We start from the raw sequence: 72,089 nt of genomic DNA, 5'->3' as shown, positions 1-72,089 counted from the left end.
CAAATCCTATGTATGATTCTGAGAGATTTCCAAAAATGTAAGAAAATAAAAAAAACTTGCTCATTTGCTCTCAAAATTATTTATTTATAAAAAATCATAAAAAAATCATAGAAAATGCAAATGTGCTCCAACAATTCTGAATTTTGGATTGAGAGCTCTTGATACTATCTTCAACCTAACAACAAAAGTCGGTACAAAAATTCCAATCTGTTTGTGAAATTGGATCAAATCTCTTCAAGATCTTAATTTTGTGTCCAAAACCCTAGCTGCGCAAGGTTATTCTCCAATTTGTTTTACAAAACAACAATATAAAGTTCGAAAAACCTGCAAAAAACATAGATCTAACAAAAATAAATGTCCCATGGGGCATGCCAAAATGTTTATGGTGAAAATGGAAACAACAATATTTAAAGACTAAATGAATTCAATCACAAAAAATTATCCTAACAACAACAAAGATCCACCATAACATATGAATATTACCTAAGACAATGCAAATCAAATGAAATCACAAAGATTATACCATAACATTTCCAATAGAGTTTAGATCTCCATTCCTCCTATCTCCATTGATCTTGCTTGATATATTTGCTCTCAGATTTTATGTGTGCACAAGAGCTCAACAAAGAACGAAAATATGGTTGCAAGTAGGCTTGATCACATATGAAAGTTTGAAAGCATCATTGGGGAGTCCATTGATTAGATTGATTAAAATGCGTAGTTGAATTGAATAGAATGATTAGGATTGATAATGATGGAAGCATCTCCTTATATAGAGGACACTATAAGAAATGGAGGGATAAGATTGAGAGGTGTAAAAGATAAATGGTTGGCTAGGATTAGAGGGTAGGTAGAGAAAATAAGAAAGTAATCAGAGTGTAGGTAGTGTAGGAATTAAGAGATGAATGACATGTGTCATAGGTAGAAAAGGTTAATGAATTAATTAAAAACAATAAAGATTCATTTAATTAATAGAAGAAGTGGGATCAATTAAATAAATAAGATATTTATTTAATTTAGGAAAAAGGATAATTTAAATAAATAAAAGTATTTATTTAAATGAGAAATAGGGCTAGAAGAGGATAAATGAATTCATTAAATAAATAAATATTTATTTAATTAATAGAATAATTAGGCTAAAATATTTAAATAAATAAAGATATTTATTTAATTAGACATGACAATTTTAGGTGTATACAGCCTCAATTATAGCTCATCATGGATATATGTAATCTTTAAATTTTTATCATGAAATGTTTGATAGAATGTTATGCTATCTATTCTCTATTTATATTTCCCTTTATATATCTCTTATCTACATCACCCCCCTACTCTATCTCTATTCCAATCTATATCTCTCTATTTACCTTTCACTATATACCTCCTCTCTTTCTCCCCCCTTTATCTATTTGCCATCATATTTCTCTATCTCTTTCTTTCTCTTCACTTCCCTTTTATAGACATTATCTATATACATACCTCTCTCTGTCTCTCTCTCTCCCTAAATATTTATCTATCTCTATTCAAGTTTATATCTCTCTATGTACCTTTACCTATCTTTCTATCTCTTTTTTTTCTCTTCACTTTCTTCTTTCATGCATTCTCTATATGCACACTTCTTTATATTTATCCTTATCTTCATGAATCTCTCACACATCTCCCTCTCCCTCCCCTTCATATTCTATCTACTTTCCTCTAAATCTCTATCTTTCTAATTCTTTCCATTTTTCTCAATCCCTTTATCTATATGCCCCTTTCTTCGTACCCCAATATTTCTCTCTTTATTAATATCTATTTCACCTTCCTAACTATATAAACCCTCCCCTCTTTGACTCTCCAGTTATTTATTCCTTTCTCTAGCTCTTTTTATATTTCTCTCAGTCTAGATCCTTTTTTGTCTCATTCACATATGAGTAAAATGATGTATGTGACAAATGTCCAATAAGGATAAACTATATCATGTTACACATTTCTCATAAAATATCAAATGATCTACATAATTATCTCAATCACTTTGAGTAAGTGCATAGAAATGATTAAGAAAAAGAGGGTCACAAGTTAACGCATTTTTATGAAAATAATAAAAAAAACTAATCTTGAACAAGAAATTTAGCATTATTACACTAAAATTTAAATCAGTGATTAAAGGAATATTAGTAGTTTTCAAAATTTAACTTTTTTGAGGAATAATACAAGGAGTGTATATAAATATATTAATATATAAGGAAATTACATAGTGAAAGATATATATGTATCAATTTTGGAGAATAATTTCTATTAGAGGATGTTTTTATACTACACACGAAGAAAGCATAACTCAGCCACCCAACAAAGCAAAAATTTAAGTGTGTGACATAATATAGCACCTAAATACACTAAGAAGTAACCCAAGGACAGTATCATTTGCACAAACAAAAACTACCATCTTTTTGGTGGAACATATCTTTAAGCCAAACATATGTACACAATAATAAATTATAATATTTAATTCCCATGTTATGGAGGTGAAACTTGGCACATATTGCCACAAATGAACAAGATGAATGTGATTTCAAAAGTTTGTCATCAAAACCTTCGGATACCACATGCCCCAAGCAGCATGCTTAATCTAATTTGTAGGTGTTAGGAAAATTTAAATTTTTGTGTACCAAGAGAGATTAAGGAAATGAAATTACAAAATCAAGTCATTAAAAAGGTACCTACAGAATAAAAAATAAAAATAGAATTAAAAGGTTTTGGATTTACTTTGAACAATTTGGGCTGCGTCTTGGAGATTGATCAATGATGCATGGCTAAATGAGATTTGTCTTAGTTTGGTTGCATCTTTTCTTAGCTAAATAGTTAGCTAATTGGTTTCCCTCTCTATTGTTGGATATTGGATGACATGTTTACATTGATGTCAACATATGTGGAGTTTCTTGATGAGGAGATTGTTGTAAATCTTTTTGTGTTGTAGTTTGATTGGATGTGCTGGTTTAGACTATGTATTGCGGATGAGATGATGCGGTTTAAAGGGTTTTTGGTATGTTGTTTGTAGATGGTTCATTCCCGTTTGGCGAGTTCTACATGATGATTTGATCGAGTTATAAGATCTAGTATTAGGATGTTATGTTGTTATTTGTGTTATTTGGTATTTTGGTTTGTGCTTTGTATTGCTCCAAAATTACTATATATTTGGTTACAGATGAATGGAATGTGTTTTGGATGTTGATGTGTGTCCTCAATTAATTTTGTTCATGATTTGGATATCCACAAGAAAATCTTTCAGGTTGACAATCAGTTATATTAATGTTCTTGTGCTCTAGTAGAGAGATGATGATGATGATTCCGACAATCCCAATTATTGTGGTTGTTGTGATGCAATTCACATTTCTTGTGAATGTCTATAGATCATGTTCTATGTGTATTGGTGGTCCGCATTGATTATTGTGCGTGTTATTGAAGATTTTCCTTGTCTAGTGATGTTCTTTGTGTTATGTGACATTCTTGGAAGTTGTAGCATGTTGCGGATGATCAAGGCATAATTGTTGGAGATGTTTCATATTTGTGGTATTGATTTGGGTCAAGACTATGTCTTAGCCAACATTATTTTGGTCTGCATGCATTTTTGTAGCATGTGAGGATATTATTCTGTAATTTGTATTGAGGGTTTTGTCGACCTCTATTTCATGGGTTAAGGGTTTGTATAAATATGTAATAATCATGTAAGGTGTATGTTTGTGAGTGTATGCATTTTATATGCAAGTGAATGATCAAGTTCAATGTGTGAACAAGTAATTTGATCTTTCAGAAGTGTGAAGAAGAGAAGTGGTGTAGAGAAAACTATGTGGTTAACTGGAATTATACTCAAACATATGAAGATGCTACTTTCACAATCCATATGATCTAGATTGTAGCCTGAATATTTTTGTAAGTCAGTGAGACTTCCTATAAGAAAATGAGCCTTCCCCTAAGGTTGTAGCCTTTCTAGGTTTCTTATTTTGAGTACTAAGCTCTAAGAAGTGTCCCTAAATGCATGCAAATTCCCATTATAATATTCACATTTACTCCTAATAGGGTATTATCAAGGAAGTGTCCCTAAATGCATGCAAATTCTCACCATGATTTTTCCCTTAACTAGATTTTCCATGTCAAAATTCTTGGTCTTATGTGTTCTATTGATGTGGCATTTTTAAATGATTTAACTGTTCATTATCAGATCTGGGTATGTGCACAAAGATGGTGGTCCAAAAGCACGTATGCGGTTATAAAATTTAAATTCATCACGTACGTGCTTAGGTTTGTTGTTCCCGATCCTAGAGAAGGTAGCGTGTACGTGCTTCTTTCAAGGAAAGTAGTGTGTACAAGCTACCTCTAGGAAAATGAGCACATACGTGCTACTTATAGGAAACTGAGTGCGTACACGCTAATAATCCCAAGAGAACCGCGTACATGGTACCTGTCAAAAAAAGTTTGTAAAAATAAACTGGGTCTTATTTTCCCATGAATAGTGCATTTTTACTTTGTTTTTTCTTCATTTTCTCTCCTAAACCACGAATGGGGTGCTTGATTTCTCTTCCAGACTATGGATCAAGCTTATTTTTTGTTTATTTTTGTCTTTCTTTCCCGTTTCTTCAATTTGTTTTACATTTTGAATTTAATTTAATTAATTTTGATTAGTTTTTTCATTTTTTGTTTCAAAAACCAGATTGTTCTAATCCACAACAAGAACAACTAAATGAACCTCCTGAAAACCCACAAGAACAACCAAATGCACCTCCTGAAAACCCACAAGATACACCCCCAATTCCTCCTTTTGACCGCACACCCAAAACATAGGAGCAATTAATTAATCAGTTAGGACAAAATACGTCTAAAATCAATAGACTGATTGTTAAATTGAAAACATCCAAACTTGAGCATCATCAATCCCTCACCACTACCCTATAAACATTAGCTAGTAGTGCCATAGTTGTTTTCACACAAATTACCAAATGGGGAAGCTTTAGGGATAGGTGTCGTCAATTCTATGCTGATGGGCTATCATACAAGGGAGTAAAGAACAAAAATATTAGTAGACAACAAATATGTGCCCTTTTCATTGATCCTAAAACTGGTCAGTCATTACCTCTTAATGCAAAGAGGTTTCCCACACATTGGTGTACCAATGTGCAAATGAAGAATCTTTTATGGTAGAGGTGGTGGATGGTCGTTGATAATCCACCTTGTAATAATTATGAGGTTCCATTATATTTTTTGAGAAAAGCATATTGTGAGTTTTTTCTCAATGTGCACCCAAACTATTTTGACATGAGAGAGTTTCATGGTAGAGGTGGTGGATCTGCCCAAGATAGACCTAGAGCCCATAGGCGATTACCCGTGGAGAGTCATTGCCCCCTAGCACCCAAACCCAAGGTGCACCAGGATATCTTAATAGAGCTGAAAGATAAAATGGAGCTACATACTCTTTAGGCAGCCACAACATTGACTGGTGCCATCATCCAGAATGGGACATTGTTAGCACACCCTATTGTTTTGGATGATGAGCCATTAGTTACCACAGGTGGCGACAGAGAGCCCATCCAACATATGTGAGTCAGTTTCTCAAGGATATACTCAAGGATAGATGATGCAGTCGGTGCAGATGGATCCTCATCTCATCTATGCACGATTTACAGGAGTATATGTCAGGCTCGCATGGCTGAGGATTTCGCTTTGATAGATGAGTTGATGGATGTCGTGTTTTCCTATGAGCGACAAACACATGTGTGTTGGTTTGAATTGATAGCATTTTATTTATCAGTCACTTTAAATTTGTAATTACATAAATGAATTTTCATTTATACATTGATTTAAATTGAGACAAATAATATGCATTTCAGGATGCAGTAGCAGTATCCCATACTCCTCCCCCAGTTATTATAGCTGCAACTTCGATACCTGAGGTATAAATTTTGTAACATGTTAAAATAGAATAGTACACTTTGAGTTCAAAAAAATACAAGATATACTAACTATATTTAATGCTTGGTCCAATTTTTGGTTTGTAGGTGTTGACAGGGGACCAAATGTCCCAGATTGATGACATCATGTTCTCAGTGATTGATTTTGGCCTACAAGGTTGTACGGTATCATATTTTGTACAACCCTTTTTATGTATTGTTTTGATGGAATATGCAAGTCATTTCATTTTAGATTTTTAAAAATATGTTTAATTTATTATTTGTACTAATATCTCATGTTATTTTTTTTTTTTAGGGTACCCCCTCCGCGTCTAGGGCTTGTCCTAAGAAAAAGAAATCCTCGAAGATAGCAAAAAATGGGAAGAAGGTAATTGAACACACTTTTAGTTGTACAATTGTTTGAAAATGTTGAAATCGAGTATTAGTTGGGGTTTGTAGATTGATTAGTGTTTTTTCTCTATTTTACATGTACAACGGCCTTTGAGCTATGTGGATTTGTTGAATGAACCTAATTCACCCGTGGATCAAGAGAGGGTGGAGGTATGTATCTCTACTTTATTTTCTTGATTTCATGATTATATGCACGTGTACATGTGAACTTGTGATATAAATGATAATATTATAATTTTTCATACAGGAAATATCCATACCTATTTCATCAATGGTGAACCCTCCTCCGTGCACTGGAGAAGCATCTCAGGATCTGGTACACTTTTGTTTGATATGTAAAATTAATTGATTTTAACCTACAATACTTATCATTATATTAATTGTATTTAATCTTTGAACATTTTTTTTATAGGTAATAGCAACAGTTTCTCCATCGATGGTGAGCCATCCTTAGTCCATTGGAGAAGCATCTTAGGCATAGGTACGTCATTGTTCTCTATATTATAGCTTTTAAGTGTTTTTGATATATTTATGTTAGTACATTGTATTAATTGTACATTTAATCTACAATAGACGCCTTCGTGGTTCGGCCACAACGTGGATCCATTTAAGTATGTCTTCAAGAAAATTGCTAAGAGTGACAAGGAGACGAGAGTGAAGACATTAGCTCCTAGATCAGCCGATGAGATAATCTACATTTAAATTGCAAAGGAGTTATAGTTAAATGCATAGTTCTGTTGTTAATTGTGAACTATTTTCTGCAAAATAATTCTAACTTGGCTTTTGAATTGTGGTTTTGCAGCCATCTACAGAGACACGTATTGCATTTAAGAGGCTTGATTTTGATGTTCCACCACAAGTTTAGGATCATATAGTATTAGTTTTGGTCATAGAATGACCAATACATGTAGATATATTCTACATTTTATTGTATATTGATTTGGACATGGCATATGCCACATTTTTTTAATACTTGTATTGACTTGGCAGACATGCCTTTTTTTATATTTGTAAATATCGATATTCAATCCAATAAATGTGTACTAAGTTCATTATTTTGTATTCGTTGTATTTTGTGGTTGTCCTTTTATAAATTCAATTGATCATTTTCCTATGTAATCAAGAATATGAATATAAACAACAAAAATATATGATATTAAACATTGCAATCGTGGAATATGATTTGATAAAATTTCTAAAATGGTGAATTAACCCTACAAAACTCCTTGTATTCAATTCATTATTGTGTATTCGTTATATTTGGTGGCTGCCCTTTTATAAATTTAAATGAATATTTGCATATGTATTCAACAATATGAATATAAACAACAAAAATTGACAATATGAATATAAACAACAATATATGTTTGGTGCAAGAGCACCCTCATGCTTACAATGGTCAAATTTTGTTTATCATGTGCACAAACCGATGTTGCAATTGCGTCTGGGTGGGCAGGTTTATGATAGGCATGCCCCTGTCATGCATCCCAAAGTGCCAGAACATCGAGAGTCATACCATATTGGTGTGATCTCTTAAGTTCCCTAAGTACAAAAAATTATCAAAATTTAATGGATTGTTTCTTCAAATGTAGGACACATATGGTTGATCCATCTAAACCCATGGGGTCATGTGAGGCTCCTCTACAATGGCCTATCTCATTTTTTGACGAGTCAGAGCCATTTTCAATTGGTAGCATTTTTTTGCCTGCTGCAAAAACCGTCAGTTGCATGCAATGCAAAGTTGCAAGATTGGCTACAATTGATTTGGTTCATTGTGTGCACAAACTGACATCACGAGCACATCTGGGTAGGTAGGCTTATGCTAGGCATGCCCCTATCATGCATCCCAAAGCATCGGAACGTCGAGAGTCATACCATACCAGTGCGATCTCTCAAGTGCCCTAAGTCCAAAAAATTATCAAAATTTGGCAAAATGTTTCTTCAAATCCAGGATACATATGGTCAATTTGTTTGAACTTGTGGGTTTGTGTGAGGCTCCTCTACAATGAACTATATCATTTTTTGACGAATCGGAGCCATTTTCAATTGGTAGCATTTTTTCGCCTACTGTAAAAACCGTGAGTTGCATGCAATGCAAAGTTGCAAGATTGGCTAGAATTGACGTCCGGGTGGGAATTTTATGCTAGGCATTCCCCTTTCATGCATCCCAAAGTGCCAGAACTTTGAGAGTCATACCATACCAGGGTGATCTCTCAAGTGCCTTGAGTCCAAAAATTTATTAAAATTTGATTGACTATTTCTTCAAATCCAGGACACATATGGTCAATATGTTTGAACCTGTGGGATCACATGAGGCTCCTCTACAATGGCCTATTTCCATTTTTTATGGCTCAGAGCCATTTTCAATTGGTAGCATTTTTTCGCTTGCTGCAAAAACCATGAGTTGCATGCAATGTAAAGTTTCAAGATTGGCTAGAATTGGTTCGGTTCATCGTGTGCACAAACCAACATCATGAGCGCATCTAGGTGGGAAGGTTTATGCTAGGCATGCCCCTGTCATGCATCCCAAAGCGTCAGAATGTCAAGAGTCATAACGTATTGGGGCAATCTCTCAAGTGCCATGAGTACAAAAAGTTGTCAAAATTTGACAGACTGTTATTTCAAATCTAGGACACACATGGTCAATCTTTTTGAACCCGTGGGGTCATGTGAGGATCCTCTACAAGGGCCTATCTCAGTTTTTGATGACTCAGAGCCATTTGCAATTGGTAGCATTTTTTGCCTGCTGCAAAAACTATCAGTTGCATGCAATGCAAAGTTGCAAGATTGGCTACAATTGATTTAGTTCATCATGTGCACAAATGGACATCATGAGCATGACCAGGTGGGTAGGTTTATGCTTGGAATTCCTTTTTCATGCATCCCAAAGCATCAGAACGTTGAGAGTCATACCCTACCGACGCAATGTAGAAGTTGCTCGACAACTTTTGTGACAATTTTTTTGACAACAATGATAATTTTTGCTCAAATTGTATCTAGTCTTAATCTATGACCCCTATGACTTGATAATGACTCAAATAATTCTCCATGATTTTACAAGAATCAATAGTTCTCATGATTGACCAGGGACACATCACATATACTCAAAACATAGTCACAAAACATTGACACACAAAATAGTCACAAAACATTGTCACATATTATTCAAAAATTTGCCTCTAAATATGGTCAAATCAGCTCATGGCTATTTGATTATACAAAAAAAATTATTGCAAATCATCTCATGGGATTTTATACAAAATTTGGCATTACAATATGTGTGATTCAGCTCATCATCATTTTAATATACAAATCATCTCATGGGCTTTTATACAAATTTTGGCATTACAATATGTGCAATTCAGCTCATCGCCATTTTAATATACAAAATTTGGCATGTACATATGTACAAATTAGCTCATTGCCATTTAAATATACAAAATTATGCCCCTAAACATGTAAAATCAGCTCATGGGCATTTATATATACAAAAAATGAATATAGAACAATTCATCAATGATTTATACAAAAGTCTCAAAAATCATTCTACTCTAAACCATGGAATCAATCAAGTGAGCCTTCAGGATCGGCTCTAACCTGTATTGTGTCAAGTATTGCCTCGTGGTCAGATTCACAAACTTTCCATAAAATTTTATTATGAGGTCTACCACAATACTTCATCAAATGAATATTTGTTGCAACAAGAAGGTTAGAGAAATGAAGAATACGTCTATGTGTTTCAAAGTCCTCAAACAACCAAACATCAAAATTCTTGATAGGGTATCTCTGAAGCCATGTTCCTATCATGACAGCAGACCCTATTGGGTACTGAATACCCTCTCCGTCAATGATTGGGGTTGTTAATTTTCTTTTTGGCTCAACACAATGACACAAATAGTAATTTGTTCCTTCTTGATTGTTCTCTTCTACAACAACTGCATACACATGATCTGCATTTTATAAAGTGTTAATTAATACCAAAAATAAAGTATGATGTACAATAAAATGAACCAAAAAGAATACTTGCAAAAAATTTAACTCAAAAAATCACCTGAATCCACTAGGTCAGATACATCATCAAAATCCACTGATGTCTCCATCTAGCTCAATTGTAGTGCTTTGGGAATTTGATATGAATCAATGGGAACCAATGGTCTACAAGACCATTTTTGGCATATGATGAACCAGTATGATGATATGATGATAATGTGTGTTGTCATTGATGTCAATAAGTGTAAGTGAACTGGTATGAATATTGGAAGAAGTTGGAGAACCAGTATGAAGAGATGAAGTGAACCGATGTCAAGGTTTCACTAAGTGTGACTACTAGCTAGTAGTCTCAGCTCTAGGGTTTCCAGTTTGGCAATCTAGCTTGTGCAATGCAACCGGTGACATTTTGTGATGAGATATCTAAAAGATAAGGATGAGATCGAGATGCCACGTTAGTTTTGTGCACGTGAAGGATTTTCTTGAGGATCTTGCATGTGAAGATCGATTGCATTAAATGTCTACCTTGGGAATGAACATTTTTCTTAGTGGTATGTGAAGAGAGCGTGATGGAGAATGGATGATGTAGAATGACTTGTGATCTGTTTGAGATTGTTTTATTCTATCCAAAGTGTTTGGATGGTCAGGATTGGACCGCTTGTAATTGTAAACCTAAAATGCTTAGGCTTTAGGGTTTATGTTACCGACCTAATTGTTGTCTATAAGGTTGATGATGTTTGTATCTGAGTGATAAGATACTTGCTAGACCAGTGAGTGGAAAACTGTAGAGTGTGATTGTAGAGTAGAGGAGCTAAAAAGGATCTACATTAGCATGTAGTGCTGTTATCATATCAGAGCTTTACCCGTTGTCTTCTAACCATTTCAACAGTAGGAAAATCTCTTTGTTGGGTAGCTTTAATAGTCTTATAACCAGGTGACTCAAGTTCATTGAGTTCTTCAAATCCTCTAGCAAGGTAACCTTTAACGGGGTTTCAACCTTTAACAGGGTATATAGCCATCCCTTAACCAGGTGATCTTTAACAAGATTAGTTCCTAGAAGAACCTTATTCTAAAGTCTTTAACCAGACTAGGATCCTAGCAGAGCGAGCTTCAAAAGAGTTCAAAACACAAGCTTGTGGGTATTCATCCCCATCGTGGTTTTTTCCATTTGGGTTTCCACGTGAAACATTTGTGTGTTATGAGTTGTATATTTTTCATGTGATGATTGTGCAGTCTTTGTTTAAGTGATTATGCATGCAAAGCCAATGGTTATGGTATTACGGATACAACACATACATATGTGTATTGGTGAAGTAGTTATCAAGTGTTGAATGATATTTGAAGTATTCAGTTTTACTGGTTTAAGTTGTCTGAAGTATTAATGTGTTTAACCGGTATTTCCATGGTTAAGTTCAGTGATGAAGACAACTGGTTAGCATTGTTTTAACTTGATAAGTTGTGGAGAAGTTTTTGTATGTACTGATTCACCCCCCCCCCCCCTCCCAGTACCAGTTAGGGTATTTGTTGTTCATCATTATTCATTAGCCATTTGTCAACCCGCTCTTGTGATTCACATTCTTCCCACAAATAGTACATCCATGAAAAGAAAAAATATACCATCTATCTCGTATAAATTACCAGTGAACTTGAATTTGAACTCATAAATGAGTGCATGTCACTTGATCCTGGAACTGTACAATAATCTAGATAGTTTTCAATAGATTTAGTGATCAATCAAAATATCTATGAACCACTGACGTACCTGGATTACCTGGACCCATCATAGAATTACACCTTCGCACAATTGTTTCTACATCTATTAACTCAGCACTACCTTCGTACTTCAATTCTTCTCTACATAGGGCTCTTTTCACACATGCTCCTGCACCATCATGCTCTCCCTTACCATGTCCAGCTTCAGTGAAATTTCAAAAATGTTGTACGCTGCTTGTCATATGCATCCTTGTCAACCAATAAAACATCCTTGCATTCTTGAATTGTGTGATGCAATTATCTAACCATTGTAGAGTCCTAAAATTGCGACACTTGCAATTTCGACTGCATTTCGGTCTTCACGATGGCGACGCAACACGCAACCTGAATGGAGACCCCGAAGCTTGCTCATGACACCAAAAACTGCATTTTTCAAGTACCCTGGCCTGAACCTCCTTGCACCCTGATGTCCCGGGAGGTGGGACCAGAGCGCCCAGCGCCCTGGTCCCTCAGGACCAGAGCGCCCAGCGCCCTGGTCCCTCAGGACCAGGGCGCCCAGCGCCCTGGTCCCTCAGGACTAGGACGCCCAGCGCCCTAGTCCCCAGGACCATGGCGCCCAGTGCCCTGGTCCCTGGGTCCTATTTTGGGCCCGGTCTCCTAAGGGGTCTCGGGTCTTTTTGTTTGCAATTTGGAAATTATCATTTCCTGGTCGGCCTAAGGTCGGGAAAATCAGTCTATCAGCCCTAAATGACAAGTATATAAACTACATTTTCCTCTTTCATTCGATATGATGGAAAAGGCGTGGAAACTATACTCAAGCATTCAAGCATTCAAGCATTCTTTCAAGCAATTGATCATTCTAAGTCTCCATTCAAGGCTAAGTGTTGCATTCAAGACAAGGATTCAACCATTGAAGAGGAGATCACATACTACATACTACAACATACAACATACAACATCTATACCTTCGCACATAAGGATACAAACATCCTTAGAACAAGGTATTAGTACTTGTTTTATAGTCATTTACATTTACAGCTCTTGCTCATTTCTTGGTTAATTCCAAAACCGGGGTTTGACCTAAAGGCAAACCCCTAATCCCTAACCCCCCAATCGTCTTCGCTTTTCTGTGTGTAGGTTGTAGGTAGGCAGCTGAAATTGAAGATCTGGAATCCTTGTGCAGAGACGAACAGATCCCCCTTCGTTTCGCGGATTTTTCGGAGGACCGTGGCGCCGGGCGCCATCGTCCCGACAACTTTTGCTCAAATTTGCAGGACAGCGCCGTATCAACATTTTACTGCTAATTCCAGGTCCACAGCATCATACTGTATTCCTATCTCAGTTTATAAAGTGAATCTTTGTCACTTTCTATGCATTCCTAGCTCAATTCTTCTATGCACATTCTTTACAAAAGAGGGTAGCCTTGCTATCTTAACCCTTGAAACTCATTTAGCATCCAATCTTGCATTGTGTGGGATTGGATCTTGTGGGTTTCAACCCCTCTTTTGAATGTAAAGTCTCCCCCCTAAGTGAAAACCATCGAATCCTAGCAAACCTGCCTTCTCTCTCCTTGGAGTTGGAAGAGGGGAGAGCAACTAGGGTTCGATTGCGATTTTTTCGCTTTACATTTTGGTGAACCCGACGTGAACATCCTTTCTGATTTTTCATGCTTAGATCTGAAAAAATTGATTACATTTCCATGTTTGATCTTTTGCAAAATTTTAGAGGTGATTGCATAAAAACCCTAAAATTTCTTTTTAGTAATTAAACTTGTGAAATATTGAATTGTTAATGCTTGTTTCAGATCTGTCCTTCTATTACAAATTATCAATTCATATCTATGCTTTAATTTTGAAAATTAAGTGGTTAAGTGTCAAAACCCTAATTTTTGAAACCCTCTGGATTCAACCTTTGTTCGACAATTTCACTGATCAAAACATCTCCAAATCAGCTGTAACTTTGGATTCCGCAATAAAATCACAATATCTTTCATCCCTGAAAATTTGGAAAAAAGTTGCGAGGACCGTGGCGCCGAGCGCCATCGTCCCCGACATTTTTTCCGAAATTTTGGGAGCGAGATCTTACTGTATTTTTCTGCTAAAATCCAGAATTTTGGCTGATTTTATCAATTTTAACACCTTCAAAATTACAGTCAAAGTTGGTCTTGTGATTGCTTGGATTAAGGCTTTTAAACATTCAAAAATCATTGAAACTGAAATTTTGTGTCAAAATTGTGTTCTTACTATCCTAAATCTGAAAAGTGTGTTTGCATTCATTAAAAATTTCAGTGCTTTATTCAAATTCTTGCATTTTGTGACTTTTGAAATTAAGTGCTTAATTACAACAACTTTGATTTCCGCTTTCAAAATTGAATTTTGCGTGAAATTGAGTCAATTTTTGAATTTCAAAATTTGCATTGCTCTTGACATTCCCTCTAAAATCATAAAATTCAAAATTTCAGTTTCCCTCTCTTTTTCAAAATTCAAATTTTGCATTTTTCAACAATCTGGGTAGGGTTCAATTTTGAAATTGCAACTTTAATTTGGCCTATCTACAGATCGTAAAATCACTCAGTTTTTTCAGATTAGCTCTAAAATCATCATACCTTTCATCCCTGCAAATTTTGAAAAAAGTTGCAAGGACCGTGTTGCACTCCGAGCGCCACGGTCCCGGACATTTTTTCTGAAATTTCGGGAGACTGTCGTGATTGCATTTAACAGCTTAAATCCAGAAGATTGGCTGATTTTACTGAAAATTGCTACCTCTAAAATCAAAATTTTCTCTCCTTCTCTAGTGCATGAGTTTTACAACAATAAGCCCTACTTACACTATTCCCGTTAGACGAAGCTGTAGAATTAAGTCTTTTCGAGGTTTAACTACTGAGGAGATGGAACCTAATTTGAATAGCCTTTTTAACGAGGACATGGGTAATTCCTCTAATCCTCCTAATGATGAAGAAGCTCTCCATGAGGTTTCTGTAGAACAAATTTTGAAATTGGATAACCAATTTGACGATTTTCACCAATGGATGTCTCATGAGTACCCTGATAGTCAAGCTCTTCCTTTAATTGAGGATCTAAAACATATGCTTCAAAGTGATAAGAATGGAATTGATATTTTGCGTGGTATTTCACACATTGTGAATTCGAATGTGATGCCTATGAAGAGTTGTGCCGAAAATTTAGGTTATACACAACCTCCTACACAAGTCAATCATTCTATTCCTTTGATGACTTCTATTGCTAGCATACCTACCTTTACATCAAACATAATGGCTACTTCTACACAAGACATTCCTCTTGTGATCACTAGTCATGGGGGCAATCCTTCCTTTTCAATTAACCCTCTTCCTTCATTCAATCCGACTTCTTCATTCACTCCTTCAATGAGTGTTCCTATTACATCTTCACAGATGAACATGACGCAAGGGAGTAATTCATTTAATCATTCCATTCCTCCTTGTAGTGTTCCTCGTGTCCAATCATCTCCTATGACTAATTATCATAGGGTCCCACCACCTTACTCTTTACCTTCTTTCAATAACATAACACCTCCATCTCAATCTAACACATCTAATATGAACTCTTCGACTGAAGCGACCATTAACAATCTTGCACAAACTGTCTCTTCTTTACAACAACAAATTGCCTCTATGAATCAATCTAAGTTTAGTGTGCCCACATTTGATGTTGCGAGCCCACTTTCTCTTGACATTGTTCGAGCTATTCCCCCTAAACATGTTGAAATTCCACATTTGGAGCTTTATAATGGTAAAGGTGATCCTATAACACATGTTAAGACTTTTCAAACAATTTGTACTGATTTTGCTTACGACCAAAGGTTGCTTGCAAAAGTGTTTACGAGAACATTAAGAGACAAAGCCCTACAATGGTATTGCTCGTTGCCTTCCTATTCTATTACTTCTTTCGAACAACTTGCAAATGCTTTCATTCAACAATTTCAAAACAATATAAGTCCTAAAGTTACTTTGATTGATTTAATGCATTGTAAACAAGGTGTTAAAGAAAAAGTGACTGATTTCATTGGTAGATATAAGCATTTGTATGCTCAAATTTCTTTTCCAGTGCCTGACAATGATATTCAAAGAATCTTTATTTCTAATTTACAAAAAGATATTCGAGACAAACTTCTGTTTTCTGAGTTTACTTCTTTCCAACAGTTGTGTGCAACTCTTCACAATTATCAACTGACTGTGAGTCAAATGGAACAATCACATCCTATGGCTCCGGGTGATAAGGGTGATAGCAGTCAACAACCATTTGGGAAGTTTAAACCGAACAGAGACTCCATCAAATTCAATGAAAACATCATCAACAACAATGTGAATGCAGCATCAGGTGTGCCTCCTATTTCTAAATTTTTCAAGAAAGAAAGAAAGTATACTCCTTTGGATGAATCATTGCATAGTATTATGAATAAATTATTGGAACAAAATGTGCTTACTCTTCCTCCTATAAGACAAGTTGATCCTGCAAAGATTACTTCACCTTATTTTGATAACAAAGCCTTTTGTCAATTTCATCGTCAGCCTGGGCATGATACTGAAAAATGTTTTTCTTTAAAGGGTAAAATTCAAGATTTGATTGATAATAATACTATCTCTGTTTCTGGAGTGAATGATAAAGGCAATACATCTGTAGCTCCTCCTAATCAAAATCTTCATATTTTCACTGATCCATTACCTTCTCATACCTCTAATGCGGTTGAGACTAACGATTCCTCTCTTTCATCTGATGGTCTTGTGTCTATGACTCCAAATGTGATTAACTTTGTAGAGCAACAAGAAAACCCTAAAGAACCTTCCATCACATTTGATTCCAATGAAACCATTAGGGCACCTGATGGTCCTTTATACATAGTTGCAAAAGTCAAGAATACACCTTTCCGTGGAGTGCTTATTGATCCTTCGTGCATGGTTAATGTTATTACTGAAGAATTTCTTTTTACTTTGCAATTGAATCAAGTGATTTATGACAAAACAGATGTGATTGTGAAACTATTTGATGCATTTTCTTCTCCCGCAATTGGTTCTATTACATTGCCTATTGAGGTCCATAACAAATCCCTTGATGTGAACTTTGCTATTATTCCATCTTCCAAACAATTTCGTGTGAAGCTTGGCTATCCTTGGCTGTCTTCCATGAAAGCTATTGCTTCTCCTATTCATAAGTGTTTGAAATTTCCCCATAATGGTGAAGTTGTTACTGTCAATCATAGCCTCTTTAAACCAGCTGAAAGAACCTCTAGCGTTCCTATTGATTACTTTTGGCCTAAACAATTCCAATCTCTTCCTCCGCGAAGTGATCATCTTTTCAAATCTTATCAAAAGTGGAAAACAGATATGATCCTATCTTTAAGTGAACCTAGAACACCTAAACTTGACATTCCTATCATTCTTGAGAAGGAAGTTCTTCCTTTGAAAGATAAAACTAATGTCTTTCCTCAAGAAGATTCCCAACCCATCCCTATGGATGTGACTATGTCTATGTCTAATAAACTTCCTAAAAGTAGACCTATCCCTCCTCGTCATGATGGACTTGGTCTCCTTCCTAAACCAAAAATTCCTCCTTTATATGGAGCAGTTCCTCCTCCTTCCTTTTATAGAGAGAAGAGACCTTCCTCTTCTCCTATTATTCAGCCTAAGAGACCACAACCTAAACACCCAAGTGATAGGGATGAGAACATTCCTCCTCCTCAATCTTCTTCACTTCCTACTAAGACTAGACAAAATCGTTCTGCACGTGAACGCCGACGAAAGCGTCATCTTAGGGCTCAAGCAGTTGCCGCTCAAACTTTACAATCTCCAAAAACACCTTCAACGAGCATTATTCCATTTTCTCCTCAGCCGGACATTGAGCGTAAATCTCCTAAACATAAGATGCATGATGGTCTTGATCCTGTGTGAGTTAAAGATCCTATTTTTATAAATCTTGATGATGATATAGATGAAAATGTTATTCATGATGAAAATATTACTTCTCTTGCTTCTGATAGTGAATATGAACTTGTTGATGTTGATAATCATTTATCTAATGAATTTTCTAAAGCACTTATCCTAGCTCCTAGACAAGAACAATGTGGCTCGGAACATGAACATAGCCCTTGTTTGGATCTTGTGATAGCTCCATCTGCCATGTTGAATGTTCCTCCTCTAGCGTGTTCCCTGCCTTCCCGAAACATTGATCAACAAGATCGGGGGGTAGATGATGTGCTAGACTAGTTACATTAGCATAGCAGATTCTCTCCTCCTCTCTTGTGTTACTTCTTCTATATGTTATTCTCATTCTTCTATTTTTTGTCCTTAGTGTTGTCTACTTGAGGACGATGCAAAGCATTGAGATCTCTCGATCTCTCTCATGTTGACTCAAAAGACACATGTGTTCCCTTCTTCTAGGTGACCTTCCTTGATTGGGGAATGAAGAACAATTATGCATACATATATATGATATATACATGACTTATCATACAGCATACTGACCCCAAGGAAAGTGAAGTCACCTTGTGCTTTGTGTTTTGTGTCTATTATCCTTGGGCTTATCTCACACTTGGGGGCTAAATCCTTGCGATAACCTGCTCCTTTCCTTTCTCATTCTTATGTGTATCACTATGTTAAAACAATCACCCCTGGTGAGGCGTGTGCGATCGCTTTAACGTAGGGGGGCATACATCCCATTCATATCTTTTCAAGATACTTGAGAATTTCTTGGCAAATTTAGCTTTGCCTTGAAAATTCTTGATATCTTTCTTGCATGACTCATAGTGAGGGAACCTTACTACTGACAGTCATGGTTCTCCCTCGTGATCTTCCCTTTTACTTTGTCAATCGAAGTCGTAAGATCCTTAGTCCATTGGGGGCTTGGTGTGTCTTGCCTCCTTGACGTGGTGAAATTTTTTCAATGTTGTTTCCTTGTACTTTACCAGAAGTATGAGCATACATACTCCCACTAAAGTGGGGGCTAAATGTAGCGTCCTAAAATTGCGACACTTGCAATTTCGACTGCATTTCGGTCTTCACGATGGCGACGCAACACGCAACCTGAATGGAGACCCCGAAGCTTGCTCACGACACCAAAAACTACATTTTTCAAGTACCCTGGCCTGAACCTCCTTGCACCCTGATGTCCCGGGAGGTGGGACCAGAGCGCCCAGCGCCCTGGTCCCTCAGGACCAGGGCGCCCAGCGCCCTGGTCCCCAGGACCATGGCGCCCAGCGCTCTGGTCCCTGGGTCCTATTTTGGGCCCGGTCTCCTAAGGGGTCTCGGGTCTTTTTGTTTGCAATTTGGAAATTATCATTTCCTGGTCAGCCTAAGGTCGAGAAAATCAGTCTATCAGCCCTAAATGACAAGTATATAAACTACATTTTCCTCTTTCATTCGATATGATGGAAAAGGCGTGGAAACTATACTCAAGCATTCAAGCATTCAAGCATTCTTTCAAGCAATTGATCATTCTAAGTCTCCATTCAAGGCTAAGTGTTGCATTCAAGACAAGGATTCAACCATTGAAGAAGAGATCACATACTACATACTACAACATACAACATACAACATCTATACCTTCGCACATAAGGATACAAACATCCTTAGAATAAGGTATTAGTACTTGTTTTACAGTCAGTTACATTTACAGCTCTTGCTCATTTCTTGGTTAATTCCAAAACCGGGGTTTGACCTAAAGGCAAACCCCTAATCCCTAACCCCCCAATCGTCTTTTCTTTTCTATGTGTAGGTTGCAGGTACGCAGCTGAAATTGAAGATCTGGAATCCTTGTGCAGAGACGAACAGATCCCCCTTCATTTCGCAAATTTTTCGGAGGACCGTGGCACCGGGCGCCATCGTCCCGACAACTTTTGCTCAAATTTGCAGGACAGCGCCGTATCGACATTTTATTGCTAATTCCAGGTTTGCAGCTTCATACTGTATTCCTATCTCAGTTTATAAAGTGAATCTTTGTCACTTTCTATGCATTCCTAGCTCAATTCTTCTATGCACATTCTTTACAAAAGAGGGTAGCCTTGCTGTCTTAACCCTTGAAACTCATTTAGCATCCAATCTTGCATTGCGTGGGATTGGATCTTGTGGGTTTCAACCCCTCTTTTGAATGTAAATTCTCCCCCCTAAGTGAAAACCATCGAATCCTAGCAAACCTCCCTTCTCTCTCCTTGGAGTTGGAAGAGGGGAGAGCAACTAGGGTTCGATTGCGATTTTTCCACTTTACAACCATATTAAGTGTCGGTTGTATCGTATGTTCCTTTCCCTTAAACTATCATAAAAAACTTTAAAGCATACTTGTAAAAACTCTGATGAATGAGTACGATCATCACTTATGTAGAAGTGATACTCTCTTACAATCTTTCTATCCTCCTCTATGTTATCATCTGCATGCATGAATGCTATGTGTAGAAAAATAGAAACTTGTGTAGAGTGATAATACATAGATTGCACTACATTTTGAGGTTGTAGTGTATAATTTTCGATGAAATCAATGATACAGACAATGGTGCCAAGAGGAAATGTGTCCTTACATAACTTGAATTGCTCATCTAACCAACAAGCTCTATGCATATGCATTATGTACGCATAAACTAGTTTCTCTTGAAACATTTTCATAAATTCAGCTACACATATATCACTTTTCACTAGCTCACATCTCTTCAAATATTTTCCATCTTTAACTCCATATCTAACTGTCTTGTATTTTCCGAAAGAAACTAGTTTTGTACCAATTTCATGTGTGCTCTCCAAATGTACACATCTTGGTAAACGTTGTAAACCACCACATATAGAACAAGAACCTTCCAAACAAGGCATCTTATATGAAATGCAGCCATCATGTCTATTACATAGCACACTTGAAATAAATTATCTTACCGACTTAGGAGGTGCTTGTATATTGCATTCCTGCAAAACATTGTTAGTGTGCAAAGTAGAAAAAATATGATGAAAAATGTCATAGTGCATGGAAAATTCACTATGCATCCTACAACAACACATGGTGTGTACATGATTAATCTTAATATAAAAAGGTTTTGTCATTTCAAAAAAACTTTGAGAAACTCTTATTTGAGGAAACTTTTGAAGGAATCTTTCATAAAATTTAGTTTGAGTCATATCCAAATAGTTTTTGGCATGTGGCTCATGATTTTTAGACCCAACTCACCTTCTAACAACATCTCTTTGGTTGGGCAAAACTCTTGTGTTGTCATGCCAAAAATTTTCAATTAATGTTCTTAGTGCATCAACAACAACCTTGTCTTTGCATGGTAGTCTACCCGAGAACGATCAAAGATAATTATTGTTAGGTTCCTCTATTTTTTCCCACATCTTTAATGCTTTACTTCATGTTGTTCTACTAGTGTTTAATGACTTACTTATTTTTCTTATAAAACTATCTCTTTTTATTTTCTTGCTCATTATGGTTGATCTAATGACATGTCGAGTATCATTAGAGTCTTTAGTACGTGATTTTGAACCAATAGCTTGATATGCATCAAATAGATTTCTCACAATAGTTCTTTCATTGTTACTTTCAGATGATCTTAGGCCTAGAATTTTCATTGTCTCTCTAAAATTCAAATTTTTAATCATTTGAACAATTAATTGACATCTTGCGGTTTGATTTAAGTTTTCAAAATAGTTTTGCCATATTATTTTAACCATTCTCCTACAAGTTCGTTCATTCATTTTATTGGGCATTGGCTTCAATATATTCTCATCAATGTCAATTAGATACTTTGGTTTCCTATGAATGATTCTAGGAGGTGTTAACATCGGTGCATTATGTGCATTCAATTCATCAAATAGAGAAGGTGTATGTTCATCATTTAATTGATTATTCAATGTAGTATCTTCTTCAATTGCATTAGGTTCATACGGTAAATCAAAAGTCTCTTCTTCAATTGCATTAGGTGCATTATGTTCATTTGGTAAATCAAATTGAGATGTTGAGGATGACATACCTTCTTCTCCCATTGTTCTTATGTCACGTAATTTTTTCATAGGCTGCCTTTGTCTTTCCTTTTCAACCTCTCATTGTTCTATCATTCCTCACTTGTTCTTTCCCATGGTTGATATTGGTTGTCCTCAATATAATCATATTACATATATATGTAAAAAAAAGTTCATATGCAAACAAATAACCATAAATATGCATCTTATTACTATTTTTTGGAATCAGACTATTAAACAATCATAATACTATTGACAAAACTAATAAGAACAACAATTCAATTATTTTAAATCATGCAAAAACAAAAAAATCACTTACTTCTATGTATAAAATAGTGATAGAAGTGTAGAAACAGTTCCAGTGGGGCCTTCAACAACCTCAAAAACTTCTATTGAGACCATTGAGGCTCTTGGGAAACTAAAACTATGTCTATGTACTGCGCACATGCTACATTAATAACCACGTATGCGTTGTTAGTCCATAAAATGTTGGCAATCCCAACTGTATTTTTTTTCCCATTTTGTACTAATAAGTAGTGCGTACGTGCTCCTAAGCCTAAAAAATGGTATCAGAGGTTAGCAAATAATGGGCTTAGTACCCCATATGTGCTTACAAGTAATAAGTACCATGTATGCGCTCCTACACCTTAAAAAAGTTATGGCAGGGCAGTGAACTAATAGGTTTAGTACCTTGTACGTGCTATTGGTAGTAGAAAAAATGTGAATGAAAAGGGAGGGAGGGAGAGAGAGAGAGAGGGAGAGGGGGGAGAGTAGGGGAAGGGAGAGAGGAGGTGGGGCTGGAATGGAAGGAGGGAGAGAGGGAGAGAAGAAGGAGGGGGGGAGGGAGAGGAGAGGGGGAGGGAGAGGAAGAGAGATAGAGAGGGGGGAGAGAAGGTAGAGAGAGGTAGAGGGAGGGAGAGAGGTAGAGAAGAGAAGAGGGGGGAGGGTGGGAGAGAAGAAGGGGTATGGAGGAAGGGAGAGGGAGAGTAGGGGGGAGGGAGAGAGAAGGAGTGAAGGAGGGAGAGGGAGAGAGGGAGAAAGAGGGGGGAAGGAGGGAGAGAGAGAGAGGGAGAGAGAGAGAGAGAGAGAAAAGAGAGAGAGGGAAAGAGGGAGAGAGAGAGAGAGAGAGAGAGAGAGAGAGAGAGAGAGAGAGAGAGAGAGAGAGAGAGGTATGGAGGAAGGGAGTGGGAGAGAGAGAGAGAGGGGGGGTAGAGTAGGGGGCAGTGAGAGAGGAGGGAAGGAGAGAGAGAGGGGGTAGGGAGGGAGAGGTAGATGGAGGGAGAGAGAAAGAGGGAAGGAGGGAGAGGAAGAGAGAAAGGAGGGGAGAAGGGAGAGGAAGAGAGAGAGAGTGAAGGATGGAGAGGAAGAGAGAGGGAGAGAGAGAGAGGGGGAGGGAAGGTAGAGAGAGGGAGAGAGGTAGAGGGAGGGAGATAGGGAGAGAAGAGGGGGGAGGGAAGGAGAGAAGAAGGGAGGGACCTATAATGACACCAAATAGCACACTATAGAACCTATAACGACACCAAAAAGTGTCCTAAGGGGTCATAGAACACCATATGACCCTTTAGAACACCATATGGTGCTGTTATAGGTCATTGGTGCCCTGAAGGGTCGGTGTCCTAAGGGGTCACAGGACACCATATGACCTCTTAGGAAACAATACGACCTCTAATGACACCTAAGGGGTCATATGGTGGGCTAATAAAATGATATATTAAATTTAAAGTTATGAATAGAACATCATACAATACAACACTGGTGGTTTAGTTTTGATATAAATAAGTTAGACCATTGTCAGCATAAGAGAGACTCCAAGCGAAAAAACAACGAGGCTTCATGAAAAAGAAATTGTAAGAGCTTGACCTAACCCTAAGAGTACTGCCTAAGTTATAAAACATATGATGCTATTAAATTTGCAAGGTTATAGGACTGATCTTTATTGTGACTATAGTAATTACAAAAGAAGAGAAAGAGGGAGGGAGAGAAGAAGGGAAAGAGGGATGAGGTATGGGGCAAGGGAGAAGGGGAGAGTGAGAGAGAGGTAAGGGGTATGGACAAAGGGAGAAGGGGAGAAGAGGGAGAGAGAGAGAGAGAGATCAAATCCAGGACACAATATGACCCTTAGAACACAATATGACCCCTAAGAACATCTAAGGGGTCATAGGGTGTCCTAAGGGGTCATATGACACTATATTATCCCTTATCCAACCATAGGACCTATAACGACACCAAATAGTGTCCTAAGGGATCATAGAATACCATTGACCCTTTAGAACACCATATGGTGTTGTTATGGGTCATTGGTGTCCCGAGGGGTTATATGGAATCCTATGACCCCTTAGGACACCATCTGGTGTTGTTATGCATCGTATGGTGTCTTAAGGGGTCATATGGTGTCCTAAGGGGTCACAGGACACCATATGACCTCTTAGGAAACAATACAACCTCTAATGACACGTAAGGGGTCATATGGTGGGCTAATAAAATGATATATTAAATTTAAAGTTATGAATAGAACATCATACAATAGAACATCATTAGTTTAGTTTTGATATAGCTAAGTTAAACCATTGACAGCATAAGAGAGGCTCCTAGCGAACAAACAAGGAATCTTCGCTAAAAAGAAAAGTGTAAGAGCTTGACCTAACCCTAAGAGTATTTCCTAAGTTCTAAAACATATGATGCTATTAAATTTGAAAGGTTATAGGACTGATCTCTATTGTGACTATAGAAATTACAGAAGAAGACAAAGTGGGAAGGAGAAAAGAAGAGAAAGAGGGATGGGTTATGGAGGAAGGGAGAAGGGTAGAGAGTGAGCGAGAGAGAGAGAGGGATGGGGTATGGAGGAAGGGAGAAGGGGAGAGAGAGAGAGAGGGAGGGAGAGGGAGGGAGGGAGAGGGAGAGAGGGAGAGAAGAAGGAGGGGGGAGGGAGAGAGAGAGAGAGAGGGATGGGGTATGGAGGAAGGGAGAAGGGGGGAGAGAGAGAGGGGGGAGAGGGAGGGAGGGAGAGGGAGAGAGGGAGAGAAGAAGGAGGGGGGAGGGAGAGGAAGATAGATCGAATCCCAGACACAATATGACCCTTGGAACACAATATGACCCCTAACAACATCTAAGGGGCTATAGGGTGTCCAAAGGGGTCATATGACACTATATTATCCCTTAGCACACCATAGGACTTATAACGACACCAAATAGTGTCCTAAGGATCATAGAACACCATATGACCCTTTAGAACACCATATGGTGTTGTTATGGGTCATTGGTGTCCTGAGGGGTCATATGGTGTCCTATGACCCCTTAGGACACCATATGGTGTTGTTATGGCTTGTATGGTGTCTTAAGGGGTCATATGGTGTCCTAAAGGGTCACAGGACACCATATGACCTCTTACGAAACAATACGACCTCTAATGACACTTAAGGGGTTGTATGGTGGGCTAATAAAATGATATGTTAAATTTAAAGTTATGAATAGAACATCATACAATAGAACATCAGTAGTTTAGTTTTGATATAGCTAAGTTAGACCATTGTCAGCATAAGAGAGATTCCAAGCGAACAAACAACGAGGCTTCGCTAAAAAGAAAGTGTAAAATATTGACCTAACCCTAAGAGTACTGTCTATGTTCGAAAACATATGATGCTATTAAATTTGCAAGGTTATAGGAATGATCTTGATTGTGACTATAGGAATTACACACTTGATTTATTTCATGGGTATGTATCGTTCCAAGTCATTTGACAAGTGATGATCATCATATACTACCACTGCCATGCATACAACAATCTTTAATTTCTTTAGGTGACAGGCGTTGTGTAACAACATGGGAACTCTTGTATACCCACCACTATCATTCTCCAGGACATCATCTGTGTTACTCTCCCTCTTTCTCTTCCTACCAGTTGTTTCCTTCTGAAAAAGATATTGCAGGTACTCTGACTCATCATGTTGCTTTGTTGACACTATTTTCCACATCTTCTTTGCTCATTAAAAACACATTCGAGAAGAATATTGTTGCAGGTTTCCTTGTTTGTCATGGTAATGCACCAATGGTTCAATTTCAAACACTATTCCTCCTATTCAATATACACACACAAATCCATCAATCAATTTTCTTAAGCGAGCTTACATGATAAAAATCAAAGAGGAAGTTGCAGACAAGAAATAAATTCACTTACTTCTATAAAAGTGCAAACACAGTTGTAGTGGGGTATGGAGGGAAGGAGGGAGAGAAGAAGAGAAAGAGGGATGGGTTATGGAGGAAGGGAGAAGGGGAGAGAGTGAGAGAGAGAGGGATGGGGTATGGAGGAAGGGATAAGGGGAGAGAGGGAGGGATGAGGTATGGAGGAAGGGAGAAGGGGAGGGAGGGAGGGAGAGAGAGAGAGAGAGAGAGAGAGAGGCACCTTGTATGTGTTTGAGAGTGGGAGACAATACACTTATATGTGTATATATATACTTAATATATTATATATATATACATATATATATATATACACATATATATACATATATATATATATACATATATATATTTATATTTATATAAATATTATATATTATATGTATATACACATATTATATATACAATATCATATTATACAATAGCGCGTACACGTTGTTTATAGTAAAAAGAGTGCATACGTGTTGTTTATAGTAAAAAGGGCGTTTACGTGTTGTTTATAGTAAAAAGAGCGCGTACACGCTGCTCACACCATAAGTACCCCATACACACTTTTGACTATTTAGGCTTGGAAATAGGCTTGGATAACAAAGCTATGGTTTGGAAGTTTGATTTCCCTCCATTTCTCTCATTTTTTACATGTTTTAATTTATCAACTTGGTTTATCAACTTTGTCATCATCAGGTTTACACTTCATCAAGTGGGTATTTCTAAAATTGCCACCATATTTTGATCCATCTTCTGAGATTTTTAACCATATAATTATTTTTCAATTTGAACAACAATAACATATTATTATTGAATTTCTTTTACCAGTGTCTCCATAGTTCTAACAAACATAGGTGACCCATTTTTTTAATAACTTTTGATATACTTATCCAAATTTAATTTTTTTTATATATTATTGTAGTGTACTTGATTCTTGACAATTTAAAACAAATAAATTGTGTTTTCGATTTGTTTAGTGCAACTTATTCTTTGTGAACGAATAGGTACCTAATTTTCAGAATGTGCTCGATTGGAAAAATCATAAAAAAAATATACTCAACAAAAAATTACAAAAAAATAAACATCTTCTAGTGCTCACTCTTAGCTATCTTTTTTCCAAAGGATTTGTCAAAATACTAAATCTAACTATGACTTTTTTGATGTGCACGTTAGACAGTATGTTATGTTTTTCAGAAAAAATCAGGGTCTGTTTTTTTGTGCACGGTGGATTTGACCCCCTTAATGTTATCCAGTTTTGAAAAAGTTTAGTAGTTTGGAAACTAGATTCAGAGTACTACAATATTTGTTGTTTGATTATCTTCATATCTCTAGTGGATGACTTTTAAATTTTGCATCCAAGTTCAGGTTCACTTGATTTCAGAAAAAAAGTCTACACTTATACCCCCCATTTTGACCACCATCTTTGTGCACTTACCCATCTGAATTATGGTTGAAATTTCAGCACTTTTTTGGTGCAAATTAATTCACCCCCTCTCTCAGTTTGTTGCATTCTTGCCAACAATTGGTATTAGAGCTAGATCCTCTTGAAGAAGCTTGACTACTTAAGGAGATCTGGGATGGAAACCTTTGCTTTCAAGAAGGATAGTCCAAGATTTGATGGAATGAACTACACTTTCTGGAAGAGCCAAATGCAAGTTCATTTTAAATGCATTGGAGAAGAGTAGTATAAGATTACTAAGAATGTATGCAATGTTCCATAGAATGGCCCTTCTACTTTGGATGAGATAAAGGAAGAATAATTTGATATTAGAGCCAAGGAAGTATTGTTGAGTGCCTTGTCAGATTCAAAGATGACTAATGTGATGGTCTTAGAGATTGCTAATGAGATTTGAGTAAATTTTAAGACCTTGCATGAAGGTGATAGCCATGTGAATATTGCTAAGTTGGAGAGCTTGAAGGGTAAGTATGAGAACTTGAAGATGGGTGAAGATGAGAATATTACTTCTTATATGCAAAAAGTGAGTGAGCTTGTGTATGGAATTAGATGTCTCAGTGGAATTTTAGAAGAGTCTAAGATTGTTGCTAAAGTTTTGATATCCTTTCCTCCTACTTGCAAGCATAAATTTGTTGCTATTGATGAGATCAAAATTGTGACAAATGTGACAAGAGACATGTTGATCTGTAAACTTGTTGCTTTTGAGCTGAGTGAGTTTGGAGACTCTCTTCCTAGGACTAAATCTGCATTCAAAGATACTATTTTTGGGAAGCAGAGACATGATCTAAGAGAAAGTTCTACAAGAGTATGTAGATATGAGAAAGAGATGAAAAAGATGGAAGATGAAGAAATAGAGCTTGAGGAGCTTGAAGCACTTATTTCTAGAAGATTGCCTAAAGGTGTCGGTGAGTATGAAAGAAAGTTACCTTTTAGTTTGTTTTCATGTAATAAGATAGGACATTTGGGATTAAGGTGTCCAAAAAGAGATAGAACTCCTAAAAAGCCATTTAAGCCGTATAAGCCTAAATATCAAAAGAAGTGTTATTATGTTGCTGATGAAGGTGTGACAGATGATGAGTTAGATAAGGGTAATTCAGGAGATGAATTTGTGTTCATTTCTATCAAGGAATATGATCATGTAACTATAGATTCTACAATCTTCACTAATACAAAGAAAGCTTTAGCTACCAAAGTTGAGGAGAAAGATGAATGGGCAATTGACAATGGTTGTACTCATCATATGGCAGGTGATGAGAGTAAATTTGTGAACTTGGAAAAGTATTATGGTGGTATAGTAAGATTTGGTGATAACAAAGCTTATGTAATCTGTGGTAGAGGTTCTATTTCTCTTGACGGTAAGAATATTATGGTGATGTGTTGTATGTTGAAGGTTTAAAGAATATTTTTTTGAGTTTTGGTCAGGTGTTTGATAAGGGATATAACTTGAAATTCAAGAATGGTAAATGTGAGATCTTGAGTAGATTCGAAACTAAGATTGTATCAGGGACAAAGACTAAAGGTAATATCTTTCACTTGAATGCTAGTGGTAAAAGTTGTCTAGTTGCTCAAATTGATGAAAGTTGGTTAAAATATAAAAGGACATATCATGTAAATTTTGATTGCATGGTTAAGATAAGTTCTAGTCAGGCATTAAGAGATCTACTAAAGTTAATAATTCCTTCTAATATAGTATGTAAGGAATGTCAATTAGGGAAGCAGACAAGAGTTACTTATAAGAGAAAACAACATAATTTTAATGGATTGTTGGATCTTGTACATACCAATCTGTATGGCCCTTCTAGAGTGAGAAGCTTGCAGGGTGATAGGTATTTCATGCTTCTGATTGATGACTATTCAAGGATGATGTGGGTTACCTTCCTAAGGGAGAAGTTTGCAACATTGGAGAAGTTCAATATTTTCGAAGCTAGAGTTGAAACTGAGACTGAAATAAAGCTAAAGTGTCTGAGATATGATAGAGGTGGAGAATTCACTTTCGGTAATTTTAATGTATACTGTGAAGAGCATGGAGTTAAGAGAAAGTTATCTTCTCTTAGGAGACCACAACAAAATGGTGTTGTAGAGACGATAGATAGTTAATGAAGCTACTAGAACCATGATGATTGAAGGAAATGTTTTGCATGTATTTTGGAGAGAAGCTTTGAGTACTATAGTATACACTCTTAACAGGGTAAATGTCAAAGGTGATACTGGTAAGACCATGTATGAGCTATGGTTTGGTCATGCTCCTACTGTTAAGTATTTCAGAATTTTTGGTGGTAAATGATACATAAAAGTAATGAAGATCTTGGAAAGTTTGATATTAGAGGTTATGAAAGAATCTTTCTTGGTTATTCAACTAAAAGTAAGGCCTACCAGTGTTATAATAAAAGGTTGAGAAAGATGGTTGAAAGTGATAATGTGAAGGTTGATGAAGGAAATATAAGACAGATAAGATCTTGTGGATATGAATATGATGATAAGGATGCTAGTATAGATAAAGGAAAGCTAGTGCAAATCCAAAGTCAAGTTCAGAATGCTCTAGAAAAGTCTAAGAATGAAGGTACAAATGCTAGTGCTGAAGAAAGAGTTCAAGAACCTTAAATTCAAGAAAATCCTAAAACTTTTAAGTATGAAAGGTTGAATTATTCAGAAAATCAAATTATTGGTGACAATAATAAAGGTGTGATTACTAAAAGAAGACTTGCTAAAGAAATTTGTTGAACTTCTAAGATTGAGCCTAAGAATGTTGAATGCAAAGATTAAATCTTTGAAAGAAGAATTGAATCAGATTGAGAAAAATAATACATAGATTCTTGTTCCTAGATCTAAGGATAAAAATGTAATTGGAACTAAATGGGAATTCCATAATAAGTTGAATGAATAGGGTGAATTTGTCCAAAATAAAGCTAGACTTGTTTGTAAAGGTTATTCACAGATGGAAGGAATTGATTATGAAGAGACTTTTTCTCTGGTATCTATAATTGAAGTTGTTAGACTATTTCTTTCCTATGCTACTCACAAATATTTCAAGGTAATCAGATGCATGTCAAATCAACATTTCTTAATGGAGAATTGGAAGAAGAAGTTTACATTAAGAAACTGGATGGATTTCAGCTGACAAATGAAAAGGATATGGTTTTCCAATTGAAAAAAGCATTTTATGGATTAAAGCAAGCCCCAAGAGCCTGGTATGGCAAATTGGATAAGTATTTGATGAAGCTTGGATTCAATAAGGGTAATGTTGATAGTAATGTTTAATTCAAGATTGATCAAAATAATATCTTGATTGTTGAAGTTTTTGTTGATGACGTTATCTCTGGAGGAAATGATTTCCTATGTAAGAAGTTTGCTAAAGAGATGCAGAATGAATTTGAAATATCTATGATTGGTGAAATGAAATTCTTTTTGGGTTTGCAAATTACTTAGTTGGATAAAGGTATTTTCATATCTCAGTCTAAGTATGTGAAGGAATTGTTGAAGAATTTTGGTTTTGAGGATTCTAAACCTATTGGTACACCTATGGTGACTAGATGTAAGCTCACAAAAGATGATGACTCTCCAAAGCTAATCAAACCAAATATAAATCTATGATTTGTGGTTTTTTGTATTTGACTCAGACTAGACCTGATATAACGAATGTTGTGTGCCATGTTGCTAGATTTTAAGCTGATCCTAAGGAAACTCATGTTACTTTTATAAAAGAGGATATTCAAATATTTTAAAGGAACTGTTAATTTTGGTTTATGGTATTCTAAGAATGATGACTTTAATTTGAGTGCCTTTATAGATGCTGATTGGGCAGGTGATGTTGATGATCAGAAGATACTTACTATAGGTGGTGCATTCTTTTTGGGTAAGAAGTTGGTTTCATGGGCAAGTAAGAAGCAAAATGTTATTTCCTTATCTATTGCAGAAGTTGAATACATTGATGCTACTAGAAATTGTACTCAGGTAATTTAGATGAAGCAGATGTTGAAGGATATAGGAGTTATTTATGAAGATCCTATTTCTATATATTGCGATAATTCAAGTGCTATCAATATCTCAAAGAATCTAGTGTTGAATTCCAAGATAAAGGATACATCAATCAAGTTTCATTTCTTGAGAGAGAAGGTGAATGAGAAAGAAGTCAAATTGGAGTATGTATCTACAAAGGAACAAATTGTAGATATCTTTATGAAGCATTTGCCTAAAGATACTTTTGAGTATCTCAGAGAGAAGTTAGGGGTAATTTCCCCTCTTGATGAGACCTAAGGTGCATAGATTTGCATCAGTTTGGTGAACTTCACAGAGGTATTTTATGCTCTGGATTGATGAGTGAGGTTGCTAGTCAAGGGGAGTAGTCAATGTCAGTGTTGGTGATTCAGATGTTCAAATTTGTGAGAGAAGCCTAATTCCTAAGCCTTTGTCATTGATGTCAAAGGGGGAGAGAAGCATGTGAAAAACCTTGAAGTATTTTGAGTTGTCTATCAAAGGGGGAGTTGATCTTTGTGATTGTGAGCGAAATTGTTGAGAGTTGATTTCTTTCTTTGTATTGATGGTTTTTCACATTCATATGTTGTCATCAATGTCAAAGGGGGATTTTTTTGGATATTGGCTAATATGTTACCATTCATGTCAACATATGTGGATATTATGGATGAGGAGATTGTTGGAAAGTTTTATGTGTTGCAGTTTGATTGGATGCGTTGGTTTAGCCTATGTATTACAGATGAACTGATGCCATTTAAATATTTTCTAGTATGTTTTCTGTAGATGGTTCATTTCCATTTGTAAAGATCTACACGATGATTTGATCAAGCTATGAGATCCAGTAATGGGATGTTATGTAGTTGTTCATGTTATTCAGTATTCTAGTTTGTGCTCTATATTGCTCTGGAATTTCTATTTCTTTGGTTGCAAATGAATGGAATGTGTTCTGGATGTTGTTGTGTGTCCTCAATTAGTTTGGTTCATGATTTGGATATCCACAAGAAAATCTTTTAGGTTGATAGTTAGTTATATTGGCATTCTTGTGCTCTGGTAGAGAGATGATGATAATTCAGGTGATCTGAGTTATTGTTATTATTGTGATGCAATTCATGTTGCTTGTGAATGTTTCTAGATCATTTTCTATGCATATTGGTGGTATGCATTGATTATTGTGCATGTTATTGAAGATTTTCCTTGTCTAGTGATGTTCTTCATGTTATACGACATTCTTGGTAGTTGTAGCATGTTGCGAATGGTCGAGCTGTAATTGTTGGAGGTGTTTCATATTTGCAATATTGATTTCAGTCCAGACTATGTCTTAGCCAACATTGTTTTGGTCCCCATGCCTTGTTGTAGCATGTGAGGATATTCTTTTATAATTTATATTAAGGTTTTAGCCATCCTTTATTTCATGGGTTGACAGTTTGTATAGATATATGTAATAATCATGTGAGGTGTATGCGAGTGTCTGCATTTTATATGCGAGTGAATGGTCAAGTTGGATGTGTGAACAAGGGATTTGATCTTTCAGAAGTGTGAAGAAGAGAAGTTGGATGGTAGAGAAGACTGTGTGCTTAACCAAAACTATACTCAAGCATATGGAGATGCTACTTTCATAGTTCATATGACCCATATTGTAGTCCGAATGTTTTTGTAAGTTAGTGAGACTTCCTATAAGGCAGTGAGCCTTCCCTTAAGGTTGTAGCCTTTTTGGGTTTCTTATTTTGAGTAGTGAGCTCTAGGCAATGTACGTGAATGCATGTGCAGTCCCATTTTAATATTCACATTTACTCCTAATGGGGTATTATCTCATTGTGGGTAGGTTCCCACCATGGTTTTTCCCTTAACTGGGTTTTCCACATTAAAAATCCTGGTGTTATGTGTGCTATTGATGTGGTGTTGTTTAATGCTTTAACTATTCATTATCAAATATGAATTATGGTTTAAGTTGTAGTAGTTTTTGGTGCAAAATAATTCACCCCCCCCTCTTATTTTGTTGCATTGTTTCCAAAATCTATAACAATGCATTATCTCAAAACTTCCCAAACTGTCTATGAGGATCCAAGCTTGATGATGAGCATATTGAACACTCCAATTTTAAAAAAATTCTCCTTTTAAAGACATTTATTTTGATCAAAGAGTCACCCTCTATAATAATTTTTGTAATTTTCAAAGATTTAGTAGTAGCAATTATTGTAACAAAGCATGAGGTTCAACTAGATTATTTGAACCATTTGTCGATCTCATTGTAGATGCCACAATATTTCTCCCTGAGTGGGCTTTATTTACACAACCACTTAAAAAAATTCTCAGGTTGTCTTTTGCACTCCCATCAAAATTTAATTTAATTTTCCTCTTAGGAGGAGAAGCCCAATTGATTGTATTTTTGTTTAATTTTGGTTTAGTTTGCTTGAAAAGGCTTCTTTGAAATGGTAATTTTATGTGATCTCAAGTTTGAGGTGGCACGTGTATGAAGATGAATCCCATTTCAGAAGAAATTTATGTGTTAGAGAAAACATCACTAAAAATAGGTACACATTTTTTAGAAAATGGGTTTATGTTATGCATCAAAAGTCTTAATCCAAAATTTAATAACAATTACACTTTTTTATAAATTATGGATATTTCTTATTTAAAAATGGGCAACCATTATTTTAAAGTATGTATTTTGAAAAAAATTGGGGTACTTGTTATTTAAAAAATGGATACCTATTATTTGTTTTGAAAGTACATGTTATTTTAAAAATGGGTACATGTTATTTTAAAGTATTTATTTTTTACAGAATATGTACCCATTATTTAGAAAATGGATACTCTTTATTTAGAAGTTTTTTTTGTTTTTAAAAATTCCTACACACTCATTTTCACACAATAAATAACGGGTACCGATTACATTTTAATAACAATTACCAATTATTTTTAAATTGAAACCCCAACCTACCCTTAACATTTGACTTATTTCTTAAAAAGGGCATGGAGAGCCCAACTATTATCCTTGGACCTACAAGTACAAGACCATGTCGATGTTAATAGAAAATAGTAGCTCTCAACTTATGTCTTATGCCCTTTTATAGAATTTATTTTACAAAATTAAAACCAATCATAGACTACGATGTGAAGATTTCAAATATATAATTATTTGAAGGGTTTGATTATTTTTCTATTTTGTAATTGATTTTTAATGAAACTAGTTCATAAAATTGAAATATTAGGTTTTTTAATTTCATTAATGATTTTATATTTCTTATGTCTTTTTGAAAAAAATTACATGGCATCAATGTAAACACAATTATTTTCAAAATGAAAAAAAAGGATGAAAAATGATAAGTTTAGGTCTAATTATGGTGTTTGTACATGAGGAATTATTGAAATAACAATTAGGGCTAACAAAAAAAATATTACGAATAAATATTGCAAGACAAAAATACAAAACAATATTCTCATCACTCGTTAATGTCTTACATCTTTTCCCAAGAGAATTCGGACAAGCACTCTTAAATAGTGGGTTTTAGAAATTCCTATTGAAAATAAATTTATATCATCTGGGTATTAAACTAAATTACATATGTAAAACTATACTCAAAGTACTACATTTCATATTATTAAAAAATTTCAACCTTCAAGTGTTTGAAATTTTTAGAACAATTGTGACAAATTTTGAATGTCAAGAAAAACACTTCTACTTTGGGCTCCTTTTAGGGACTCAACTTCTTGCAGACACCCAATCCTTAAATCCAATATGAGAATAGAGATTTGGTCAGTTTTGTTACTGTAACATATGTGTTGACTACTTTAGAAATAGAATATTCAATTTTGCATCAAACTTGTTTAGCATCCATATGTTTTGTCCTAAAGATCCTTTCATTTCTCCCCGAACAGATGTTGCATATTACCAAGATGGAAAACTCTCCAAATGTAAGAAAAATGACATTTACTATAAGGGATGGGCCAACTTGAGAAAATATCACAGAGATAATTTGTGTTTGATCTTGTTTTCCATGATGTCTATGTTGGCAATTGACACTCATCAAGTAAAACAAATGGCCTTTAGTGTTGTCATTGATAGTAACTCATCTCTAGGTAAAAATATTTTCTATCGGGATTCATTGATTTATCATTTTACTTTGATTGGGTCAACTGGTATTCACTACACTCAACCAATAAATACACTTTGCTTTACGACCGGTTAAGTCTTGGTCCCGGTAATGTGTATTTGGAACCCGGTTAAGGATGTGACCTAACTAAGATATCTTGTGTCCCCGATAATTTCTTTCATGGAATTTTTGGTAGTGTGTGAAGGCTGACATGGTCATCAGGATTATGCATAATATACCTTGTGATCCGGCAGCCGACAGGTTTATAATTCTTCATTGAGGCCGACATGTTCAACAAGTTAAAAGGGTATTTAAGGAGATATTTTAGCGATGGATTTGATATGTGCTGGAATGCGATTTTGATTGTGAATTAGTAAAAAATTAATGGTATTCTTTTTGGTTAGTGAAAGGAAGTTTTTGTGCACAGTATCAACCGGTAGCAGAATAGGGAAAAATAGAGTATCAGTCAAAATTATGGTTCTTAGTAAGAAAAAGATTACCTTTTGATTGTAACACATTCTATTTGCATTATTTTTGTTCAAAGACAATTTCAACATTGATCACTATCAATTAGATTTTTAATCATATTACAAAGTAATTATTTGATCAATATTTGTATATCTTAAACTAATTACTATATACTTTCATCTATTAATAATCAATTAATTACTTTATAAAATTGATTTATTATGTAATCACTTGACTATCAATATTCATCCATGTAACTTAAGAAGTGACCTTGTGTTTCCCTGTGCTTTTCTTTTGAATAAGTACTCATTTATAAATTAATAAAAACTGATCCATCTAGTTATTAAGAAAAAAGACAAACTCAATTTTAAGTGATATATAGAAATATAATTATGAAATTAAAATCAATTCTTTAACTATATTACAGATATAACCATCAAAATAAAAGCTAACCTACCTTCTATATACTTTCATCTATTAATAATCAATTAATTACTTTATAAAATTGATTTATTATGTAATCACTTGACTATCAATATTCATCCATGTAACTTAAGAAGTGACCTTGTGTTTCCTGTGCTTTTCTTTTGAATGAGTACTCATTTATAAATTAATAAAAACTGATCCATGTAGTTATTAAGAAAAAAGCCAAACTCAATTTTAAGTGATATATAGAAATATAATTATGAAATTAAAATCAATTCTTTAACTATATTACAGATATAACCATCAAAATAAAAGCTAACCTACCTACTAAGAAGGCTCTTTTGACTGTACCATAGATGTAACCATCAAAATAAAAGCTCACCGACACACCGACAAAGGCTCTTTTGACTCGCAATTCATGAATGACGCTTGCCGATTTAAACGCAAAGGCCGAAAATACCGGAGGTCTGGAAGCACCCAATAATACAGGAAACGAAAACTTCTATATAAGTGCATTAGCCCTGGACAATTCTACACTTTGAACCCATCTCTTCTTTGCGACTCAAAAATTACGAAGTCCGACAATACAGCTAGTTTTGATTGAGTTTTTATAACCCTCTGTGCTGTAGTATTCTGTTTTGGGGATTGGATAGCTGGTCTCAAGTTTAAAGTGACAAGGCAGGAAGCAGTCCTAGTGGCTCCTTCTTTGCCCACTCCTAACGACCACCTCTATCTTTCCAACCTTGATGATCAAGCGGGAGCAAGATTTCACATTCCTGTGGCTCTTTTTTATAAGCATAGCTTTCTGAAAGAGGACCAAGATCCTGCGAAAGTTATCAAAAAAGCACTGGCAGAGGTTCTGGTGGATTACTATCCTCTTGCTGGAAGGTTGAGAAAAGAATTTGATGCAAATGCCTCTCTTATTTTTAGCTGGATTTGTGCTTAAGTTTTCTATTATCGAATCATTGATAAAAAAAATTAATATCACTGATATGGGATACAAGTTCCTCATAGTTTTATGTGTACATGGTGAATTTGTAGGTTACTCGTTTGAAATGTAAGGGATTTATATTTGCTGTACTACTTAACCACATAATGGCAGATGGGATAGGACTATCCCAATTCTTGACAGATCTGGGAGAAATAGCGATGGGAGCAAGTGGCTTGTCAATTTCTCCAGTATGGAAAAGGGAAACCCTCAAGCCTCGCTCAAAACCCTCAATAAGTTTACCTCTCTATGCATATGAACAAGTCGTGGGAGAAGTTATGTCAGTAGATGACTTGGTCCACTCATCTTACTTCTTCGGGCCAAAGGAAATCGAATCCTTGAAAAGAGAAGCGTGCATGAAAGCCTCAAGTTTTGAAGCATTATCAGGGTTCCTATGGCGCCTAAGAACCAGAGCCCTCAATATTGCGGCAGAGAAAGAGGTGCGATTAATGTTCCTAACAAACATCCGCTCCACAATTGAACCTCCACTTCCACATGTCTATTATGGCAATGCATTCATCTTGTCTTGTGCCAAGACCACAGCCGGAATGTTATCGAACAATCCCTTATCTTATGCAATAGAGTTAATTATCAAAGCTAGAAGATCTGTTAACAATGAATATATACGATCCACAATAGACTTTATGGAGATCAAAGGACATCCACAACCCACTGCACTGGGAAGTTTGATAGTTTCTGATCTTACAAAGATTCGGTTTAGAGATGTGGCTTTTGGGTGGGGGAAAGCAATCTATGGTGGAACTGCCATAGGTGGGGTGGGAGCTATACCAGGCATTCTTACCTTTTTTATTCCTCATCAAAACAACCATGGAGTTGAAGGAAAATTGGTTCCTATTTCTTTGCCCTCTCATGCCATGCAAAAGTTTCAGCTAGAATTGGCACAAGCCATGCAGAAGGAAGCTCTCCCTTTTATACGATCATCCATATAAAAATCTATAGCTAGTACAATTTAGTTCAACTTTTTTTATTCATAGTACAATATTTCTATATAAAATTATCTATAATAAATTGTATATAAGTTTCTATATCTATGTTTTCATTGAGAGTATTCATCATGGAATAATATGTACTTGTGTTATCGAGTGAGGCTTAAATATATTATATTTATTAGAAGAGGAGTCAATAGTGGGGGTTAGTGGGTTTTTATTATTTGTATAGTGGTTGTAATTATATATATTTAGTATTGGTATAATTTCATACTAAATGGTTAATTATCAAAAATAAAGAACGTGATATTAATAAAACTTTTCTTGGATAGTTGGTACACTTGGGTTTTTGGCATGTAATTGAATTGCCTTTTAATAAGAATTTTATAGATGGATAAATTTGCATTTGATAGAACTATGCTTGCATTATACAAAGATGCCAATAATATTATCTCTAAATTTATTTTCATGTAGAGTTTGGGGCGTTGGTCCATAGGGAAGTGTATAATAGAATTCTCTTAATAATTATGATTTCGTAAATTTTCTTTATTGTAGGCTATGAAATCATTTTTTATTTGATTTAATATTCTCAAAAATAGGTTGGTGACAAAGAATCAGTTGAAAGATTTTTTTTTTTATACTCTCTTTATTTTGGGTTCTAATTTAATAGATAAATGCCTTAAGGTGTCTATTTCTTTTCCACCTATATTTTATGTTTTTAATGCCAAGTTTTTTGTGATTTATGATATGATTTATTTTAAACTAATTATTATATGTAGATTAGAAGTATATTTCAAAATTCCATGAAAATCCTTCATTTATATTAAAGAGGTGTAGAATTTTATAAAAAGGACATGAAGGTACATTGAGAAGCTTAAGCTGTTGAAGAAAAATCTGCTCTTTATTTTGCTATGAAATTAAAAAATTTAGCTCTCCTATTTTTCAAAAATAACTAATTCATTTTCGTTTTCTCAATACTACTTCACATTTCTAGATTATTTTGTTCCAAATTTTTTTACTGTTATTCTATTGTACCTTTCCATATATATACAAATAGTCATTTTCCATTCACCAATTTCTTATAAGTTTATTATAAGTTTAAGAGTGGAGAATCTATTTATTACCTTTGGGTCAAATTCTTTGGAGTCATTTCATAGAGCCATGTTTGTCTATGATAGAAAGATGTAGTTGAAATTTTAGTTAAATATTGAAATCATTAGTCTTATATAAGTAGTGATATTTTGAATAGTGGAATTAATGTGGAGACCATGTCGCACTATATGGTTTACCATTCTTAATTTCTATTTTATTTATTATATGCTTGCATTAGTTTTGTTCCTATTAAAATTAAATTTATAACTAAGCTAAGTAACTTTATTTCAGAGAAAAGATATTTCTACAAATAATGTTAATTCTATTTTATAAATGATGAAAAACATGCAAGTAGTGGAAAAATTAGACAATCATTGGTTGATTTAACACATTTAATAACATTGTAAGACATTGAGAAGAATTAAGATTTCTAAAGCATTTTCATATTTTATGAAGTTGATCTTTTTCAATTGTGAGTATATATTTAATAAAATAAATGAATCATTATCTCAACCTTGTACCATATAGTGTCTCATGTATTTTTCACCATGATATGTTCTTTAGTGCACTCTTTACAATTCATTCAATTTGATGATCAAATTAAGGTACACTTAATTACACAAAATAACTTTAATGGCATAAATGAATGAATTAAATATATGCATAATTGTGTAATCCATTCAAGAAGGGTCTTATGTAGCCATTTATATAAAAATATTAAGTGTCAAGGGTCATATTTTTTACTAAATAAAGTAATTTATAGAATTCAATTTTCCTATACTAAAAAATATCAAGTATAAAATATTAAAAAAATACAAAAAATTCTAGGGAACACAAAATATATAAATTTAATCATAAATCATAGCTGCATACCATTTAAAACTTCTTTTATTGATTAGATTTGTATTTTATTTCTACATTTTTAAAATATATAATATATAATTTTTTCATTACAACTTAATTTTTAAATATCATTAATAATTATATATTTTTATTTTTAAAGAATTAATATATTTAATTTTATAAAAAAATATATATTTTAAATAATAGATCAAATATTAATGATTCTTAGCCAGAAAAAAATTACCTTTAGATCGTGATACATTCAAGTTGCATTATATCTTAGCTTCAACATTGATCATTGTCAATTATATTTCTAATCAATATTTGTGTATCTTCAACCAATTAACATATACTTCCATCTATTCATAAATCAATTAATCAATCTATAAAACCAATCTATTAGGAAATCGCTTGACCATTAATATTTAATAAATATTTATTTTAAAAACTAAACGCAACTTCAAATGTATATCTGTCTTTTTCCCTATAAGTGACTCTATTCTCCTCCATATCATTGACAAAAGCAATAGAAAATATATGAGAATTTATACAAACAAATAGAATTAGGGAAAAACATTAGTTACTATTCATTTTTCAATCTTTTAATTATTAAATTTAAAGAAACGAAAAAAAATGATAATTAAGTGCACAATGCTAAGACATTTGTGCAACACTTCTTATGTCAAAAATAGTGGCACACACACACACACACACACACACACACACACACACACACACTATATATATATATATATATATATATAATACTAGATGAAATATTTAATATTTAATAAATATATATTTTAGAAAAGAAATTCAATTTCAAACCCATCGACTCTCTGACCATACTATAAATGTGACTATAAAAATTGAAATCAACACATCACCTACCCTACCCATGACGGTTCTTTATATAGAATTGATATGCTCACTAATATCTTAACAAATACTGAGTCTCCTAGACTCGTTAAGAACCTTTCAACTTCACCATTAGACGAGAAACCCATTAACAAATTTGCATTATTGTTATTCAAAGATAATTTCAACATTGATTATTATCAGTTATATGTTTAATCATATGAGCAAGTAATTATACCATCAATATTTGTCTATTTTAAAAAAATTACTATTTACTTCCATCTATTCATACATCAATTAATTAATCTATGAAATTACAAGACTATTAATATTTAATAAATATATATTTTAGAAAACAAATTCAACTTCAATATAATTATCAAACTCATCAACTCTCTGACCATAATATAAATGAAACTATCAAAATCAAAATCAACACATCACCAATCTTTTAACAAGTATTACTGGGACTCAATGAATGAGTTTTGTCCGAAAATACTGGAGTAAAGAAAATAACCGATAATACAAACGACCAAATTTTCTACATAAGTGCATTAACCCTGGGAAAAATCTACACTTTTGAATCCATCTACGACTTGGTAGTGTAAAATTAAGAAGTCTGACAATACAGGTAGTTTTCTTTCTGTATTTTGATCGAGTTTGTATATCCCTCTGTGCTTTAGTATTCTGTTTTAAGGCTTGGATGGCTGGTCTCAAGTTTAAAGTTACAAGGCAGTAAGCAGTCCTAGTGCCTCCTTGTTTGCCCACTCCTAAGGACCACCTCTATCTTTCCAACCTTGATGATCAAGCGGGGGCGAGATTTCACATTCCTTTGGCTCATTTTTATCCCCATAGCTTTCTGAAAGAGGACCAAGATCCTGCTAAAGTTATCAGAGAAGCACTGGCAAAGGTTCTGGTGCATTACTATCCTCTTGCTGGAAGGTTGAGAAAGGCTGCCGCTGGTAAGCTTAAGGTGGAGTATACAGGAGAAGGAGTTCTGTTTGTTGAAGCAGATGCAGATGTTACTCTCGCTGAGTTTTGAGATCTTCACCCGCCCTTTCCCTGCTGGAATGAACTGCTTCACGACATTCTCACCCCACAAACTGTCATAAACTCTCCACTTCTTCTCATTCAGGTTTGTAAACCTTGTTTTCCTTTTTCTCGTCTCTGCTATTGCACAGATCGGAGTAGATCTTTTAATACGTGTGATTATTAAAATATCTCTATTGATTTAAGTTTTATTTATTTTTGTTTTAAGATCAGTCAAACAGTGAGAATTACATATACATCATTTATAATATGGTCACCGTGCTTCAAATTATTGAAAGTAGAATTGTTTCGTAATTTGTTGTAGGGAGCCTGTTGAGCTCTTCAACAATTGGGAGACAGGGATTATAGTTATAGATTTTAAATTCTGAGTTACTAAAAGATACAGGTAAAGTGACTTTTTTAAATATGATAATTTAGAAATCTAAATTAGTGTTATATTATGTGATGATATATAAAGATTTAATTGTGGAATTTTTGACAAGTTATGTGAATTTAATTTTTTTGTAGAAGGTTTTTGAATATGATGTAAATAGAATGAGTTTTAATTACTTAAATTTAGAAATTATGAAATAATTGTATCTTAAAAATTAGATATATTTTTCAAAATATATAATATTTTTTGTATATATAATTAGGGAAAGAGCACGAGTTATCATCCATGTTTCAATTATCATTATGGTCCACTCCTTGCTCACTAGGCCTCTCGATTACTAACTTCAACCCCATAATAGAATTTTAACCCCAGTAGCATGATAAGAAATATATTAGTCGTGCAATAGCATGAGAGAATTAAAAAAGGTCATGTGCAATTCTATAGTTCCAATATTTGTACATATTTTAATGATTTAAAAAATTTACATTTTAATTATTCTATTGACTTATCTTCTTAAAAATCATTGTCGAATTCATAATAAAGAAGTTTACTATTTTAGTTGACCAATAGCATAAAATAATTAAAAAAAAGTTATGCTCAATAAAAAAAATCTAAGAAGATATGCATAAACCTTGTCTTCTTGGATGAAAGAGACACGAATCTAGAAAAATCTCATCTTATTCAATGCAAGCAAGTATATGGGTAGATAGACCAATCAAATTCACACATTTGTTTTAAGAATGTTGAGAAATGTGAACAAATCTAATCACATTCAATGCATCGTATGTGTAATACATTTTATTCTTATTCCGTACTCTACTAAAAGCACATATAATGCCAACTAATTTCAAAGATATTGCTATATATTCTATTAAATGTGAATATGATTGAAGTGATATTAGAACAATTTAAGTTTCATGATTTTTTAATTGTTCTTAATACATTTAGTTTATTGAATCAAATGTAAACAATATTAAATGGTTGAATACCATTAGTTTGTTAATATTGGTAGGATTACTTATGCATCTATTTGGTGTGATTAATTTTTTGTTGATCAATAATATGACAGAAAAAAATGGTGATGAGCAATTATATAGTTCTAATATTTGAACATATTTTAATTATTTTAAAAAATTCTTCTTTTCCTATTGACCTATTTTTCTAACAATCACTACATAATTTTTTAATGAATGAAACTGGAGGTAAATGCATCTCTTATTTTTAATTGGATTTGTGTTTAAATTATCTATTATTGAATCTTCAATAGTATTATTTTTTTCAAATAGTTCATATGAGATACAATCTCCTCATGGTTTTGTGTACATGTGGTGAATTTGTAGGTAACTCGATTGAAATATTATTGAACCACATAATGGCAGATGGGATAGGAGTAGACCAGTTCTTGACAGCTCTGGGAGAAATAGCCATGGGAGCAAGTGGCTTGTCTATTCCTCCAATATGGAAAAGCGAAACCCTCAAGCCTCGCTCACAGCCCTGAAATAAGATTACCTCTCTACGAATATGAACAAGTCCCAGGGAAAATCGTGTCAGTGGATGAATTGAGCCATGCTTCCTACTTCTTCGGGCCAAAGGAAATTGAGTCCCTAAAAAGAGAAGCTGGCATCAAACCCTCAACATTTGAAGCATTATCGGGGTTTATGTGGCGTTTGAGAACTAGGGCCCTCAACATGGCGGCAGAGCAAGAGGTACGGTTCATGTTCCCAACAGACATCCCAACCATAGTTGAACCCTCACTTCCACGTGGCTAATATGGCAATGCATTCATCTTGGCTTGTGTCAAGACCACAGCTGGAATGTTAGTGAGCAGTCCCTTGTCATATGCTGTAGAGTTAATTATCAGAGCTAGAACATCTATTAACAGTGAATACGTACGATCAACGATTGACATGATGGAGGTCAAAGGACATCCTCATTTCACTGCAGTGGAGAGTTGGTTAATTTCTAATCTTACCAAGATTCGACTTAGAGATGTGGATTTTGGGTGGGGGAAAGCAGTCTATGGTGGAACTGCCATGGGTGGGGTGAGAGCTATACCAGGCATTATTACCTGTCTTGTTCCTTATCAAAACAGCCATGGAGCTGAAGGAAAATTGATTCATGTTTGTTTACCCTCTCACGCCATGCAAAAGTTTCAATTACAATTTGCACAAGCCATGGAAAAAGAAGCTCCCCCTTTCATAAGATCGCTCATATGAAAATCTACATTGGTTATAGTTCAGTTCAACCTCTATTGAATGTATAATTATATTTCTATATTAAATTATGGCTATAGAAGAAAGGTATAAAAGTTTCTATATCTATGTTTTTATTGAGAGTATTGGTATTATTGTGAGAATTTTAAAGAGAGGATATGTACTAAGTAAAGGGGTCTCTAGTGGGGTTGTATTGTTTGTATACTAACTATAATTTTAAACATTAGTATTAATCATTGTATTTTAATATAATGGGTATGGTAAAGTTTTTGATTAAAACTTTACCATACCCATTATTGTGAGTATTGATTATGGAATAATGCAAACTTGTATTATTGTGAGAGTTTTAAAGAGAGGATATGTACTAAGTAAAGGGGTCTCTAGTGGGGTTGTATTGTTCGTATACTAACTGTAATTTTACATATTAGTAATAATTATCGTATTTTAATATATAATGGGTATGGTAAAGTTTTTGATTAAGACTTTACCATACCCATTATTGTGAGTATTCATTATGGAATAATGCGTACTTGTATTATTGTGAGAGTTTTAAAGAGAGGATATGTACTAAGTAAAGGGGTCTTTAGTGGGGTTTTATTATTTGTATAAGTTCTGTAATTTTACATATTAGTATTAATCATTGTATTTTAATATATAATGGGTATGGTAAAGTTGGTCTTTAAGTTGAATTGTCAAATAAAAACATATGATATGGTGTCTTTAATAAAAATTTCCATACATAGTTGATAGGTTTTGATTTTTAATGCACAATTCTATAATTATTGTTAAAGTTGTAGAATACAACCTCACATAACCCAGTGAATCCCATTATGCAAATTACCTGTCATAACAATGGAAGATTCACAAAAGATAAAGATTGCTTTGAAAACCTATAGCAAAAGAATGCAATAATGATAAAAAGATTAATAATTACAAAAGAGATCAATCATTATAAACAAAGATCAATCCTAAAAAGGGAAAACCCTAAAAAATAATTAATAATTAATAATAAATTAATTATTAATATTCCTATGTTTAGCTTAAGTGAAATAGAGAAAATATGACTTTATTATTAAATCAATACGATTTAATTAAGTAAGTAAACTAATACCTTTACTCTAACACCCCTCCCCTCCCTTTAAGATGAAGCTAGGGAGAAGCTAAAAAAAACTAAGGACTAGATGCATGAAAAACAAAATGGGTCCCAACAATAAGGCCTGATGAGGTACCCAAGTACAATGAAATCTTTGTAAAATGGAGAAAAAGGAGAAAACCTTGTGGGAACAAAACTCGTGGAATCGGCCTCCTGAAGCCAACCATGATGTTTTTTTTTGGCCAAATTGCTCCAAAAAGTAGGTGCCCCCCCTAGATCACTGAAAAAAGTGATTTTTTAAATCCTCATAGATCTAGCTCCATGAATAAAAAATTGACAAACAAAAGGTCAATCTTGACTATTTGACACGTGCTGGATTCAAAGGTGAGGTCCAAATCAACCCAAATTGCATAGAAGACCTGCTATAGGTAGAATCTCCCAATTTGAAGAACAGGAAAGCCTGAGATCTGAAGCTCTGATACTATGTTAAAGTTGTAGAATACAACCTCATAGAACATAGTGAATCCCTCTATGCGAATAACCTATCACAATAATGGAAGATTCACAAAACACAAAGATTGCTTTGAAAACCTAGAGCAAACAAATGCAATAATGATAATTTGATTAATAATTACAAAATGGATCAATCCTTATAAAAGGAGATCAAACCTAAAAAGGGAAAAACCTAAAAGCAATTAATAATTAATAATAAATTAATTATTAATATTCCTAAGTTTAGCTTCCTAAATTTAGCTTAAGTGAAATAGAGAAAAGGTGGCTTAATTATTAAATCAATATGATTTAATTAATTAAGTAAACTAATACCTTTACTCTAAAAATTATCTTCTAGTTTGAGTTTGATACATTGATAATTTTTTATTTGATAATCATATTCTTGAACTACACAAAGTCACATGTTATACTATATTTCTCTTGTTGAATTACCAATGTTACATTTTCACTTGACATAGAGTTTGAGTTATCAGTACATAGCGAAGTGCTTTGATAGAACATCTTAGAGAAATATGAACTCTTGAAATCTTACCACTTTAGGTTCTGAAAGAAACCATTTTTTTGTTGATTTTATGTTCTTGAGCATAGGTTGGTGATAAAGGATCAAGAAAGAAAAATTTGTCTATATTCTCATTATTTGGTATTGTAATTTAAGCTAAAAAATGCATTAAGATACATGTTTGTTTTCTACCTGTGTTCTACATTTCCAATGGAAACTCTTTTGTGCTAGTATGGTTTATTTTCAACTAAATATTTGAACATGTATATTGAATAAAAAAATTTAAGACCCAATGGTGCATTGCATGACACAAATATTTTTGGATTATGCATTATATATTAAAGGGACAACTCTAACTAAATGATATGGATCATTTATTCTTGAAAATATCTTGTGTAAGAATATATCATGTTAATCATAACTCATAAGTACTTTGTTATAGAAAAAAGTTAGCAGTAGTTGATATGGTGAAGGTCAGTAGATATGTCAAAATAAGTGTAGACTATTGGTAAAAAATAACTAATCAAAATGCTGACCAATAATCCCACAATTTTCAATGTATGCTTGTTGAGACTAATTTTTTTTTAATGTAAATTAAATTTCTAGTAGTTAATGAGATCCATATCTAAAATGGATTTTATTATTTGTAGAAGATGAATACTATCAGTTATACCAACAATAAACAAAAAATAAGTACAATTGTCATTTTCTCATACTGACATTGTATTTTTTCATATTTCTTCTATCTAGAATTTTGATACTATAATTATTCTGTAAACTCAACCTTATTTGTATTTGTTGTCATTTTGCATTTCCACCAAGCAATAAAATTTAAGAGGATGGATTTTATGTAGTACCTTTTGATTATGTACTTCAGAGTAGATTTTTACACTCATGTTTGTCAAATGATGAAAACTATTATTAAAAATTTAATCATATGATAAATTTGTTAGTCTTGTGTGACTAGTATATACTTGATTCTAATAGACTTTTATACTTTTATATATAAATAATTTAGTGAATGAAGAAATATAATTAATTGAAAATAAAATGAAGTCAAAGATGCTCATAAAACATTGTAAAACAATATTGTAGAAGAAAATGTATCTGAAATTCAATCTCAATGGTATGGACTGTAACTTTTATAGAAAGAATATGCACCTAACAATTTTGGATTTCTGTGTCATCTTTTCAAATAATTTTTAAGGATTTTGAATGGAAAAAGGAAGGCATATGAATGCAATGAAAAATATTCTATCTTTTCAACTTGAGAGAATTTAAAATTGACACATGGATGGATACTAAAACCAAAAATTAAATTCATTCACAAAACTTCTAATTAGTCCCTAGTGGATTCATTTTATTTTATGAAGATATATTGAAGGTCAATTTATTTAGTTTTTAGATCTCCAATCACCATTTCTATGATGGGATGGGATGACCTACTTCATGACATTCTCACCCAACAGAAGGTCACCAACTTTCCCCTTCTCATTTACATTTGAAAATATCTCTTTTCCATAAAATAATTGTTCCTCGACACTATTTATGCACGATGGGAGTAGATGTGTTCATATACGAGATTAATAAAATATCCCCATTCATTTAAATTTTATTTATTTATTTTTGTTTACATATGTTTTCTATATTTTGGTTATCCTTCAAGTTGTTGGAAAAAATGGTCTAGTGTTAAAGTGTGGTCTAGATAGGCCATTGAGTTTTCCAACTATAAGGGTTGGATAATAGTTGTAGATTTGAAATGGGAAACTATTGAAAGATGCAAATATAGATATTTATGCATTTAGAAGTATTAGTCAGTTTTTATAATAGGGAACATGTTATATTATTAGATATTTTATAAAGAATTAATTGTATGTATTTTTGACAAGTGAAATAATAAGTTAATAATAAGTTAAGCAAATTTGATTTATTTAGAATATTTATGTAAAAGAAATCAAGTACAATAAATTATCTAAGGTTTTTAAAATACATAATATAAATTAAAAATATATGATTATTTATATCTTAATTTTATTTATTATACTTTAATAAAAAAATTAATTAAAAGAAAGTCTAATTGAATACAAATTTTAGATCTCTAGATAAACATAGTTATCAAGATTTCCATAAGCTAAAATATTTGAGGAGGATCCACAAAATTTTACTAATTTCTTAAACCATACAAATCTAAGAACCAAACTAAGAATATTTAGAAAGAAAAAATTAAACTCAATGATGACGAAACATTTGGTGAAGGTCCTTAACTTTATTCGAAGGAAAAGCCTCCCAATTATTTATGTTCTAGTTATTGTCCATCTTAGAAGCCCATTTGACTAAATAATAAGCCATCTTATTCTATTCCCTTAGAATATAGAATATTCTTTCTTCTTCTTTATTCTTTCTTACTAAATTTTATGCTAGCATTTTTTTCTTTAAAGCATGTTATGTTAGATAGTTATATTCTCTTGATATGTACTATACATTGCTTCATTCTCAAAAAAATTTGTAGCTTGTTTTGGATATATTATGTATTTTCTTTTTCATAGATTAGGAGCTTAAACTTCTTTATGATAGTATATAATTCAGTATTCCATGTGCCATATTAGTTAGATCGTGTTTTAATTTGTTAGAAAACCCTTTAGATAGATCACATTGACATTTATCTTATCATAAGCACATTACATCATCACTAAAACAAAATATGGTGTACAATCATATACATCTCATCACCTAATGGATGATGGCTAGCAAAACCCTTGGGTCCTAGCTATGCAGGTGGCTATGGAATAGAAGAACATCTATGGGATGTCATAGATAATGAGTGACTCCTAAAATTTCTCCTCCTCTCCATCCCCGCAACAAAACCTCCATGTCTCACCTCCTCTACCCTAGCCTTTTAGAGCTCATGTTGTAGGGGCTTCATCCACTCTCATAGAATCTTAAGATCTAATCTCATGGGATCAAATCTATCCTCATGCCTCTCTAAACTATGTTGTTAATTAGGAATGGTCCTTAAGGACCATGGAATATGCACAGATGTGACCACATCTAAGAATATGACTAACAAATTCATGTCATCCATGTATACCAAATAAAGGAGTATAAGAGAAATCAATGTCAATAATATTACCATGTGTACTAAAATAAAATATAAAGCATCTAAACATCAAATATATTAAAGAAATTTTGTCCTCTTATATGGATCTCCCTCTCGCAACTCAAGATCAACTAAAGTAGGGGTACTAGATACCATGGTTTGAATTGTGGTTGGGGGCATAGCTCTATTAGTCTCTCCACACCTATTTCAACTCAATATCATACAATGAGGAACTAGTTGTGATGAGATACATACCTAAAAGTAGGTCTCTATAGTATTACATTGTCATCATTTCTCCCTTATACTCTCTTCCCTGTATTCATTAAAAGTGGTAGATCTAGATCATGAGTATGGTAATCATCATGATCATGATCTTGGGTATGGGCCTCTCTCCACTCCTACTCTTGATCATCCTCTCCATCTATCTCCTTTGTATCATTTCCTCATCTAGCCCATAGCCTCGAGTGTCTAGTCGAGTGATTATCGACAAATATGAGGGTAGGATGATAAATGCTCTAATAACTAGTATAAACTCATTGAACTTTCACCATATCATCATCAAAAACTAATGATGGAACCTGCTCCTTCTCCTTTATATCACTAAGTGAAATAAAAAATGATATGGGTCTAGGCTAAGCTCTAGCTTTCACACCACTATGATATGATCACATGTAGGTTGGTATCATGCTTGGAACACCATATATCTAAACTAAATTTTTGAATTACTCAATCATAATAAAATGGCATGGGGATATACTCATAATGACCTTATATAACTTGGTCTCACTACATCCTTGCTAATTTCCTAGTCATCCCCAACCACTGACATATCATAGCCCTATAGTTTCTTCATGTGATGTATGCAAACTTTAGTTGGTCAAAGGCAAATCTCCAATACGACAAGCCTCCTCTTTGTGGTCTCCAACATGGATATGAATGCGCTTGTGGGTAATAAGAAAAATATCGATAGGAAATCCCATTGGTCTAGTACATCCTATGTGCTCAAATTATCATACCTAGAGAAGTGTACACATAATCAAACTCTTTCATTTATAATATACATACTTGATAAGGTCATGATAGAAGTTTTCTCAAATGCTCCATCCCAATGCATAGAATGTATCTCACTCCATCACATAAATAGTATGAACAAGGCTGCTAGAAAGTTGTGTGCCTCATCCATCCAGTGCTACAACTAGAGCAATAGTAGAAATCAGTATCTTCAAGAGAAGAGGAATGTCTCTAGTTGTATGCAACAACCACTGTATGAAGATATGTCCCCTTGTTTCTCTCTATGTGCCCCAACCTATGAAATATATGTAATCCTCATCTATAATGGCATAATTCCATGGACCACTTGTGTTACAATGCCACCTAGTACTAGAAGCTTTTGAATACAATACACATCCTCTAATGTGACTGTCATCTCTCTCATTGGTATATTGAAAGTAGAAGTGTTTGCATCCCATCGCTCCATCAATGTAATCAACATCATATCATTATATTTAATTCTAATAATATGATACAACTTGTACAAGCCTATATCTTGAAGGGGTATCTTATAAGCATCAAGAGTAAAATTCCTAGTCAAACCTTGAAGGTATGTGTAAATGTGGCCAAATGCATTCTCTCGCATGTTGGGAAGATCCTACAAACACAAAGACGTGATTTTATGAATAACTCTTACATCAAATTATATTGCTTTCATCAACTCTATGTTATATCCCTTGCAAGCCTCATTGTTCTCATCTAGGACCATAACACCTTGATGGGACCATGGTGCCCATTTGGGACCACGATGCCCTTTTACAATCATGGCACTAGATAGAACAATGGCACCTAGGTGGGACCATGACACCTAATCTAGGCCCCCCATAGGTCAACCTAGGGATGTACACAAAAAACAAAACTCAAAATCAAAAAACTTGAATGCAAAGAAAAGTTGGATGTCCTAAATAGTATGAACAAGGACCCAAGAATCTTTGTATCTCATCCATCTAGTGTTATAACTAGAGAAATAATACCAATGAGTATCTCCCAAATAAGAAGAATGTCTCTAGTGTATTCCATGTGAGCTTCATGGTGCCCATCTAGGACTATGGTACTCTCAATGGACCATGACACCAAGATTGCACCTTGGTGCCCAAATGGAGCCATGGTGCCCATTTGGGGTCATGGTGCTCTTTTGAGACAATGGCACTAGGTGGGAGCATTGCACCGAAGTGGGAGAATTGCACTGAAGTGGGACCATGGTGTCTAGTCTAGGGGCCCTACAAAGTCAACCAGGGAATGGATGCCAAAATCAAAAGCTTGAATGCAAACCAAAGTTGGATTCCACGATGTTAAATATTTGAGCTCTGTCTCTCCAAATAGAGAACCTACTCGATTCTTAGAGAAGATTGTACCCATTTTCATTTTCCTAAGAATTTCTTCACTAATAATTGAAACAATAATACACTTAAGTATAAAGATGGGCATTGGGGTTGCCCTTAATAATAAGAAGAGCAATGTTAGATACCAAAAACCCGAAAGTAGAGGCAAAGAAAACAATAAGAAGAGAAATGTTAGATACCAATTCAATGCAAGTAATGATTCATTGGTTGAAGGGGTCAACTCCAATGGATTCATCTCTAACATTGATACCCTTCTTGGATGGAGAGACCTAGAATTGGACAATGAGGGAAGGAACTTTTGAAGATCTACAGTATGTTAGACAATTGAGCACTTTTTTGGCCTTATGTATGATGAGAATGTTGGCATATGGGAAGGTTATTAATTCTAAATAGAAATTAGTTAAGGGATGAAATGATAAAAGAGGCATAAGTGCCTCTTTTTGTTTTTTATGTTTATTTGAGATGTATAGTTTATAATAATGTTGACCTTTTAATGTGACATCCATACGCTGTAATGAATTAGGGACAAACTTTTTGATATGTACATGTTTACAAACTATTTTTAATATAAAAAGAACCAACTCGACCTCAACTATATTACTATTAGAGATATAATTATCCAGATCAAAATTAGCATTTTAGTATAATGTGGATGTCACTGTCAAATTTTAAGTCAACCAACCAATCACCTTGGCCTCTTTATTAAGAATTTATTTGCTCACCAATATTTTAACGAGTACTAACTCATTACTCAAGAACGAGGTTTGCTTGATTTAAATGCAATCCACATACCAATTTGACAATGCTAGAGCTTAGAAAATATTACACAATCAATATTTAATAAACATTCATTGTAAATAGCAATCTCAACTTGAACTATAATACTAATAGAGATATAATTATCAAAATCACAATCGACAAATTGACTATACTACAAATATAACTATCAAAATAATTAAAATTTAGCAAACCAACCTATAAAAATTAATCTAGCTGGAAAGCGTCTTTATTAAGAATTTAATTGTTCACCAATATTTTAACAAATACTGACTCATGAATGAAGTTTGTCGGATTTAAATGCTAGCCACATGCCAATTCCACCGATACTAAAATTTAGAAAATACTGAACTATCAATATTTAATAAATAAATATTTAATAGAGCAAACTGAACTTCAACTATTATCAAAATCAAAATCACCTGGTTGACTATAATGCAGATATAACTATCATCAACCCATCTATAAAAGCTAACCTACCCAGGAACGCCCTTGCTCACCAATATTTTAACAAGTACTAATGACCGACTCATGAATGAGGTTTGTCCGATTAAAATGCAACCTTGAAATTACCTTAGTTCGGAAAATACCCGATAATACAGGCAACGAAATATTATACACTTTTGAATCCATCTCTTACTTTGTACTCTAAAATTTAGAACTCTGACGAGACAGCTATTTTGAAATGTCCTTAGTCACATTCCATTTACACAATCTTATGAAAATTTGTGCTGATAATGACAAACGGAGGATAGGAAGAAAATATGACATAGTTTCAATTAATTTTTTAATTTTGTTTTACAGTTTAATAATTATTAAAAATTAATACTATAAAAGATAATTGAAAAGTGTTGCAATTTTAAATTTTAAAACAAATTATTTATAATTGATATTTATCAAAAATTAATTTGTATTTATTCTTAATATTTACTAAAAAAATATTAATTTATTTTTAAAGATTTTGATACAATAATTATTAAAAATATTTTAAGCTAATAATTATTAAATGTGAAAGTATAAATTAAATAAATTATAATTTCAATTTTAAAAATTATTATTAAAAATATTTCAAATTTTTTTCAATTTTAATTAATAAATTATTCATAATCAATAATTAGAAAAATACAATTTGTTTTGAAAAATGTCCTAAACATGGCTGTGCGTGCGAAAAATTGATGCAATGCATCGCCATTCTTTTTCGAGCACTCCTATCCACTGCAGGGAATTCACAGAAGCTTTGCAAATCAGTTCATTGTTTTGGCTAATTACTCTGGGACTGAGGATCTAGGTAGGGTCATATCACGAACCTGCAAACAAGAGGCCTACTTTGCAAAAACAAAATAGAAGTTCCTCATAGTTTTATGTGCACATGGTGAATTTGTAGGTTACTCGTTTGAAATGTAAGGGATTTATATTTGTTGTACTACTTAACCACATAATGGCAGATGGGATAGGACTATCCCAATTCTTGACAGATCTGGGAGAAATAGCAGTGGGAGCAAGTGCCTTGTGAATTCCTCCAGTATGGAAATGGGAAACCCTCAAGCCTCGCTCAAAACCCTCAATAAGTTTACCTCTCTATGCATATGAACAAGTCCTGGGAGAAGTTATGTCAGTAGATGGCTTGGACCACTCATCTTACTTCTTCGGCCCAAAGGAAATCGAATCCTTGGAAAGAGAAGCGTGCATGAAAGCCTCAACTTTTGAAGCATTATCAGGGTTCCTATGGCGCCTAAGAACCAGAGCCCTCAATATTGCGGCAGAGAAAGAGCTGCGATTAATGTTCCTAACAAACATCCGTTCCACAATTGAACCTCCACTTCCACATGGCTATTATGGCAATGCATTCATCTTGTCTTGTGCCAAGACCACAGCCGGAATGTTATTGGACAACCCCTTATCTTATGCAATAGAGTTAATTATCAAAGCTAGAAGATCTGTTAACAATGAATATATACGATCCACAATAGACTTTATGGAGGTCAAAAGACATCCACAACCCACTGCAGTGGGAAGTTTGATAGTTTCTGATCTTACCAAGATTCGGTTTAGAGATGTGGCTTTTGGGTGGGGGAAAGCAATCTATGGTGGAACTGCCATAGGTGGGGTGGGAGCTATACCAGGCATTCTTACCTTTTTTATTCCTCATCAAAACAACCATGGAGTTGAAGGAAAATCGGTTCCTATTTGTTTGCCCTCTCATGCCATGCAAAAGTTTCAGCTAGAATTGGCACAAGCCATGTAGAAGGAAGCTCTCCCTTTTATACGATCATCCATATAAAAATCTATGATATGAGTTATTTTAAAATAATTATTATATGTAGATTAGAAGTATATTTCAAAATTCTATGAAAATCCTTCATTTATATTAAAAAGGTGTAGAATTTTATAAAAAGGACATGAAGGTACATTGAGAAGCTTAAGTTGTTGAAGAAAAATATGCTCATTATTTTGCTATAAAATTAGAAAATTTAACTCTCCTAGTTTTCAAAAATAACTATTTCATTTTCGTTTTCTCATTACTACTTCACATTTCTAGATTATTTTGTTCCAAATTTTGTCACTGTTATTCTATTGTACCTTTCCATATATATAAAAATAGTCATTTTCCATTCACCAATTTCTTATAAGTTTAAGAGTGGAGAATTTGTTTATTACCTTTGGGTTCAAATTCTGTGGAGTCATTTCATAGAGCCATGTTTGTCTATGATAGAAAGATGTAGTTAAAATTTTAATTAAATATTGAAATCATTAGTCTTATATAAGTAGTGATATTTTGAATAGTGGAATTAATGTGGAGACCATGTGGCACTTATATGGTTTACCATTCTTGATTTCTATTTTACAACAAAAAAATAATCAAAATCTCATATACCATTTAAAATCCATGCAAAATTAGAAATAAGAATTACTGATAGGCTTCCCTAGTACTGTAACAGAATATATATATGAATTCTCTCCCCATGATTAATTCATTTTCCCGGAGTACGTTTTCCTACCTCATCTTCCACTCAATTTGGACTAAGTCTGCAACACTTCTTATGTCAAAAGTAGTGGCACACACACTATATATATAATAATAATGTTAGGATTTATCCAAAATAACCGGAGACATATCTACTCATATTGAGATAGCTGTCTTGGAAATAATGTTTGGTGTCACCCATGTAGAGCACGGTAGAATGAAAACAACGCCTACTATTAAGTTAGTTTGTCAAAAGCGTGGAAAATTCATTGAGTCAGTATAAGTTGTATTTAATGGTATTCAAAAGTGCTCAACAACCGTACTGTTGATATTATCGCTTAAATAATTAAACGAATATTTTATGAGGTGAACATTTAAAGGGGTGGTGTTGACATCTCTAGAAAATTTCATAGTTTTAAATCAATGGTGAAAGTCGATGAAGTCTTTTCAAGCTTAAAGGTAAGGTCTTAAAGTAGAAATTTAATATGGTATCTGATATGAAGATCTATTTGTATTCACCATATGATATAAATATTGGATTGTGAGTGTAAATCTATTACGGGAAAATTCATTGAGTCAGTATAAGTTGTATTTAATGGTATTCAAAAGTATAAGTTGTAAATCTATTACGGTAAAATTCATTGAGTCAGTTTGTCAAAAGCGTGGTAAAATTCAACAATCGTTTATTAAAAGTGCTCAACAGCCGTTCTGTATAATCATGGATACCCTACCTACCCGGACAGGGTGAAGTTATATTTTCTGGTATACCATGCGACTAAATAATATTAAATACAATATCAAATAATATCAAGTGACAGTCAAAATTATTCGGTGCACATTTAAGGGGCTCGTGTTGACATCTGCAGCAAATTAATTTATTTAATTTAAAACAATTGATATAATTTAAATACTAAATCAAATATTTATGAGTCTTAGTGAGAAAAAAAATAATGTTTTGATTGTAATACATTCAATTTGCAATTTCCAACCTTTCAACTTCACCATTAGACGAGAAACCAATTAACAAATTTGCATTATTGTTATTCAAAGATAATTTCAACATTGATTATTATCAATTATATTTTTAATCATATGACAAACTAATTATACCATCAATATTTGTGTATTTTTAAGAAATTACTATTTACTTCCATCTATTCATACATCAATTAATTAATCTATAAAACCAATCTATTATGAAATCACAGGACTATTAATATTTAATATATATATAATTTAGAAAACAAATTCAACTTCAACTCGCAATATAGTTGAGATATAATTATCAAACTCATCGACTCTCTGATCATACTATAAATGTGACTATCAAAATCGAAATTAACACATCACCTACCCTACTTGTGAAGGCTCTTTATTAAGAATTGGACTCAATGAATGAGACTCATTAAGAACCTTTCAACTTGAGAAACCTATTAACAAATTTGCATTATTGTTATTCAAAGATAATTTCAACATTGATTATTATCAATTATATTTTTAATCATATGACAAAGTAATTATACCATCAATATTTGTCTATTTTTAAGAAATTACTATTTACTTCCATCTATTCATACATCAATTAATTAATCTATAAAACCAATCTATTATGAAATCATAAGACTATTAATATTTAATAAATATATATTTTAGAAAACAAATTCAACTTCCATATAATTATCAGACTCATCAACTCTCTGACCATACTATGAATGTGACTATCAAAATCGAAATCAAACACATCACTTAACCTACCCGTGAAGGCTATGAATGTGACTATCAAAATCGAAATTAACACATCACCTACCCTACTTGTGAAGGCTCTTTATTAAGAATTGGACTCAATGAATGAGACTCATTAAGAACCTTTCAACTTGAGAAACCTATTAACAAATTTGCATTATTGTTATTCAAAGATAATTTCAACATTGATTATTATCAATTATATTTTTAATCATATGACGAAGTAATTATACCATCAATATTTGTCTATTTTTAAGAAATTACTATTTACTTCCATCTATTCATACATCAATTAATTAATCTATAAAACCAATCTATTATGAAATCATAAGACTATTAATATTTAATAAATATATATTTTAGAAAACAAATTCAACTTCCATATAATTATCAGACTCATCAACTCTCTGACCATACTATGAATGTGACTCTCTGACCATACTATGAATGTGACTATCAAAATCGAAATCAAACACATCACTTAACCTACTTGTGAAGGCTATGAATGTGACTATCAAAATCGAAATCAAACACATCACTTAACCTACCCGTGAAGGCTCTTTATTAAGAATTAATTTGCTCACCAATCTTACAACAAGTATTACTCGGGACTCAATGAATGAGATTTGTCGGAAAATACTGGAGTAAAGAAAATAACCGATAATACAGACGACCAAATTTTCTATATAAGTGCATTAACCCTGGGAAAGATCTACACTTTTGAATCCATCTATGACTTGGTAGTGTAAAATTAAGAAGTCCGACAATACAGCTAGTTTTCTTTGTGTATTTTGATCGAGTTTTTATATCCCTCTGTGCTGCAGTATTCTGTTTTAAGGCTTGGATGGCTGGTCTCAAGTTTAAAGTGACAAGGCAGGAAGCAGTCCTAGTGCCTCCTTGTTTGCCCACTCCTAAGGACCACCTCTATCTTTCCAACCTTGATGATCAAGCGGGGGCGAGGTTTCACATTCCTTTGGCTCATTTTTATCCCCATAGCTTTCTGAAAGAGGACCAAGATCCTGCTAAAGTTATCAGAGAAGCACTGGCAAAGGTTCTGGTGCATTACTATCCTCTTGCTGGAAGGTTGAGAGAGGCTGCCGCTGGTAAGCTTAAGGTGGAGTGTACAGGAGAAGGAGTTCTGTTTGTTGAAGCAGATGCAGATGTTACTCTCGCTGAGTTTGGAGATCTTCACCCGCCTTTTCCTTGCTGGAATGAACTGCTGCACGACATTCTCACCCCACAAACTGTCATAAACTCTCCACTTCTTCTATTTCAGGTTTGTAAATCTTGTTTTCCTTTTTCTCGTCTCTGCTGTTGCACAGATCGGAGTAGATTTTTTAATACGTGTGATTATTAAAATACCTCCATTGATTTAAGTTTTGTTTATTTTTGTTTTAAGATCGGTCAAACAGTGAGAATTGCATATACATCATTTATAATATGGTCACCGTGCTTCAAATTATTGAAAGTAGATTATAATTTGTTGTACGGAACCTGTTGAGCTCTTCAACTATTGGAAGACAGGGATTATAGTTATAGATTTTAAATTCTGAGTTATTAAAAGATACAGGTAAAGTGAGTTTTAAAAAATATGATAATTTAGAAATCTAAATTAGTGTAATATTATGTAATGATATATAAAGATTTAATTGTGTGAATTTTTGACAAGTTATGTGAATTTGGTTTTTTCTAAAAGTTTTTTGAATATGATGTAAATAGAATGAGTCTTAATTACTTAAATTTAGAAATTATGAAATAATTGTATCTTTAAAATTAGATATATTTTTCAAAATATATAATATTATATATATATAATTAAGGGAAGACCACGAGTTACCATCCATGTTCCAATTATCATTATGGTCAACTCCTTGCTCACCAGGCCTCTCCATTACTAACTTCAACGAAACCAAAAAGGTGATAACTACAAGCTCATTAATAAGTTTCACATCTAACAATAGTCATCCACTTTAACCCCCTAATAGAATTTTAACCCCAGTAGCATGATAAGAAATATATTATCTTATCAAATTCTATACTTTTGAGAATTACTTACTTATGCATTTATTGGATGTAGTTTATTTTTCAGATGTGCAATAGCATGAGAGAATTAAAAAAGGTTATGTGCAATTCTATAGTTCCAATATTTGTACATATTTTAATGAATTAAAAAAATTCCTTTTTAATTATTTTGTTGACTTATTTTCTTAAAAATCATTGTCAATTCATAGAAAAGAAGTTTACTATTTTAGTTGACATCAAATAATTAAAAAAATGTTATGCTCAATAAAAAAAAGTCTAAAAAGATATGTATAAACCTTGTCTTCTTGAATGAAAGAGATACAAATCTGAAAAATCTCATCTTATTGAATGCAAGCAAGTGCATGGGTAGATAGACCAATCAAATTCACACATTTGTTTTAAGAATGTTGAGAAATGTGAACAAATCTAATCACATTCAATGCATAATATGTGTCATACATTTTATTCTTATTCTGTACTCTACTAAAAGCACATATAATGCCAACTAATTTCAAAGATATTGCTATATATTCTATTAAACGTGAATATGATTGAAGTGATATTAGAACAGTTTAAGTTTCATGATTTTTTAATTGTTCTTAATACATTTAGTTTATTGAATCAAATTTAAACGATATTAAATGGTTGAATAACATTAGTTTGTTAATATTGGTAGAATTACTTATGCATCTATTTGGTGTGATTAATTTTTTGTTGATCAATAATATGACAGAAAAAAATGGTGATGTCCAATTATATAGTTCTAATATTTGAACATATTCTAATTATTTTAAAAAATTCTTGAATGAATAAAACTAGAGGTAAATGCATCTCTTATTTTTAATTGGATTTCTGTTTAAATTATCTATTATTGAATCTTCAATAGTATTATTTTTTTCAAATAGTTCATATGAGATACAATCTCCTCATGGTTTTGTGTACATGTGATGAATTTGTAGGTAACTCGATTGAAATGCAAAGGATTTGTATTTGCTCTGTTATTGAACCACATAATGGCAGATGGGATAGGAGTAGCCCAGTTCTTGACAGCTCTGGGAGAAATAGCCATGGGAGCAAGTGGCTTGTCAATTCCTCCAATATGGAAAAGGGAAACCCTCAAGCCTCGCTCACAGCCCTCAATAAGATTACCTCTCTACGAATATGAACAAGTCCCAGGGAAAATCATGTCAGTAGATGAATTGAGCCATGCTTCCTACTTCTTCGGGCCAAAAGAAATTGAGTCCCTAAAAAGAGAAGCTGGCATCAAAACCTCAACTTTTGAAGCATTATCGGGGTTTATGTGGCGTTTGAGAACTAGGGTCCTCAACATGGCGGCAGAGCAAGAGGTACGGTTCATGTTCCCAACAGACATCCGCACCATAGTTAACCCCTCACTTCCACGTGGCTACTATGGCAATGCATTCATCTTGGCTTGTGTCAAGACCACAGCTGGGATGTTAGTGAGCAGTCCCTTGTCATATGCTGTAGAGTTAATTATCAGAGCTAGAACATCTATTAACAATGAATACGTACGATCAACGATTGACATGATGGAGGTCAGAGGACATCCTCATTTCACTGCAGTGGCGAGTTGGTTAATTTCTGATCTTACCAAGATTCGACTTAGAGATGTGGATTTTGGGTGGGGAAAAGCAGTCTATGGTGGAACTGCCATGGGTGGGGTGGGAGCTATACCAGGCATTATTACCTTTCTTGTTCCTTATCAAAACAGCCATGGAGTTGAAGGAAAATTGATTCATGTTTGTTTACCCTCTCACGTCATGCAAAAGTTTCAATTAGAATTTGCACAGACCATGGAAAAAGAAACTCCCCCTTTCATAAGATCGCCAATATAAAAATCTACATGTTCAGTTCAACCTCTATTGAATGTATAGTTATATTTTTCTGTTAAATTATGGCTATTAAAAAAATATAAAAGTTTCTATATCTATGTTTTTATTGAGAGTATTCATTATGGAATAATGCATACTTGTATTATTGTGAGAGTTTTAAAGAGATTATATGTACTAAGTAAAGGGGTCTCTAGTGGGTTTTTATTGTTCGTATACTAACTGTAATTTTACATATTAGTATTAATCATTGTATTTTAATATATAATGGGTATGGTAAAGTTTTTGATTAAGACTTTACCATGCCCATTATTGTGAGTATTCATTATGGAATAATGCATACTTGTATTATTGTGAGTGTTTTAAAGAGAGGATATGTACTAAGTAAAGGGGTCTCTAGTGGGGTTTCATTGTTCGTATACTATCTATAATTTTGCATATTAGTATTAATCATGTTGTATTTTAATATATAATGGGTATAGTAAAGTTGGTCTTTAAGGTGACTTGTCAAATAAAATATATATGATATGGGTTTTTAATAAAAAAATTTCATGCATAGTTGATAGGTTTTGATTTTTAATAGACAATTCTATAATTATCTTCTATTTGGAGTTTGATATATTGATCAATTTTTATTTCATAATCATATTCTTGAACTACACAAAGTCGCATGTTACACTAGCTTTCTCTTGTTGAAACATATTTTTTAATCTCTTTGTATCAATGTTACATTTTCACTTGACATAGAGAGTTTGAGTTATCAATACATAGCAAAGTGCTTTGATAGAACATCTTAGAGAAATATGAACTCTTCAAATCTTACCACTTTAGGTTCTGAAAGAAACCATTTTTTTGTTGATTTTATGTTCTTGAACATAGGTTGGTGATAAGGATCAAGAAAGAAAAATTTGTCTATATTCTCATGATTTGGTATTGTAATTTAAGCTAAAAAAATGCATTAAGATACATGTTTGTTTTCTACCTATGTTCTACATTTCCAATGGAAACTCTTTTGTGCTAGTATGGTTTATTTCCAATTAAATATTTGAACATGTATATTGAATAAAAAACTTTAAGACCCAATGGTGCATTCCATGACACAAATATTTTTGGACTATGCATTATATATTAAAGGGACAACTTTAACTAAATGATATGGATCATTTATTCTTGAAAATATCTTTTGTAAGAATATATCATGTTAGTCATCACTCATAAATACTTTGTTATACAAAAAATTTAGCAGTAGTTGATATGGTGAAGGTCAATAGATATGTCCAACTAAATTTAGACTATTGGTAAAAAACAACTAATCAAAATGATGACCAATAATCCCACTCTTTTTAATGTATGTTTGTTGAGACTAATTTTCTTTTAATGTAAACTAGATTTCTAGTAGTTAATGAGATCCATATCTGAAATGAATTTTATTATTTGTAGAAGATGAGTACTATCAATTATACCAACAATAAACAAAAAATAAGTACAATTGTCATTTTCTCATACTGACATTGTAGTATCTCCATATTTCTTCTATCTAGAATTTTGATACTATAATTGTTCTGTAAACTCAACCTTATTTGTATTTGTTCTCATTTTGCATTTCCACCAAGCATAAAAATTGAAGAGGATGGCTTTTATGTAGTACCTTTTGATTATGTCCTTTAGAGTAGATTTTTACACTCATGTTTGTCAAATGATGAAAACTATTGTTAAAAATTTAATCATATGATAAATTTGTTAGTCTTGTGTGAATAGTATATACTTGATTCTAATATACGTTTATACTTTTATACTTTTATATACAAATAATTTACTGAATGAAGAAATATAATTAATTGAAAATGAAATGAAGTCAGAGATCCTCACAAAACATTGTAAAACAATATTGTAGAAGAAAATGCATATGAACTTCAATCTCAATGGTATGGACTCTAACTTTTATGGAAAGAATATGCACCTGACAATTTTGGATTTCTATGTCATCTTTTCAAATATTTTTTAAGGATTTTGAATTGAAAAAGGAAGGCATATGAATGCAATGAAAAATATTATATCTTTTCAACTTGAGAAAACTTAAAATTGAATCTTTTCAACTTGAGAAAATTTAAAATTGACACATGGATGGATACTAAAACCCATATAATTAAATTCATTCACAAAACTTCTAATTAGTCCCTAGTGGATTCAATTTATTTTATGAAGATATATTGAAGGTCAATTTATTTACTTTTTAGGTCTTCAATCACCATTTCTGTGATGGGATGACCTACTTCATGACATTCTCATCTAGTAGAATGTCACCAACTTTCCCCTTCTCATTTACGTTTGAAAATATTTCTTTTCCATAAAATAATTGTTCCTCGACACTATTTCTGTACGATGGGACTAGATGTGTTCATATACGAGATTAATAAAATATCCCCATTCATTTAAATTTTATTTATTGATTTTTTTTTTACATATGTTTTCTATATTTTGGTTAGCCTTCAAGCTGTTGGAAAAAGTGGTCTAGTGTTAAAGTGTGGTCTAGATAGGCCATTGAGAATTCCAACTATAAGGGTTGGATAATAGTTGTAGATTTGAAATGGGGAATTATTGAAAGATGCAAATATAGATATTTATACATTTAGAAGTATAAGTGGGTTTTTATAATAGGGAACATGTTATATATTAGATATTTTATAAGGAATTAATTGTATGTATTTTTGACAACTGAAATAATAAATTAATAATATGTTAAGAAGATTTGATTTTTTTAGAATATTTATATAAAATAAATCATAGACAAGAAATTATCTAAGGTTTTTAAAATACATAATATAAATTAAAAATATATAATATAATGTACAATCATATACATTTCATCACTTTATGGATTATGTCTAGCAAAACCCTTGGGTCCTACTTGTGTTGGTGGCTATGGAATAGAAGAACATCTATGGGATGTCATGGATAATGAGTGACTCCTAAATATCTCCTCTTCTTCATCCCCGCAACAATACCTCTATGTCTCACTTCCTCTACCCTAGCCTTTGAGAGCTCATGTTGTAGGGGCTTCATCCACTCTCATAAAATCTTAAGATCTACTCTCATGGGATCAAAGCTATCCTCATGCCTCTCTGCACTATGTTGTGAATTAGGAATGGTCCCTAGGGATCATGGAATGTGCACAAATGTGACCACATCTAAGAATATGACTCACAAAGTCATTCCATCCCCGTATACCAAATAAAGGAGAAGAAGAGATATCAATGTCAATAATATTACCATGTATGTTGAAATAAAAAATAAAGCATCTAAAAATCAAATATATTAAAGAAATTTTATCCTCTTATATGGATCTCCCTCTCGCAACTCAAGATCAATTGAAGTAGGGGTATCATATACCATGGTTGGAATTGTAGTTGGTGGCATAGCTTTATTAGTCTCTCCACGCCCATGGCGACTAAATATCATACCACAAGGGACTAGTTGTGATGATATACATACCTAAAAGTAGGCCTTGTAGTAGTACTTTGTCATCATTGCTCTCTTATACTCTCTTCCCTCTATTCTTTAAAAGTGGTAGATCTGGATCATGAGTATGGTAATCATCATGATCATGATCTTGGGTAAGGGCCTTCCCACCATAAAGGTGTATCTGTCCTATTAATCAAATTGCAACATCTTCTGAATTTGGCTCTCTCCTCTCCTACTCTTGATCATCCTCTCCATCTATTTCCTTCGTATCATTTCCTCATCTAGCCCATAGCCTTGAGTCTTTGGTAGAGTGGTTATCGACAAATATGAGGGTAGGATGATAAATACTCCAATACCTAGTGTAAAATCGTTGAAATTTGACCATATTATCATCAAACAGTAAGGGTGGAACCTTCTCCTTGTCCTCTATATCACTAAGTGAAATAACCAATGATATGGGTCTAGGCTAAGCTCTAGCTTTCACACCACTATGAGATGATTACATGTAGGTTGGTATCATGTTGGGAACACCATATATATATAGCTAAATTTTTGAATTACTCAATCATAATAAAATGGCATGGTGATATACTCATAATGACCTTACAAAACTTGGTCTCACTACATCCTTGCTAATTTCCTAGTCAGCCCCAACTACTGTATCTTATCCCTATAGTGTCTTCATGTGATGTATGCAAACTTTATCCGGTCAAAGACAACTCTCCAATATAACAAGCCTCCTCTATGTGGTCTCCAACATGGATATGAATGTGCATGTGGGTAATAAGATAAATATCGATAGGAAATCCCATTGGTCTAGTACATCCTATGTGATCAAATTATCATACTTAGAGAAGCGTACACATCATCAAACACTTTCATTTATAATATACATACTTGCTAAGGTCATGATAGAAGTTTTCTCAAATGCTCCATCCCAAAGCATATAATGCATGTCACTCCTTCATCCCATTATGGCTACTAGGAAGTTGTGAGCCTCATCCATCTAGTGCTACAACTAGAGCAGTATTAGCAATCAGTATCTTCAAGAGAAGAAGAATGTCTCTAGTTGTATGCAACAACCATTGTATTAAGATACATCCCCTTGTTTCCCTTTGTGTGCCCCAACCTATAAAATATATCTAATCCTCATCTATAATGGCATCATTCCATGGACCCACCTATGTTACAATGCCACCTAGTAATACAAGCTTCTCAATTCAATACACATCCTCTAATGTGATCGTCATCTCTCTCATTGGTAGATGGAAGATAGATGTGTTTGCATCCCATTGCTCCATCAATGTAATCAACATCATATCATTATATTTCATTGTAATAATATGATACACCTTGTACAAGCCTATATCTTGAAGGGGTATCTAAGCATCAAGAGTAAGATTCCTAGTCAAACCTTGAAGGTATGTGTAAATGTGGCCAACTTCATGCTCTCGCATGTTGGAAAGAGCTTACAAACACGAAGACATGATTTTATGAATAACTCTTACATCAAATTATATAGCTTTTCTCAACTCTATGTTATATCCCTTGTGATCCTCATGGTTCTCATCTAAGACCATGATGCCCTTTTACAATCATGGCACTATATAGAACAATGGCACCTAGGTGGGACCATGACACCTACTTTGAGGGCCCCCTAGGTCAACCTAGGGATGCACACAGAAAACAAAACTTAAAATCAAAAAATTGAATGCAAAGAAAAGTTGGATGTTCTAAATAGTATGAACAAGGACCCAAGAATGTTTGTGTCTCATCCATCTGGTGCTACAACCGAAGAAATAATACCAATGAGTATCTCCCAAATAAGAGGAATGTATCTAGTGTATTCCATGTGAGCCTCATGGTTCCCATCTAGGACTATGTTACCCTCAATGGACCATGACACCTAGATTGGACCTTGGTTCCCAAATGGAACCATGGTGCCCATTTGGGGCCATGGTGCTCTTTTGAGACCATGGAACTGGGTGGGAGAATTGCACCCAAGAGGGATCATGTTGTCTAGTCTGGGGGGCCCACAAAGTCAACCTGGGAATGCATGGAAAAAATCAAAAGCTTGAATGCAAACCAAAATTGGATTCCACAATGTTATATATTTGAGCTCGGTCCCTCCAAATGGAGAACCTACTAAATTCTTAGAGAAGTTTGTACCCATATGCATCTTCCTAAGACTTTCTCCACTAATAATTGAAACATTAATATGCTTAAGTGTAAAGATGGGGTTGTCCTTAATACTAATATTGCTAAGATGATTTATAGATCTTTATGTAGTAATACTATTGTTTATGAATTTATCAATTAGACTTGGCATGTTGCTCTATCAAGAAAACAATGGCACGGTATTATAAAAAAAATTTAGAGTAACTCTATTGAGCCCAAAAGCACATGCCTTTTATGCTTTCTATTACTATATACCTTATAAGATGTTTAACAATGAAGATGAACTTTGTGGCATTTGCAAGAAACTTGATAATATAAAGCATATCTTTTTTGACCATTTCATTGCTAAAGAGATTTGGAATTATTCCTACTACATTTTGAAAGGATGGAATAACAAACTAAAATTTCTTGGAATCCTTCGTGGTTATATTTTTGGTTTAAATAAAGAATGCAATCTACCTTGGCTTATATTTTCTACTAAAGTTTAATGGAATATTTGGAAATTGAGGAATGAGGAAAGACTTCAAAGATCCAAGAGGGTGCTTATCGAGTCTTGCAAAAGACACTTCTTTTCTATTGTTGCTTTGTAGGTAACTATAACACTAGACATATCTTGGTTCAAGTTTATGAAGTTGTTGAAAGATGGCACAATTAGAATAAAATATTTGAAAAGCATTTATGGGCACACATGGTCATATACCAAAGAGGAGAACAAACTCTTTTACAAGGATTAGGAGAGTTTATCAAGTAGTACGATGAAGGAAAAGTGAAGGATGATGAAAACACTAAAAACCTAAAAGTAGAGGCAAAGAGAAAGAATAAGAAGATCAATGTTAGATACCAATTCAATGTAGGTAATGATTCATTGGTTGAAGGGGTCAAATCCAATGGATTCATCTCTAACATTGATACCCCTCTTGGATGGAGAGACCTAGAACTGGACAATGAGGGTAGGAACTTTTGAAGATCTATAGTATGTTAGACAATCGAGCACTTTTTTGGCCTTATGTATGATGATAATGTTGGCATATGGGATGGTTATTAATGCTAAATAGAAATTAGTTAAGGGCAGAAATGATAAAAGAGGCATAAGTGCCCCCTTTTTATTTTTTTATGTTTATTTGAGATGTATAGTTTATAATAATGTTGAACTAATACATTGGAATCTGATCTTTTTTTGCTCTGCAACTTGCTCTACAAATTGAGCAAGTGGCGGCATTGTAGCCCTCCGTGCGCAGAGCGCATTCAATGCGCACCTTCCCATCTTATCGTTATGGGCTCTTCGTCGGGTGGGGTTGGCATTTCTCTTCTCGCCAACGCTACCACTCCCACTACAGAGAACAACGAAGAGGAGAAAACTAGGTCTTTCAACCAGGTGGTCACGAGCGCTCCTATCAGGAAGGATGGCGCCACCTTCTCTAGCAAAGAACACGGAGATGAGGACTACGAAGGAAGACTAGGAGGGAAGGTTTCGGGTGCCAAACGCCTTGTCATTTCTCCAAATTTGAATATGTGTGAAGTAATTAAAGCAGAGAGATCTAGGCTAGGTGATTCTGCTATATTTCTTGCTACTGAGAATGTTGATAAAATTCCTTCCAGAGTCTTTATGAACAACTAGCTTCACTTTGTGTGGAGTAAGAACTAGGTTTTAGATTTTCCTTCTGTCGCATGATCTACAAAGGGCTTTTCATAATCTTTTTTTATGATTCTGCCAGCCAGAAAGTGGTTGTCGATAAACATATTGGAGTATAGGCTCATGTGATTTATGTGCTCTTACCTGGTCCTATGCTGAAAACATTGAAAATTTTTTGGCACTTTCATGCCCTAGATGGCTAACCATTAAGAACTTACCTCCATTCCTTTGGAATGTTTTACCAGAAGCTCTCAAATTTTTGGGTAAAGTTGTTTGGGTAGACCAGTCTAATACCCTCCTCCTGCATCTGGATGCCCGCGTGCTGATCTCGATTAAACCCAGGGTTGATATCCCTAACTGCATTGTTTATGAACTTGAAGATGGCCTTTTTACATGTCCAGTGGTTTTCTTGGGAGGAATTAATGCATGTTTCTTGTGCATGAGAGATGGCCATAGAAGGATAAACTGTCCTCTCTTGGCCTCCAAATCAAAACCTTGCACCTTTCCCAAAGGCAAAAACATTGACTTGAGCCCTCCTTTACCTGGGGCTAAGGCACCCTCTTCTCCCAAAATCCAGGCTTCTATACCTCCTCAATCTCCTCTACCATATCGGGAGGTAATACTTCTATTGACCAACTCTCCCTCTCCCTCGGCCTTGTTGGTTACTCAGAGGATAAGCCAGACCCTACAACCAACAATGTTACTATAGCAAGAATCCCTCTAGTGAATAAGAATAGGAACAGAAGCAGGGTTAAGAATGCTCAACAACTAGCTATGGATAAGATTGGGAAGAAGGAAGACCTTTCAAAAGAAGGAGAGGTAATACCAATGAAAGGATTATTGAACATTCCCAGTTCCCAGATACAACCCTCCAAATCGGAAGTGATGGTAGGATGGAGATGGATAGTGGGAGTGTGCAAGAGGAAGGGGAGTTGGAGTGCAGTGAGAGATATCAGATTGACATGGATACTACAGTAGAGTAGGCCAACTATGTTGACAGAGACCCTTCTATTAGAAACTCATTGAATGATTATGAATTGATGATCATTCCTGCAACCCCCCTGCTTCCCTTGCTTCCCCCCTCTTTCCCACTCCCCTACCCATACTCATCTTAGGATCCCTTCTGAGGAGGAGGAAGGTATCAAAAGATCTGAGATTGATGTCTCTTCCCAAAAGACCGAGCTCTCCCTAAAAGAAATCTTTGAGGATAGTGGGTTGAATAAAGATTGGGAAATCACCTCTTTTGTAGAAAAATCATGGGAGGTTTTATTCAATTCTAATAAGATCAAAAGGATACCTAGAGCCACCAAACCCCCAGATATCTGTTTTGACATGCAAAATGGTGATGACAAGGCTGGACCCAATGATACCAAGAGAAAAAGGGGGAGACCAATTGGATCAGGGAATAAGAAAGATTCCAAGAACAATAACAACACTATCTTTCCTAAATGCTATATGAGCTTTAGGAATAGCATGAACTCCTCTTCATAAACTATATGGATATCAAAATAGCATCCTGGAATGTGAGAGGATTGGAATCCTCTGATATAAAATACATTGTTCAGAGATTTTTGAGGGCTAATAAAGGTTTAGATCTTCTACTGCTGCAAGAGGTAAAAGCTACCAACTTCACCCTAGACATCTCCCTTAAATGTATCTGGAGAGATGCTACTACCTTCTCCATGTCTCATATCAAAGGGAGGGGAGGTACAACTATTCTTATTAGCCCTCTCTGGGATAAATTTGTCTCCAGATGGGGTACCTCGCCTTGCAATAGGGCTGTATGGCTGGTTCTGGACTTCAAAGGAAAGAAATATGGTATATGTTCAGTGTATGCTCCCAATGACTATAGGGAGAGAATTGATCTGCGAAGATGGGTAGCTCAACTTGAGAACATACCATGGATTCTGGGACAAGATTTTAACATGGTGGAGGATCCTCAAGACAAACTGGGGGGCAATAGACTTGAATGGAAAGGTAGTGAACAATTTTTTTGGAACAAAATGATAGGCACACACAAACTTCTTGACCCACTAAAAGGATGCAAAAGTGATCACAAAGATGTTTGGTTTACTTGGTGTAACTATCAAAAAGGAGGTAAAAGAATATACTCTAGGCTAGATAGATTCTATTTCAAGCACTAGCTCTCAAATGTTAGAGGGATGATGCAGGCAGACAAGTTAGAGTGATTCCCTGCACACTACCTGATCAACACCCCATTATTGCAAGATTCAACCCCAATGGTTTTAGTGCTAATAACAACCTGTGAGACAATCTATTCTACCTCAATACATCCTTATTGGATGAGGAGAGTGTCTATAATGTGTCCTATATGATCAGATGGTGCAATTTAGCAGTGGTGAAACAAAAAGATGCTAGGAGCAGATGGGTCAAGAACTTAGATAGTTGGAAATCCTTGTTCCAAATAATAGGAAGGAAAAGGGATAAAGATGCTAGGTGGTTTGAAAAGAAGCTCCATGAAGATCTCTCTAAGGTAGAAGTTGACTTGCAAGATAGCCCATGTTATGTAGAAAATGCAACCATATTATCTAAAACCAAGGAGACCCTTAGAAAAGTACAAAATTATAAACTTAAAGGTGTTAAAATCAGATCCAGGAGCAAGTGGGTGGAACATGGTGACAGGGGTTCGAAGTTCTTCTTTAATCCGCTCATACAGAAAGAAGCCAAGACTAGGATTGAGGAGATCTGGGATGATGGCACCAAGATTAAGGACCAATAGGCCATTGTCCACGCCTTTGCAAAATACTATCATAACCTCTTCACCTCGAAGGACAGTGGGATCAGGGTGGCTAATGCTAGAAACATGATCAAACAAATAGTACCTAATAGAGTCGAGAGTGAGGATTTTAACTTGCTCAGCAAACCTATTTGTTTAGAAGAAATCAAGGGGCTATAAGAC

The 72,089-nt window shown here is 34.0% G+C and overlaps 2 protein-coding genes and 1 pseudogene across 2 annotated transcripts; all 3 read left to right on the top strand.

Annotated features, from left to right (window-relative positions):
- The first annotated feature begins 37,002 nt into the window (after positions 1-37,002).
- LOC131035983 (benzyl alcohol O-benzoyltransferase-like) lies at positions 37,003-38,518 on the top strand. Its single transcript, XM_057967774.2, has 3 exons — positions 37,003-37,090; positions 37,210-37,520; positions 37,622-38,518. Exons 1-3 carry the CDS (start codon positions 37,003-37,005, stop codon positions 38,516-38,518), a joined length of 1,296 nt encoding a protein of 431 aa, XP_057823757.2.
- Positions 38,519-38,653: 135 nt separating this feature from the next.
- Positions 38,654-55,561, top strand: LOC131874134 (benzyl alcohol O-benzoyltransferase-like; annotated as a pseudogene).
- Positions 55,562-58,688: 3,127 nt separating this feature from the next.
- LOC131036025 (benzyl alcohol O-benzoyltransferase-like) lies at positions 58,689-62,006 on the top strand. Its single transcript, XM_059218292.1, has 2 exons — positions 58,689-59,300; positions 61,006-62,006. Exons 1-2 carry the CDS (start codon positions 58,869-58,871, stop codon positions 61,900-61,902), a joined length of 1,329 nt encoding a protein of 442 aa, XP_059074275.1. The 5' UTR covers positions 58,689-58,868; the 3' UTR covers positions 61,903-62,006.
- Positions 62,007-72,089: the final 10,083 nt, after the last annotated feature.

This window comes from Cryptomeria japonica, chromosome 3, assembly GCF_030272615.1.
Source record: "Cryptomeria japonica chromosome 3, Sugi_1.0, whole genome shotgun sequence".
NCBI lineage: Eukaryota > Viridiplantae > Streptophyta > Pinopsida > Cupressales > Cupressaceae > Cryptomeria > Cryptomeria japonica.
This window is presented reverse-complemented; position numbering and strand designations above follow the sequence as displayed.

What these genes read in the sequence shown, in the direction of transcription:
- LOC131035983 (XM_057967774.2), top strand. Translation starts at nt 37,003, where the DNA reads ATGACGCTTGCCGATTTAAACGCAAAGGCCGAAAATACCGGAGGTCTG. An exon ending in AAACGAAAACTTCTATATAA is followed by an intron (nt 37,091 to 37,209) that starts GTGCATTAGCCC and finishes TCTGTGCTGTAG; the next exon opens with TATTCTGTTTTGGGGATTGG. An exon ending in TTATTTTTAGCTGGATTTGT is followed by an intron (nt 37,521 to 37,621) that starts GCTTAAGTTTTC and finishes GTGAATTTGTAG; the next exon opens with GTTACTCGTTTGAAATGTAA.
- LOC131036025 (XM_059218292.1), top strand. Translation starts at nt 58,869, where the DNA reads ATGGCTGGTCTCAAGTTTAAAGTGACAAGGCAGGAAGCAGTCCTAGTG. An exon ending in CTCCACTTCTTCTATTTCAG is followed by an intron (nt 59,301 to 61,005) that starts GTTTGTAAATCT and finishes ATGAATTTGTAG; the next exon opens with GTAACTCGATTGAAATGCAA.